We start from the raw sequence: 68,131 nt of genomic DNA on the forward strand, positions 1-68,131 counted from the left end.
TTATTAAAGAATGAGCAATTAGATATGTCAAACACAGTGCCTGTACTACTGAAATGCTGTAAAGTCAGCCACAACACACAAGTGTTTTCATAAGTTTTATAAAGATTTTTCAAGTTGTGTATGTTTTCTTTTGGGTTTATATACAATATATACATGGATGCCACTGGAATGTGGTCAAGCAAGTATAGGAGTGTTGGATTGAGTTCAGAGAGACCTGATGAGCTATGAAAGTGTTAAATAAGAATGTAAGAACTCACATTATTGCAGAAACACATGGGTGATAGACAATCACATTAAGCTCACTATTGTCATCTGTAGATAAAAGTTTCCAGTTTTATAGTTGTATATTTTCTAGTTTTATAATTGAATTCATATTAGGTATCATAATAGTATAATCCTGTGCATGTTTCTTTCTCCCAAGCCTCAGTTATGAACATGAATCCATTAAAAAAGCTTTTGTTAAAGGTGCAGTATGTCGATATGTTATTTTCATAAAGAAACATCAGCAGAAAGCTTTATCTGTGAATAGCTAAGTAGTGTGTCAAATGTAGCACTAATCAGCCCTTTGTATGTCACTACACAATCATAGACATTTGCTGATCTCATTCTTTTTTCAATTGTTCCTTAGAGGGCTGCATGTATAGAAGATGCCAAAAAGGTATTAAAACTAACCAATGAAAATGCAACTCAGATCATTACAGACAATGTCCTGTGCACTGGTGGGGCTGAACATAATCACACAGATGATATTTCCTGCAAAGGTAATTTACCATATTTATTTTACTAATATACATTTCTTAAAGATGGATTAAATGTAGTGTAGTTTTGGAATATCTTAGTGTCTGTCTGATGATAGCAATTACATACTGTATATCAGAAGGTGGCGAATTCGGTGAGAAGAATGATGTTCTTAAGAATGGTCAAAGGTCAATTTATCAACACATAAAGTACAACACAACGTAATACAAGCAAACATAACAAAACACAGGTTAGATAAAAAGTAATGATTAGTTACAACAAACACGAGCAGAGGCTACATAAAAAACCAGACTAGCATACAAACAGATATAGGCTAAGTCATGGCCGGAGTGGGCCACTTTTTCAGCCCGGGAGTTTTATGCGCAAATCCGGCCCAAAATTATATTTCCATCCCAATCGGCCCAAACTAGAGATTGACATGAACCGGCCCATCGGGAATCCTCCCGAATCTCCCGATTAGCCACTCCGGCTCTGGGCTAAGTACAGAAACCAATGCTGGGATAAAAACAATGAGGCTTTGTACAAAACAGCGGTTAGAAAACAATGACCAGTAAACACATGGGAGAAACATGGATTAACAAGGAACAGGCTAACAAAGAACTAAAAAAGCCACAGGTGAAACTAATGACGAGGGGCGAAGAACTAAATAATGGGACGTGACAACTGAAACCAAAACAAAGAAGCACATGGAAGATGAAAACAGACATGATTGACAGATGGGGGAGGAGGTACATGTGACAATATATAGCTCGAGGTTATATAATGTTTATATATTATATAACATATATAACATTGTTTGAATTAATCTTAAGGGTCGGTTCTTTCTCTAACACTTTCAAACAGGTAATTCTGGTGGTGCTACATTTGTTGAGCAAAAGTATCGTGTGATCCAGGTCAGGGTTTAAATCACATCCTTCCTTTGAATTTTTATTTGTAGTATTTAATTTAAATATCCATAAGCAGATACCTTAAATAAGGGTTATTAAAACGTAAGCTATAAAATGCTTCAGCTTGATCTGAAAAGTGCAGTCTAAGATTATGTCCAAGCAGATGTGCAAGTGTAACTATCTGTTGTGTTTTTAATAGGTTGGCATCATCAGCTGGGGATTAAAGGATATTTGTACAGATGAAACACAGTCTGTGGAAACAGCCAGAGACTTCCACACAAACCTCTTCAGTCCAGAAGTGCAGGCTTTCCTTAAGCAATACCTGGGTGATGGAAAAAGAGGTGCTCCTCTAACGTTTCTGTAAATGTAGTGAAGTGAAGGTCTGCTTACAGTTTCTGAAAGCACATTATAAGCACATTATATCTCTTTCTTAATAATTCTTTATTGCTTTTTCATTGTTGCATTTTTGGGTCATGTATGGACAATGAGCAACACAATAAATATTTTTGCATGTTAAGAGAATGTCCTGTATTTATTTATGAATCTAATATTTTAATTTAAGCAAAAGGAGAAGTGCTATATAAGACTGCATATAAACTACTGGATAGAGTCAGTCTTTAATTGTAATGCAGCATAGGCTGCGGAGTGAGTAGGCGGACACAAACGCTGAGGAGAGCGAGATTCACTAAAGGGGATTCTATAATCATGGTCGTAATGGCTGGCAGGGGTCATATCACGAGGACAGTCCAAACATGAAAGGTAAATAGGCATGATGACTAGGAACTAGAACAAAACAAGGCAGGGACAAACGTAAAAGGAGGTACTCACAGGGCAACGGGATGAACACTAGAATGAATACACGAATTAACATAGAACAATGGAATGCATTGGAATGCAATGGAATGCAATGGAAAATCCTCAAAATACCCGACAGGGGACAAGGGAAACACAGGCACTATTAATACACAATGCTAACAAGACACAGGTGGAAACACTGACGACACGGGTGCGGTAGACGGTGGGAGACCATGGAAACAGACAACAAGGCGGGATCAACGAGCAGGGAACTGGAGTGACAGAAGAGGGGGGCGTAGCCCTACGTGTCAATAATCTAACACCTTAGTGAATGTTTCCTTACTGGTTAGATGCTACAAGTGTAACATGAACACTAAAGGTCAGAATCTCACAGACATGTAATGACTTTTATTGAATGGGTAACACAGGACTTCTCTTGCGTGTCTCTTAATGGACTGAAAAGGAGGGGACAAAACAGAAAGGTAACCGGGAGAGCTAGACAGTAGAATGCATGGTACGTACGCTGGATAACACGATGGCAATACTTCGCAATGGCTAGGTGGGTGTGTCACGGTGAGGCGGCCCCCTACCGGCCGCCTCTGTCCACAGCGGCTGTGTTGTTGTTGTTTTGTGACGTCGTGTACGCCCCTCAGGTGGGCGGAGCCCGTGATCCGTTCCCACCTGATGGTCGTTTTTCTGTCTATATATGTCTTGTCTTTGTACCAGTTGACCGCTGGTCATTATATCCTTGATTTGGATCTATTGCACGGGTTTTAGGTTTGCACACTTTATATTAAACCACCCTTTTTCCCTGAGACTTGGCGTGATCGCTTCCTTTTTGTTGCTCACACCTGCCCGTCACAGAATGACCAGCCACCCTTCGGAAGCCGCCGAGTCTCTTTTTCTTTCTCCTTCGTTCGTGGTCATGTCTCGTGGTAAGTGTTTGTCTGCGTAGTGTTTTGTTTGAAGAGCTCCGCCGTGCTTTTGTGTTTTGTGTGTGTGTGTAGCACGGCGAGGACCAGGGCAGTCTGCCCTGAGAAAGCTCTTCGGGTCTGTTGTCAGTGTGTGTGAAGAGTTCCGCCGTGTTTTCGAGTTGTGTCCGTGGCACGGCGAAGACCAGGAATGTCTTCCTGGCGATAACTCTTCGTGTTGTAGTGAATGTGTGTATGCGTGAACGGACGTGTCGATCGGTATGCGCGCTCATTGTGTTATATGTTACATGTTCTGTGTGTGACGCTGGTGCCGCTCCTCACCGTCGCCTCGCTCCCCGTGTTGTTTTGTGTTTCATGTGGGGAGCGACTGCGAACGTGAGCGGCGCGTCACTGTGTCTGTTTATGTAGAGCGCGCGTTTGTGGGTCCCGTCTGTTTGTGTGTACGCCGTTTTTTGTTTGCTTGTCTAGTCTTTGCGTGTGTGTTGTGTCCTAACGTGTTGTCTAATGTTTGCGTGTAATTCCACGCATGCTCCTCCCCCTGAATGTGTGTTTGGGGGGGGACCGGCTGTGGTCCCGTGCCATGGGGTGTGGCACGGAGGGCGTCTCTCCCAAGGGAGGCCCTGAATAGGGTAAGGCGCGTTTGTGTTTTGTGTTTGTATGTGTGTGTGTGTGTGTGTGTGTGTGTGTGAGGGTGTGTTCTTTGTGCAGGTGCTTCTCCTTGGCAGTGTTCCTGGACCTTGTGGGGGTCTCCACCTGGCAGGAGCCCCCTTGTGTTGTGGGGTGACCGGAGCCCGGTCGTGAAGAGCCCCTCCCTAGAGGGCTGGGGCCCCCGGATGTTTGGGGACCATGGGGCTCCGGTCTGAAAAGCTCCTGCTGGGGATGGAGATCCTCCCTCCTGCCCGGGGTGACCAGGAGGCCCTTGGGGCTGCTCCCTAGCCCGCGTCGGGGGTGCTCTGGGCCTCGGTCTCTGGCGCTCCTGGGTTGGGTGGAGGAGTCCACCTTGAGATGAGAGGCCCCGGGAGGGGTTGGCTCCCCAGGAGGCTGGGGTGACCCCTAGCAGAAGGCAGGGGTCAGCTCTGGGAGGAGGTAGGTCCAGGAGGTGAAGTAGCCACGCCTTGGAGAGGTAGCCTGCACACCCACACACACACAAGGGACGAGAGAGGAGCCGTAGCCCCTCGTCCTCACACCCATGGGGCTTACCAGCTGAATGCCGGTTAGGGCGTGAGGGCCCTGTGACCGACTGGGGCGTGGTTTTGTGTTGTTAACGGCCCGGTCGGTCCAGGGTCCCGCCCAGGGAGGTGAGCTGACTAATGTTATGTGTTTTGTGTTTCAGCTCGTGGACTGCAGGAGGTGTGTCCCTGCCTGTCCTTGCCTTCCTGCCCCTTCGTGTTGTTGTGCAGCCGCTGTGTGCCACACACCCAGTGGAGGGGAGTGCGGCTTGGTGGGGGGGTCTGTCACGGTGAGGCGGCCCCCTACCGGCCGCCTCTGTCCACAGCGGCTGTGTTGTTGTTGTTTTGTGACGTCGTGTACGCCCCTCAGGTGGGCGGAGCCCGTGATCCGTTCCCACCTGATGGTCGTTTGTCTGTCTATATATGTCTTGTCTTTGTACCAGTTGACCGCTGGTCATTATATCCTTGATTTGGATCTATTGCACGGGTTTTAGGTTTGCACACTTTATATTAAACCACCCTTTTTCCCTGAGACTTGGCGTGATCGCTTCCTTTTTGTTGCTCACACCTGCCCGTCACAGGGTGTATGTGTCCCTAGATCCATTGAATTGTTTTTTTTTTCTTGGATATTCATGATAGTGAAAATGTGATACTATAAGGACTCTGTAATGTCCTTGCCACTTTTAAGAGCTTCATGGGGTGATGGCCCAATATTTCCAGTTTTCCTAACTAGGCATCCTTTTACAAATGCTTTGTTCTGGGTTTCATTGACATTTCTGTGTTTGTGAAATAAATATTTTGAAGATTTATTGTTTGCCTTGTTTTTTTATAGAGGTTATTATACTTATATATATTTATATGATTATACTTTTAGTCTGGATCACCTATTAACATCATCTTAATCCTAATCAAGGATGATGATGCATCATAGCTTTCTACATACTTACAAACAGCCTGAGTCCACCACTAGTGATTGGTTTTCTCTTTTTCAGGAGAATTACCTAACAATTGCTGGCTTATCAGTTTGTAAACAAATGTTTCCCATGGATATGTGTATCGGGGCAAAGTTTCAATCCCCGGACTTTCCTGGTTTTACTCAACGTGAACATTACTTTCCAGTATTTGCTCATTCTGTTCATGGTTTCAAATGAGCTGTAATAACCTGTTTGTATAGTCACATAAATAAAAAGGCCTTGACAGCACATACCGAATCATTAAAAGTTGACTAAACGCAGTATGACAAAGATAAAACCAGCTGGATTCAATCATTGGGGAAGGTTATAATCTATGACCAAGTGTGTTGCTTTAATTATTACATGACATAATTATTAAATATAACATTCATTTAAAATCGTTACCGTCAAGGTTACAATTTGCACCTTGATTTGACTGGCAGGAAAACAGTGTTGATTAATCGCTTTGCCTTGCATGTGATGTAGATGGTGGACAGTGGTCCTTTCTATTTGACTTCTTGTTAAACAGTGACAAAATGGACTGTGTTCCTTCTGGCCATGTCTACCCCACTATATAAAAATGCATTGACCCTTCTGGTTGCTTATTTTTCATACCATTTACACTACGCTCGTAAAGACAACATGGAGTTTGTCACTTGGATGATTTTTTTCATTTTTATGACTGTGACTGTAACTGGTAAGTCCTGTTGAATTTTTTCCTCACTGAACACTAAAAAAAATGTTTACTCAGTTTTGAGAAACTGGTATTTTCTAATTTAAAAATATTGAATGACGTTTGTATTAGAAATTCCATAATGTATATATATTTTATATTTTATTAATTTTTTCTATAAAATCTACATTTTGTTCAGTGTATTATTATTTCTTTGATCCATGATCTATCTCTTAGGTATGTTATCCTGTCTTCCAAATAGAGTTTTGGGATGCCCTTGTTGTTTTAATGTCCTGTCCCATTCTCATCACAACAGAGACAGATTTTGGAAATGGGTTGCAAAACACAAGCAAACACAAGTATATAACCAAAGAGTTTACTGAAATGTATGAAAATGAAACTGAACATTAAAATGCACTTAAAGGAACAAGAAAGTAAGCGTTTGATGGAGGCTACAGGTTTGGGGGGTGCATGCTCAGTCACATGAAGGATGCTATGTCTCCTGGACATGATCACACTGCATCTCTGGAGCATGGTGGCTGCCTTCTTCCTCCACTGGGCCTGGTCTCACCGACTGACCATAGAGCCATGGAGAAGTGGCCATGTTTCCTTGATGGGGCCCTCAAGGTTGACCGAGTATGGAGGTGCAGACATGGACAGAGAAGTTTGGTGTTGAACTAGTCTCCAGCGAGCTTTGGGAAAGACCACATCTGAACACCATTTTCTACATTCTTTCATTTTTGGGGGAGATTTGTAATTTCTGAACCAGAGCTATCCACCTTTGATTTTAGACCAGGGTTATGAAACGAAACTGCCCATGAAGCGAAACTTAGCAAATAATCATTCCATTTATCTGCTTCTTTGCAGATGTTTCATCTACACATCTGAACAGTAACCTCATGTGCTCTGACAGTAACCTGACCATCAGTGGAGGCACCTTCACCCTCTCCAAGATGTATAATGATGGCAGTGTACTGAGGTACCACTGCCCAGAGGGTTATTATCCACATCCTGTGCTATTTCGTCAATGTTTCAGGGGCCAGTGGGATCCTGCACCCACCAGAAAACAGCCAGAGTGCAAACGTAAGCAGCACACCAATGTAACACATCTCCTCTGTAATTAATGACAGATTATACTTCATTATAGACCAAGGTGTCACTGTCTTTCTCATTCTACAGGGGTCACATGCCCTAATCCATCTGTTATGACGAATGGAGAAGTGGACCCCTACAAGAAGATTTACTACGTGAATGACACAACAACTTATAGGTGTAACTCTGATTACACATTCCGAGGTTCCTCCACACGAGTGTGCCAGGCTAATGGGAAATGGAGTGGTGGCACACCGATTTGTAGTCGTAACTGTAAGTACAGAGATGTTCCACTGGTCTTGCTGGTATTTGTATTAAGTTATCATCTGTATAATCATTAAAACTATGAAGATGTTTCATGTTTAAATGTACCCAACCCACAGCTGACCACTGCCCTGATCCTGGTATCCCCCCTGGTGCCAGCAGAACAGGCCACATCTTCAACATTGATGACACAGTTACCTACCGCTGCAATAACAACTTGAAGTTGCTGGGTTCTAAAGTTCGTGTGTGTCAGGATGATGGACAGTGGTCTGGGCAAGAACCGGAGTGCTATGGTGAAGACCCTGGCTTAAACATAACACACTGCTGCACATCAAACTGAATAGCTCTCAAATGTATCATGTGTTATCTGGGAATAAAATTAATTATCGCTTTTACAATCTATAACAGCCTTTTAGTCACATATGTACTAATTAATTCTGTTCCTGTACCATATATATCCTACGAAGTAAAATGTATATATCCTAGTAAAATGGTCCTGATGTCACCTATGCTGTGTTTTTAGCTGTTTTCACATATGATACTCCAGAGGAAGTAGCAGAGGCTTTCAGCGGTTCTCTACAGACTACGTTAATGATGCATGAGGAAACAGGTAGAGGAGCACTGCACAGCTCACATTTTCTGATGACTTTGATATCTTAAGCTCAGAAAACTGGCATGTCATTTACTTTTTTATTGACAATGAATTATTTCATCTTCCTATTTCAGATAAATCGTACACTAAACATTTCTTTGAATTTAATAATGCTTAAGTAAAGTCCCCAAGGAACTTAAATCTGTGTTCTTTTTCAAATTTGGTTAATATTGCTCTTCTGGGTACACCATGTGCAAACAACACCATGTCCAAAGTCCAGTAAATTACCAATTTGTTTAGCCAAACTTTCTATCATTTCTTCTGTATATGGTTGGTCACAATGTTGTGTAATGTTTGGCTAAACGTTTCTCAACAAAGACTATGCTGCACTACAATTAATCTATCTTAAAAAAAGTAACTGAACTAGATTTTATTTATATTAATTATTTGTTAATGCATGTATTGTTAATGCATGTTGCATGAGTCCAATTATGCAATAAACTGTGATATCGCTCCATTACAATTCAGCTTTGCTTGAGTCAGCCAAACATTTTCAGCAGTATTTTATCATATTTCTATTTTTTTTATTGGAATTTGGTGAGAGTATAAAATACCATTCCCGTGTTATACTCATATTTTTAGTGTTTTAAAATATACACCTTGTTCTTAATGCATTATTATTATTAATGCCACATTAACACCTGTTCTTACATGTTTCAGATCTAGAAGGGAAGAGAATCAAACTAGAACAGGGAGGAAGATTGGACATCTACATTGCCCTGGATGCATCTGACAGCATAGATGAAAGCGACTTTAATGAAGCAAGAAATATCACTAAGCAACTGATAGAAAAAGTAAATTAGTACGAATGTGGGAATTGTTGTTTTTCAGTGTGCCACTCCTAATCCCAGCCTTTATGATTGATTTTAATCTTGTTTAATCTCTTTCCTGCACTAATAGACTGGAGTCTATTAATATCCTATTCAGATTTATTCCACATGTATGTTATTCGGTTACATGGTAAATAGTTAGTAAATGGTAAATGTCTGTAGTCCATATGTACTGTGAAGACCAGTTTTCTCTTATTTACTGTGTACTGTTCCACATCAGAATGGGCTCATCTAAGGATAATCTTTCCTTTTTTTAACCCTGTTCAATCAACAGATTCGCTATTATCAGGTTTCCCCAAATTATGAAATAATTATTTTTGCAACAGACGTCACAAGAATAGTTAGTATTGCAGATTACAAGAATCGTGATGATAAAAATCTGGATGCAATTCTTCAGGATCTGGACGATTTCAAATTTGATGGTGAGCCTTTAGGCATTTTGAGATACATTTCGTCATCTCTTTTTTGTAGTATAAGGTCATAAAAATTCTTATGTGCTTTGAAATATACAAATTGGACATAGTGTCTCATTCTATTCTTTTCATCACAATGTATTTATTTTTTTACTTATTTACATTTGGCAGCAAGAGGAAACAATGCAGGAACCAACATCGCAAAAGCCTATGGAGCAATTCTGGACAGCATCAACTTTGAAAAGGCCAGAGCTCCAGAGGCCTTTAATGATATACATCACGTTATAATCATGTTCACTGATGGTAATTACCTTATTATTCAACAATATTGTCATAATATAGCGCTACCGTCAGTGTAAATGTCCCTATTTCACTGTCTGTAGGTATTTCCAATATGGGAGGGGACCCCAAACTCAAGGTTAATGAAATCAAAGAAGCTGTGTACAATGGAGAAGAGGAAAAACGTGATGAAAATCTTGGTCAGGAAACCATGTGTTCTGTATCATTCTGTATCAGTAATGAGGACATGTGATAAGCAGAAGAGATGGCAGTCCTAATTCTGTTAATACATTTTTCCATCCATTAGATGAATTCTGTGCATTATTCTGTTGCTTATTATTCTTCATACACGATCCAAAATGCTATTTTAATGTGAACGTGTGTTAAATTAGAATGCCTGATCTTAAAAAACATAAATACATTTAAAACCTTTTAAAAAGTGTTTGATAGTCCACTGACTCTAACATTGTCACATTACAGATCTGTATGTGTTTGGTGTGGGCGATGATGTGCTGAAAGAAGACATTGATGGCTGGGTAACAAAAAGACGAGATGAGGATCATTTCTTTTTATTCCGGCACAAGAAAAACGTGCAAGAAACCTTTGATCAAATGATTGGTAATTCTGAACTTCTCTGTTTGTTTTGGAGCTCATGCTATCCTCCTGGAGTGATTCCCAGAGACACGGTGTATTAGGAAGCTTCACTCCGATCATCTTGACAGTCCTTTTGTGACGGGCAGGGTGAGCGAAAATAAATGGAAGTGATCACGCCAAGTCTCAGGGAAATAGGATGGTTTAATATGTAAAGTGCGCAAACCAAAACCCGTGAACTGATCCGAATTAAGGATATAATAACCAGCAGTCAACTGGTACAAAGACAAGACATATATAGACGAACAAACGACCCTCAGGTGAGACGGATCGCGGGCACCGCCCACCTGAGGGACGAACACAACGCCACACCCACAGGACAAGCTGCTGCTGTAGACGGGGGCGACCAGTAGGGGGCCGCCGTACCGTGACAGATCCCCCCCTCCAAGCCGCACTCCCCTCCACCGGCTGTGCGGCCTACAGCAGCAGCACACAAAACAAAGGGGCAGGCAGGCAGGGACAAGGGACACACCCCCTGTAGTCCCGGAGCTGAAACACAAAACACAAACACAGGTTAGCTCGCCTACCTGGGCGGGTCCCTGGACCGACTGGGCCGTCAACAAGACAAAACCACGCCCCGGTCGGTCACAGGGCCCTCACGCCCTAACCGGCCTTAAGCCGCATAGCCCCACAGGTGCGAGGACGGCGGGCCACGGCTCCGTGTCCGTCCGGGGTGTATGTGTGCAGGTTACCTCCCTGGGGCGTGCCGTTACGTTGTCTGCGTGTCGTTATGTCCATGTTTGTACTTCCGTGGGCGTGGGTTGTTTGTGAGCGTGTTCGTTTGTTACACCTGTGCCTTGTCTCGAGGTCACGTGGGTCTGTGTTATTCACCTATTTAATGTGCGTTAGCGCGGTGTCTTGTGCTCGTCTTTGTCTAAAGTTCATGCCCGTGCAAGCATACGCGTCTGCGTGCTTGCACCGTTTGTGCTGGGCTTTTTCGTGTGTACGTTAATAAACGTTGTGTGTTGCACCTTGAGACGCTCGTCGTGCCTCCTTTCTGCGAGCGTCACACCTTTGTCCTGTTACTGGATGACTATACTCTGTGTTAGTTGCACTGAATTTTACTGTGCATTACAAGGTGTTTGCATGTATCACATTATGTATTGTGTTTTATATAGATGAGAGCACTAGTGTGAGTCTGTGTGGACTCTACAGAGACTATGATGATGGAACTCCATCAACCATGCGTCGTAGATACCCCTGGCTGATTAAGATTGATGTGACTGTGAGTATATTTAATTATTAAATATAAATATCAAGTATTTAAAAAAACTAATAATTTTTGTAGTCAGTTATGTTGTGTCTAAAATGAAAATTCCAGGTAAGTAACTACAGTGTACTTATATGTAAGATATATGGAGATATTAAAATTGCACAGAAGTACATAATGTTTCCAGAGAAATTATTCCTGTTCTTGTTCTCCACAGCATGATGATGGCACAGTTGCAAACTGCATAGGATCACTGGTCACTCCTACATTTATTCTAACGGCTGCCCACTGCTTTAGGATTGATGATATATCTGAAAATATTAAAGTTGAGGCACCCAATGCTAAAGGTACCATATGCAGTTGAAAGTAAAAAGTCATTTTAAGCTGAAATTTGAACAAAATTAAAATATACAAGCATTATAATATGTAGTAAATATAGTAAATCTTTAAATCCCCTTTTTACTTGTGATCAGGCACCACATTACCAAAAGTGACGCAATACATCCCTCACCCCAAATTCCAAGTCAGAGGTAAAGCGAAGGAGGGAATATCAGAGTTCTACGAGTATGATGTGGCTCTTATTGAACTAGAGGCTAGTGTCATAGTTGGCACTCATCTCAGGTGAGCTGTCTGAGTTAATGCAACATCTACATTTGAGTTTAAACAATACATCACAACAGCATTTCTATGATCACCGTAGCCCCAGCAAATGGGCAATGAAAATGATATATGAGAATATACCGAGACCAAGTTATATCCTAACTCATTATTCTCGGCTACCTGTGTATTAGAACCATATGCATCCCCTGTACCAAAGAGACGAGTGGGGCTCTAAGGTTGTCTTCCAGTGATGTGACATGCAAACACCACAGTGAGTTAAAGACAAATTATTAAAAACCATATTTAGTGTTTATTAGATTAGATTAGATTCAACTTTATTGTCACTGTGCAAGTACAAGTATGCACCAATGAAATGTAAATATTAAAGATTAATTTATTACTTATTAATCTTAATTAATGAATCTTAATCTAATAACTTAATTAGTCAATTTAAAATGAGTAATATCTCTGTAGGTGTCATTTGAAAGTGATGGACAACTAGCAGTTAAACTGTTACAACTATGAATAACTGTTTTCTCTTTTTTCTCTACAGAGGATGAACTGATGAAAAATGACCTTGTGAAGGCTAATTTCATGACAGCTAAGAAAGAGAATGGTGATTTTCTTCCAAAAAAAAAAGTTCAAATCAAACAAGGACATAAGGTAAAGACATATCTCACAGTCTACTGTTTAAAAGGTCTGGCTGGTGGCTGCCCTACAGAAAAATAGTGTAATAATACCAGAAGACTCAATGACTGGGGGCCCCGAGCTCCACGTCTTCACATGTAGAATATTAACTGAAGGCTTGATTAAATAGGTGAGTCGTAAGTCTAGATTTAAAGATTGGAACTGTGTCAGAATCTCGGATTGGAGCTGGAAGGCTATTCAATAACTGAGGGGCTTTAAAGGAGAAAGCTCTGCCTCCGGCTGTAGTCTTGCTCATTTTTGGAGCTAAGAGAAATCCTGCATTTCGCGAGTGCAGAAGGGTTGGAAGCGAGGTGGGTTATAGTATGCAATGAGATATTGTGTGTAACGTGCGAGAGTTAAGAGGTGGACACAAATACAGAGGGAGCTGACATGACTAATACAAGCAGCAGGGGCACAGGAACTATGAGATATACTAGTTAAAATAAAGCTACAGCAAAACAAGAAACCAATAACCAGACAGGATAACTCAGATAACAAAAGTCAAAGAATACAACAAATGCAAGAACTACAAACGAGGACAGAAAACAGGCATAGGAACACAGGAACAACTTACAGACCAGAATACAATAAACCAGAGATTACTAACACAATGACTTACAAAGAGGGACTGAAACACAGGGAGTACAAGTACCAAACAAATCAAGACAAACTAGAAACACCTGAGCTGAAAACAAGGAAGGAGGGACAGACAAGACAAGGTGAACAACAGAAGACATGGACTGGACTAACTGGGGAACGGATCTAAACAAGGTTACACAGAAGACACGGACTGGACTAACTGGGGAACGGATCTAAACAAGGTTACACAGAAGACATGGACAGGACTGACAGCAGGAAGGAACACTGACAGGGGTGCGACAGACAGAGGGAAAGCATAGAAACAGGGCGGGATAAACAGACGAGGAGAACACAGGCACATGGAACCGTAGCCCTATGTGACATTGTGGACGCAAGACGTTTGATGGATTTTAACACAACAGAAGAATTTTTTTATCAATTCTATATTTAACTGGAAGCCAGTAATGCAGAGAGTATAGGACTGGCATGATGAGATTCTCTAGCCCTAGTTAGGACTCTAGCTGCAGCATTCTGTACAAGTTGAATTTTCTTTAGGGACTGTTTAGAACAGGGATGTCAAAGTCAAATACACCGAGGGCCAAAAAACCAAATTTGCTACAAGCCGAGGGCCGGACTGGTTCAATGTTTATTAAAACATATTGAAATGATTGCACATATTGAACCAAGACCCAACACAGTGTATATTATTTAATGCTTAAATGAATAAAGCAATATTTTCTTATGGATCTGTCAGTAATTTCAAGTGAAAACATTTTTCAACAAGCAAACAGATAAAAACAAACTTCCTTCAAAGAAAACATGTCCTGTACATTAAATTAATAAAGTAATAAAGGTTTGAAAAGTGCTGGAATTTAGGCTAAAGTATTTGAAAATGCTTGAAATTGTAACGACTTCGTTTCACAACAAATGTATTACGTTAACAAATACAAGCCTCTTGTAATTCCAGGACAAAACATGAGAGAACGTGAAGACGTTAAGATTGGGCGTTTTGAAAATAAACAACCATTAAATAATGTGAATAAAAAAGCGAATTATTTCGAATCATTTCGACTATATGTATAAATATCTAACTTAATTAAGTTTAACTTGTGCGCGCAGTTACAAAATTCGAGAGGCGCACGACCTTGCGAATCGACAGCGTGCGACGCCCTCGCGCACGGGCAGAGCCACTGCGATTGCGTCATTTTCGCCGCGCGGACCCTCGCCGCTTGTGTGCGCGGCAGTGACTTTGCGGGCTACCGTTGCATTGTGGGGAATGTAGTGTTTGTGCGTGCAAAACACCATCGGGCGGCTGTGGCCTGCGGGCCGGTTCTAATAGTAATTAAATATCATCCAGGGGGCCATAGATAATCAATTCGCGGGCCGGATTTGGCCCGCGGGCCTTGACTTTGACATATGTGGTTTAGAACATCCAATTAGAAGACCACAGTAGTCCAATCTTGATGAGACAAAAGCATGGACCAGCTTCTCTGCATCAGCTAATGAAAGAAATGTCTCAGCTTGGTGATATTACATAAATGGAAAAAGGCAGCCTTAGTGACATTGCATGTATGTGTGTCAAATGAAAAATCCGAATCAATAGTGACACCTAAGCTTTTGCGGTAGATTTACGTGTTACTGAAAAAGCCATCTAGGGAAAGAGGAATATCAGACCAATTACTTCTAGCAGCTTTGGGTCCAAGAAGTAACACCTCTGTCTTATCGAAATTTAGAAGACCCTCAGGTGAGACGGGGCCCCGCCCACCTGAGGGACGAACACAACACAACAACAACAACAACACAACTGCTGCTGCAGTTCTGATGCCTCTCAGATTTATGTGACACGTTTTAGAAGACTCATGAATCCTCTGATTTCACACCCTACTAACTTATTAGTATTAAATTTAGTGGAACCATTTTGTAGTGTAGTCCAAATTTTCAATTAAAAATTCTGATTCCCTGTATTGTTCATTATATTGTTACCAATAGTTTATCCTCAATTATGTGAACAAAATTATATACAGTCCACAATGCATAGTGGTTCCCTACAGCAGTCTTTCTCCCAAGCCTCAATTATGAATATAAATTCATTTTAAAAAGCTTTTGTTAAAGGTGTCGTTGTAGAAATGTTCAGAGAAACATCAAATGGGAAGCCTGATGAATATCTGTGAATAGCTAAGCAGTGTGTCAAATGTAGCACTAATCAGTCCTTTGTATGCCACTACAGAAAACATAAAGACATTTGCTGGTCTCATATGGTTTTCCATTTTTCCTTAGAGAACTGCATGTCTTGAAGATGCCAAAAAGGTATTAAATATGACAGATGTACAGGTAGCGAAAGCTATTACAGACAACTTCCTGTGCACTGGTGGGGCTGAACAAAATGAAGTAGATGATATAGCTTGCAAAGGTAATTTACCTTAGGTTGCTTGCAATACACATGTCTGCCTGAGCTTCCCAGAGATATGTCAGATACTGTACTTTTGTAATATAAATGCATCACAAATGTAAGATTTGTGTTTATATGGTTACATGGTGTATCTGAAGATAGCAATTACATTGTCATTTTCCTTATGTTCTGTTTTATCCTCGCATATTTAAACATATTAATCTTATGGGTACTCACTGTAAAGTCTGACACTTCCCAACAGGTGACTCTGGTGGTGCTACATTTGTGGAGCAAAAGAAACGTGTGATCCAGGTGAGGCTTTGAGTCATCTTCTGCCTTCAACTGTTTGATTTTTTGTTGTTGTTCATATAGTTTGCCTATAATTGTCCATGAGCAGATGTCTTAAATAAGCAACAGACCATTGAGCTATAACAATAACTGAATCATCAACTTGATCTGAAGAAGGCAATGTTAGTATAATTGTCTGGTTTGTTTTGCTTTTTTTTATAGGTTGGCATCATTAGCTGGGGATTAAAGGATATTTGTACAGATGAAACACAGTCTGTGGAAACAGCCAGAGACTTCCACACAAACCTCTTCAGTCCAGAAGTGCAGGATTTCCTTAAGCAATACCTGGGTGATGGAAAAAGAGGTGCTCCTCTAACATTTTTGTAACTGTAATGATGTGAAGGTCTGCTTACAGTTTCTGGAAGCACATCATTTGTCTTTGTTAAAAATACTTTTTTGATTTTTCATTACCGCATGTTTGGAGCATTTATGGACAATGAGTAACACAATAAATCATTTTGTATGTTAAGCAAATGTCCTGTATTTATTTAAAATTAGGTTTTAAAAAAAAGTGCAACATAAGATTTTATGCCTAATAATAGAGCCCATTCTTTAATTAATATCTTATTAAACGATTCTTCACTGATTAGATAGTTCAATGCAATATGAAAGGGAAGAACTTAACACCATACAGCAACTCAGAGACAAGATGGGATTTGGACCTTTTTCAGACTCCTAACAACACATAAAGTGAGTTCTCAATCTGAGTGAGTGTGCACTTTATCTGGGTTAAATCATTATTAATCTCAGCTTCCATAAATCCAGACAATGCTTTGAAGCATTTATATTTAGTGAGAAACAATTTTTAAAAAATTATTCATTTGGACAACTAGTCATTTATGTTTGTTATCAATGTATTTAATCCAAAGAAGAACTAACATGTCAGACCATAATGATTGAACTGAGACAGTACCAAACCTAACAATATCTGACGACATTCACATCATCACGTTCAGGTGCTCTTAAACATTCTGAGAACCCACTGCATCGGGATCCTTGATGATCTAGTAGCTCCTGCTCCTGATCTCTCTACAGTGTGGATTTGCTACCACCAAAGTAGGTGCTGCAAAGAGCTGTGTGGGCACATTGGCACTGAGAGAAGGGGATACTACTGATATTAAGAAGGAATGCAATTTCCAGGTTGGCTTGGGGCCAACTGAGCCATTTTAAAATGTTCCCTAATCCTTTCAGTCCAGGGCCCCTATGGATAGAGAGATTTCCTGGTGCAGCTCTTCAACTTGTAGAACTTTACAAAGCGACAGATGCAGTTTGTGACCAGAGTGCTATCACAGTACAGCAGCTGCTAAGAGTTCTATCATTTCAGCATGCCCAGCGATCCATGGTGATTAGATGAGAAACATCAAGGCTTAGGTAATGGAAAACATCTGTCAACGACCAGGCATTCAGGAAACTAGAATGACACTAGGGCATGCCCACGAAGGCGGCCTTATTGAGTGGATTAACAGGTAAACCACTACCAGGCAGGTTATTTATCATGATGTGAAATTAATGTAAATTATATTCAATATCAATTGTGTAAAATTGACTTTAATATAGTATTAGTATTGCAAAGATTTGATAAACTAGCTAAGGTTGATAAACTAAAGTAAAGCCAGTGTACTATTTATAAAAACAATTAATTAAATAATTTCAAATAAACGTAGTTAAAATATTAAAACTAGGATTGGCTAGACTCAGAGAAAGGTGAATTGAAGGGTGGGTGTATGCCTCCCTCTGGTGGACAATAGAGGACAAGCGAAATAATCCCTCAATGAGAATACTCAGCATTTGGAAAATACAGTATGATGAAAATGTATTCATTATACATGTTAATACATGAGGATTGACTCTTTTGAAGATCTGATAATCACATAAAGTCTGATTAATGATCAATCACATGAATGATAATCACATAAAAGTCTTACCAAAGTCATTGTTTCTCCCACAACCATATTTGTTAACAAACAAATTATGCTATTGTAATTTTTTACATTGATTAACCAATAACTGGTCCGCAAATTTGCAAAAGACCGTATGCAGTGTTCTCTGAAACATGTGTTTAAAATGCTGTTAAGAACTTTTCCATTATCGTGGCTATGGAGATTCAACTTCTCCTCCAGATCTCTTGTGATCGTCTCGCCTCAGTTGCAGCAGTGGGCGGGGTCTTGTTACATCACGCTGGCTCACACGCTCCTCCCATGCTGTTGCTATAGAAACGGAGGCAAGCCGATCTAGGGATTATGAAAGAATTGTCGCCTGCCACCCATCCAAGGTTTTCGTTCTCCATTAAATCGTAGATAGACCAAAATAAAACATAAAAACCACAAGGAGCAATTAACATTGATATTATATCAATGCTAGCGTGTCTTCAGTCCATATGGAGCTGAAAGACAGGTAAAGTAGCTATCTTAAGGGATACCTGCATCGTTGTTAGCAGTTTACAAGAGTTCACGCTCGTTAGCCGGTTAGCTAGTTGTGTTCAATAGTTAGCTGGCTAACTTTACCAGATATTATTGTTATTAACCGGACACGGACAACTAGTTAACCAGTTAAACTAGCCAATTAATGTGTTAGTAAAACAGCTAGCTAGGTTGCAAATGAATGTGAGTCTATGGAAACTGCTAGCTACCCGAGCTAGCAGACAGCTAACTAGCTAGGCTAGCTGGCTAAAGCGCTCGTGCTCACGTTAGTTTGGTCGATTGGTGCATTAGCTTGAACTAAGTTAGCCAGCAAACTAATGGGCAGATGTGTGAACATTGTAAAACTGTAAAGAGGTGTAAAATATGGAACTGATAAGCCTGGTGTGCTTTTGATATGTCATCATTTATTTTGTTGTTCTTAGTGTGGTGGCTGGTTCGAAGTGGCTTGATGCACACTATGACCCAGTTGCCAGCCTATACACTTTTTCCTCATGCGTTGGTGAGTTTGATCGTACTGAGGTTTTTACCGTGTTACATGCATTTATGTTGGCAAAATCAAATTATCTGGAATGAATGAGCTGGGCTGATTATGGCTATGGTTTCTTAGCTCTGGCAGACTTGCATGGAGATGGTGACAACAAGGTGGGTCTCTATTAACTACTACTCTATTAACTACATGCGTGTTGTTTGTGTTTGCTTTGAAATGTTAAAAGTGTAAATCTGAGTAACTGAAAGAATTTTCCCTTCACCTATTATTATTTTTCCTTATGCTTTTCGTTGATGTTTGTATGTGCATCTACGATTAGTTAGTGGTGGGTGATCTGGGCACCGGGGCAGGCAACATGAAGCTCAAGGTGTACCGTGGTACTGGGCTGCTGAGTGAGAACACACTGTTGGACTTGCCCACTGGCCTGGTATCCTTCCACATGGACCAGCATGAGCCCCGCACCCCAGCCATCGCTGTGGCTTCTGGCCCCTTCATCTACATCTACAAGAACATGCGGCCTTACTTCAAGTTCACTCTGCCCACTCTGGAGGTCAACGCACTGGAGCAGGATGTGTGGAGTCAGGCTAGAGAAGTGAGCAAGGCTTCCGTCACAGTGATCTGTCTGGCTGTGCATGTGCAAGTGTGTCGTGTTTTGTCTCATATTCATACGTGACTAAAAATGGCAGGTGGAGATTGTGCACAGCTGGGAAGATCCCAAGATTTTGAATTCATTCCTCCTTAAGATGGGCATTCACCAGGGTTTAATGAAGATGTATGCTGCACATGCTCAGTTAAACCTACTAACTTGTGCCAGCTCCCTCCAAATGGATAAATCACTCGAATAATAATTCAGTCAGTTTTTAATCTAAGCTAAGTCTTATTTCCACATGCAGTCTTACAGTGCTGATTCAGGCTTTTGTGCTAAATCGATGGTTGTGTTTCTTTCACAAGGATATGATCGACCCAATGAGTCTGAAAGAAATGTTAGAGAGTATAAGGTGAGTTTCGTAAAGTTGCAAGCTAGTACATTTTCATTTGAATAGCTCCAAAATGGGCACAACCTTAATTGCAGACCTTTAAACTCAAGTGTTTTCTTGCCTTTCTGCAGGGATAAAGCAGACATCCCTCTCTCAGTCAGATCACTGCGGTAATGCTGACTAATATCTGCTTAACATCTCACATTTCTTCAGCTTGCAGAATGTAAGCTAGCTGTTCTGTAAGTTGCCTGTTTTGAGTGTAACATTGTATCATTATCAGGTTCCTCATGCTGGAACAACAGGAAATGGAGTCTTATGTAAACCTTCACAAGCAGCAACCTATACGCCGACAGGTGAGCTTTCTCCACGCACATGCACATATGTATGCAAGCAATGCAGTACCACTGGGTTTAATAGTTTAATAGTTTTGTGTGCTCCCAGACAGTTATTACATGCATTGGGACGCTGAAAAGGAACATGGCAGATGATGATGCAGTCAGCTGCCTGGTGGTCGGCACAGAGAGTCAAGATGTCTACATCTTGGACCCAGAGGCCTTCACCATTCTCTCAAAGGTTAGCACATTTTTATTGGTCTAGTGTTTCTGGAGTATAATAGAAACACTATACTTGTAATTATTGGTTTAAATTATTTGAAGAGAAAAAAAGATGGTGTTTGCCTTCAAATGTTAGAAATAATACAAAGCAGTTATTGAGCTTGTGCTGGTCTGTAAAAGGTCAGTTTCATGTTTTCTGAGTCTGTGCAGATTTGACCTTTAACGTTTTTTAGATGTCCCTTCCGAGTGTCCCTACGCTGATGGATGTGACTGGTCAATTTGATGTCGAATTCAGAATCATCATAGCCTGTCGCAATGGGAGCATTTATATACTCAGAAGGTATGTGAGCGATCACACTGCACAGAGCGTGCTGCTGAAGAGTAATGGAACACTGGATCAAGAGTAATGGAACACTGGATCTTGCCTAAATAACAAATTCCAATCAGACATACTCTGCAATGAGGAAAGCGTTACATTCGACTTGACACATCGTCTCCTTAAACGATTTCCTAAAAGAATGTCCAGTTTGATATGTGGTGTTTTACAGGGACTCCCCAAAGCCCAAGTACTGCATCGAGCTGTCCTCTCACCCCGTTGGGCTGGTGAGGACGGGGAAGAACGTGGTGGTGGGCTGTGCTCAAGAGACTCTTCAGAGCTACACTCAGAAGGTCTCACCTCCTTCCCACAAACACCCACTTGGTCACCCACTTAGTAATATCTGTGCTGGAGGTCTTTCAGGGTGACGACAGAGGAGAGACCTTAATTGTATTAAAGGCTTTTACAGGTGATGGAAGCCCAGCATTTGACCATTTGTCCTCTACTGAAGGGGAAGAAGCTATGGACGGCCTACCTGCCCGCCCCTGTCACAACCATGGCAGTGTTGGATCTGCCCACACGAGGCTTCCAGGCTGTGCTAGTGGCCCTGGCCAACTGCGAAGTGCATGTGTACAGAGACAAGAACTTGGTCAGCACTATCAAGACCCCGGTAAGCTTCAGCGCAAATAACCTGGCGATTATTGTTGCTTGTTTGTTGAGATTTGGGTAGAATTGGCTTTTTTTTTAATGTTCCTTAGCCAGCGTGTTCTGTGTTTTGCTGTTACAGGACGTGGTGAGCAGCATTTGCTTTGGACGTTATGGTCGAGAGGATGGCACCCTAATAATGACTACCAAAGGTGTCGAGCCTTCAGCTGAAAAATCCTGTCGCATGAATGTTGTACAGTTTGGCTTTTAGCAGAATTTAAACTATTTGCAATACCTTTATTTCTGTGTTTAGATGAAATTTTGAACTGGCCTATTGAATATTGGAATATCACAATATAAATGAAACACTGATTTTGCCTTTAATAACGAACTGCATCTTAATTTATCTCATCATATCTTGTCAGTAGGATTCTTATACACAAATATGTCTTTGTCACACAAGTTAGGCTGTATTCAGACTGTACAAGTATTAAATATTTTATATAACCTTCGTTATTGTACCATTGTATAATTTGAGTCTGATGGATATTGTTCTTTTGTGCTTGCATGTGCTGTGCAGGAGGGGGTCTGATTGTGAAGATTCTGAAGAGGACAGCCGTGTTTGATGAAAGGGACGCCGCCCCTGGTCCCCCATTGGCCCAGAGCATCCGTCTGAACGTCCCTAAGAAAACCAAGCTTTATGTGGACCAAACAATGAGAGAGAGGGAGAATGCTGTAGGTATGTACTGCCTCCCAACGCACACAGGCCCCCAGTCTCCAAGCTGTTATCAGAAGCAATTGAATGAAAAGTTCATAAAAGTGATCAATAACCATTTTAGAACTCTGATCACCAGAACTTAAACTACAGTGATGGTTCAGTACATCTTTGAAATGAGGTTTCCTTTGGTTTCATAGCCATGCACAGAGCCTTCCAAATGGACCTGAGTAGGCTGAGGTTAGCAGCAGCCAGGGCCTACGTCAAAGCCCTTGAGTCCAGCCTCAGTCCTGTGGCAGCCAGCCTGACAGAACCTCTGAAGATGAATGCTGTGGTGAGTCGGAATTTCTCTGCGCGACACGTTTTTCCCCCATTTATCTTAATAAGGCACGTTTTTACATTTGTCATGTTCTCCTCAGGTTCAAGGCTTAGGCCCATCTTTCAAACTCACTCTGAACATCCAGAACACAGCGGCATGCCGCCCCGTCATGAATTTAGTTGTCAGTTTCCTATATGATGACAATTTATACAGCATGAGGAGGGCCTTCTTTAAGGTAAGCTTTCTTAGCTCTGCTGTTCTCCTTTATTAGAAGGTAATAGCAGAGGTGGACATTCCAGATTCAGAAAGGAAAACTCCTAATCAAGAGTTTTACTCAAGCTTGCTGGATTTTCTAATTAGTGCAACTCAGGTACAATTAGTGGAATCAACACAATCCAAGAAGCCTGAGCAAAATCTTGGTGAGGACTTTTACTTTCTGAACCTGGATTGTCCACCTCTGGTTAATGGCTTGAAGGCATAAGAACTGCTTTGTTATTTTTGCCAATTGTGCTTGTGCCTGCAGATACCCCTGCTGGTTCCAGGGCTAAATTACCCCATTGACACATTCGTGGAATGCTTGAGTGATAAAGGGATCTCAGACATCATCAAAGTGAGATCTCCATGCTGAGTTATACATTTAGGGCACTGAAACTTGTTCAGCTGACCCTTCATTGTATTACATGTGTACCTCCCCTGTTCTTTCTTCAGGTCTTTGTGCTAAGAGAAGGGAAGAGTGTCCCACTCCTCACTGCACACATCAACATGCCTGTAAGTGAGGGACTGGCCCTCGGCTAGGAGCCACAGACCACCTGGCCCATTCACTCCGTGATTGGATATGTCCGGCGCTCTGTCCACAGCAGCACGTAGAGGCAGGGCTTAGCACCACCCCACCAATCAGAAAGAAGCACCATGGTGAGCAGGTGGCAGGAGAAGCTTGTGCTGGTCTTAGGAGCTGGTGAAGCCACCCGTAGTGTAGACCCAGAAGAGCTCTGTCCTCAGGTTTGGCGTAGCATTTGGAATAACCTGATTGGCTGCTGCAGGTTCCTGGGTCGTGGCAAAAGACCATGTAGGTTGGTAAATGATCATGTAAGAGTGTATCAAAACAGTCTGTGTATTAATAGCAACATCTGTCGTTATGTATATTTGTATGTTATTTATTGTTCTTAAACTTGTGTAAAGATATTATTTTACAAGACTGTTGTGTTTTTTTTAATGACAATAGTTTTAAATCTTAAATGGCTCTGTTAGATATTTACTAACGAGCTAAATGGCTCCATTAGATATGTACTAACAAGCTAAATGACTCCATTAGATATGTACTAATGAGCAAAATGGCTTGTAATTTATGTGCGCTATGTATGTAATGTGTCTCTACCAATACATAGAACGCTTCACGAGATGTCTAATGGAAATCTTAGTTTTGTGGAAGAGGATAATGTCAGAGAATGTTGCTCATGAGGGAATATGTGTGTTCTGGGGAGGAAGTGGGGCATGGTTGCCATCTGCTATGGTGCATTTGTTGCTACTGCCTGCAGTTATTAGAAACACATGTGCAGAAGAAGGTAATATGGCACACGGTACTAGAGCTGCTTCGTCCAAACAAGCATCCAAAATGCAAAGCTACCCAAGGTCCCCTCTGTTGTATAAAGACACGAGTGTGATATAGTATGAATGTACATGCCTAAAATGCATTCGGGCCACAGCTCTTTGAGTTGTTTAGACCACGAATGTGACGGAACCATAAAAAACAAATAGGAAATTGGCTTACTTGTTTTATTCATTTAAGGGAATATTTGCCATACAATGACAAAATGATACAGGCATTCATTTAAAATGCACAGGAAGCAAAAAAGAATAGTTTTTAAGGTCCAGTATATTAACCTTCACTGGTGCACCAGGCTTTAATATCACATGCTAGATTACACATGCTAACATAAAAATATGAATAATGAAAGAAACTCAATAATAAATGTTAATAGAGCCCTGTCTTTGGTAAAGGTGCAACAGAGGGAGAGAGAGAAGGTGTAGAAAAGGCACTTAGTAAAGAAGAAAACGAACCGAGGGAGGATTTGAGTGCAGTGAAGATAAGACATCCGTCTAGATAAACATGGTAAGGGAGATCCACTAGAAGAAACAGAAGGACAGCAAGACACAATGACATCAGAGCTGCTTGCTGAGGCAGCAAATATAATTCATTTTGTTAAATGACACAAACCTGAACAAAGTTGAAGGACACCACGCCATCTCCACCCGTGTCCATGTTTTTAAATGTTCCTGTTGGCAACACGGAGAGGCAGCAAGAACAAACAAGACTTAACATTTCGTTCATTTTGAATCATGCTGCACATCTGACGAATCCCTGCATATTCTACAAAATCCTAAATGAATCCATCATACGGAGTTACACTGCAAATGATACTCACTGAACATGCACTCCAGGCGAATCAGACAGGCCACGAAGTTATCAAAGTCCACATTCAGGTCTGATTTAGCATAACGGAGGATTATTAACTGGAACAGGTGATTAGTCAGCTTGAAGCCTGACATGGAACATGACAGCAATAAGGTAGATACTGACCTCTGAGAACTGATATTGATTATTACATCGGTCATGCAGTTTAGTCTGATGAGATATCAGTACCTGCAGATTCTAGTGCCAACCGCATTTCATAGGAGCTCATCGTGCCGGACTTGTCCAAGTCAAATTTTCTAAACACAGTCTAAACGGGATGAGATAATGTTCATTATGGCATAAAAAGAACAAGAAAACATCAAAAGGGAAATTAATTAACAGAGAGGGTGGATGAATTTTGAGTGGCCACACATTCATTAATTACAACCCCAAACAAAGGTGAGTAATAGTCACTAACAAGATATCGCTTAATCTTCTCCCAAAGCACATGAAAATCTGTTAAACCCAGCCTTCCGTTGCCAGTTGTCTGCATGAGCTCTGTCAAGGTGACACTGGATTGAAGTAGATAGTGTTTAAATAAAAAGACATGAAAAAGGCAATACTAAAAATACTAAAATGTTTAGGAGATAAAAGGATACATCCAAGAGGTTGATCATGCTTCTGCAAACCTCTTTGTCGAAACCATCCGTTTTTAAGTCCTTGTCTGTGAAAGAAAAGAGCTTAGTAATTTATTTCAAATTCAATATTTAACATGATGATCTTAATAAATTACATTAATTTTTTGGCTTTAAAGCGTAGTAAAGTTTGTTGTGTATGTGAGTGGAGATACTATTGTGGAGCATAGCATCCAGCATTTGGTGAGATGTTCTTGAGTTAAGTGGATCCGCTGTGCTCACGTTTGCGCATGACACGGTTCAAAATAGTTTGAAGCTTTGGCACGTCAATCTCCATATCCTGCAGGCCAGTAGAGGCAGAGAGTTGAAGTCAGCTACATGTGCATTAACTTCATGAGAAACCGAGGGACACCATGACTCTACATTCTCTTCCTTCTCACCTTCCCAGCAAGCTTGGAGAAAAGGGCCTTGAAAGCATCATCAATCTCACCCTCCTGTGGCACAGCCTACAGTAGTGGAAGAATGCACCTTTTAAGAACAGCTACTCCTTCTGGACTGTTTGGGATTAGCATGGACACACCTCTGCAGTGGCTCCAGAACATACCTCCTCTGGTAGGTCAGCAGACAGCTCATCGTCCAGCTCCCTTCATTAGAAAGAGTGCAGGTTTATTGGCCGCCTTGTTGCTGACCATTTTCCTCCATTAAACTGCCGTAAATTCCAATGTGACCTTCTTCCTTTCCCTAAGATTTATTCCACTAATGCACTTCGTCCTGTACTTTTGCATGAACTAAATCGTTTGTCATGATGCCAGCATTTTTAAAAACGAACAAAGGTTTAACAAAGCGAACAGAAGTACTCACTGAGAGTCTGCGGCTTTCTCAGAGAAGACCCTCAGCACAAAGTCGCTCTCTTTCTGTGGCTCGAAGGTAGAGGGGACGATGATGTACTCCCCCGGGGGCAGGCAGAAACGTGAGCTTACTTCCCGTAAATTGATGAAGAGCTCGGAACGAGCGCTGGATGTGTGCGTGATGAAGAAGTCACGCTTCAAATGCACGCCAACCCTGCCCAGATACTTCCAAGAACACAGGGATCAGTATGAAGGAAATGTTTCCTCTCTTTGTTATTGAATGCAATAGCATGTTTTACAGTATAAACTCAATCCTCAACACGCTACACAGTGAACACTGACCTGGCTGCAGTCAGATTTTTCAGATTACCAAAATTCAGATTACCCTATATCAGACATTATTTCATTAATCTTACTCAGTTGAGCACCCATCCCATACCTCCTTGGGAACCTGAAAAAGAATTACAATAATTTACTTTTTACAAAAACCGAAGACAATAGTTTAGCCAACATTGCCTAACAAACAGAATACATATCAAGCAAAGTTCTGCCACTTTAATGACTATGCCTGAATCTACAATCTAAGGTAAATGGACTGCTTTTGCTGGATATGCATAGGCTCTTTAACACAACCTAGTGATTTCCCTGCTTGCAAATCTGATGCAACACACAAGCTAACAATCGATCTATTCATGAAATAAGAGCATAGAAACACCAAACTAAGATGTTCTCCTGCAAAATTAGACATGGGCAATCCTTTTATAGTCTTGAATAAGGCAATTCCTCTCATTTGCCCCAAAGCGAGTTTCAAAGGTCAAAGGGACCTTTTACCTCATAAATGGCAAATCCAATTGTTTCCATGTCTTTGCCCTCCTGGCGCAGCCGTCGGCGATCCTTCTGCATCAATGCCACCAGGAAGCTGCAGCCATTCTGGCTATCCGTGTCCGGCTCTTTCAACATGATTTTATACTGGGGGTTGATCCAAAAGGTTGCTGGATGCATAGTGAAACGTACGAAATCACTGACAGAGATCAACTCATTAGTGTGCCTTCTGGAATTTTGCTTAGGAAGCAGAAGGTAATCCAATAGGATTAACAGGTGCCTTGGATCAACAAATGAAGATAAAAAAACACCTCAGCATATAATCCCTGTACCTGGGTAGTTCCTGCAGCCTCCAGCTGTGCTGCCTCTCCTCCACTCTCCAGGGTAGAGGGCTGAATTCCATTTCTTCAACTCACTGCTCTGCAGTGCATCTGCAGTCAGATTACAGATCTCCAGCCTGCTGAATTCCTTCATGAAATCACTGAATGACATCCTATGTATTCGTATGCATGTATTGGAGTGGGACAGAGGAAGAGAATCCAGCTAAATAATAATGGTAAGGTCTGTAAAAGAAGCCTCTCCATAATGTATTATATGAAACCTTGATACTCCACCAGAACTCTCCATCCTCCCAACGATTGTGTAGGCGTGACCTTGTGGAAGGGTCAATGCTACTCCACTCTTTCGAGCTAAACAATGCAAAGCAGAATTAATGTTCCTACAATGTCTTCATTATCTAACTCTTTCTCTTGGCTCCCCCCCCCCATCTATTTGTTCTTCACTTCATGTCACCATTTATCTTCCATCCTCACTTGTCACTCCAGGCTCCTGTCCACTCCACCTCTCCCCAGGGGTTCCGAATACGAAGCAGCTTTGTCAGGTTCCCCTTATACTCCACCTAACCAAAAGAGCCCTGAGTTACACTTGAACTAGTAATCATTGGTTGCTTCAGACGTCTACTACTTACCTCCTCAACTCCGGTAACAGAATAAGCATGGCCTTTCACCAGTTTTTTGAAGGTGATTGCTTCCATGTCAAAGAAACTTGTGATCTAATTGTGAGGAAATATCTTAGATATAAAAACTTTTGTATTTACAAGTCATGGCTAATGCAGTACATTATGAACTTTTGAACTTCCACTCACTCACATCAATGGAACAACCCATTAGAGATCCTCTTTCCACGGCTCTCCTGATGATGCTGAAGATGTCAGGTGGAGCTTTCTTCAGCTCATACATTTCTGTAACCCCACCAGTGAAATCCTCAAACCCCTCAGAGGTGCAGCCTCCAGACAGTGCCTCATAACAACCATTTAACCTGCCATTCACACACACACACATTCACAAACGTACCATAGACAAGTCACACTACACTATATCCTGCATTTCTGTGTCAGATGTGTTGGAGGGGTTCTGGAATCTTCTTACTTGGCATACGCCTTTTCAACAAGAGCACTCCAGAACTCTGCCCCTTCGGCGGAGTGGACAAAGAGAAGCTTTCCGTCTCTCACCGGCAGGCGGTCATCAATCACCACATCCACCCAGTCACCATACTGCCAAAACTGCAGAATAACAGAAGTATTGCTTAACACTTTACTGCTACGAATAATGTGAATCAGACCAATAAGGCAGTTTCTAGGATATTCGTAATGCACACACCGAGTTAACTCAAAGCAGCTGTGGAAAACACACGTTTGTATCAGAGAACCAGTCAGCAGCATGATGTTGAGTTTTAGAGTTCTTAGTGTCTAGTATCGCAGGGTTTGTGGCTGTAAAAAAAAATGTCTGGTGTTCACTATTCTGACTTGGCAGTTTTCCCAGTGTGAGTCTGCAGTATGACTGCACACTGTCTGGAATATTGCTGCAGGGTGTGTAGTCCTGGAGCAATTTGATGTTTGCCTGTTAAATCTTTTTGACTCATGTAGATACACCACTATTGATATGACATTTATTCCCAATGCCATAAAGATCCAATAGTGTTAGTCAAATCTAATATGTTTGCCCTGCCTAAACACATTAAACCCCCGTAACGCTCATGCTAGTCGGCAGACTTAGCACATTAGGTCTCTATGTACAGGCCATGCTGTGAATGCTATCCAAGTGACTGAGCATAAATGGGCTTAAAGGGCTTGCGAGGTGGACAAGCGAATGCTTCTGGAATGTGGCAGCGGCTCTGCCCCGACTGGGTGGTTTGAGGCAGTCAGGGTATCTGTTCCCCTATAAATAAATTCCTGTAAATATAACTAGTGAGGTGGTGAGGGAGGGCTGCATTGCAGGGTATGTAGCTGTGTTGAGCTATAGAGAGTGGCAGGGAATTGAACATACCCCACACTGTATACTAGCAAAGCTTAGGTTTGAGAAAACAAGCATATTTTCCAAGTAATACACCTTATACAAGTAAACGTAATGTGTCTGTTGTCCATACTATCTTTGGAGGGCCAAGAAATATTATATTAAAGCTCTTACTGAGCCTCACCGCACGAAGGCTTGTTGATTTTTGATGTGAGGTGTGGTATGGTACCTGGAAGTGAAAAATTCCAGCATATTGGTTGTGAAAGCTCTGGCCATGTGGTACCACCCGATGCAGCAAAGGTTCATTCAGTGTAAGACACGCAATGGCAGCCAGTAGCCAACAGTCACCTGTGCCAATAAACAATGTGCAAAAACTTATAAGGCTGGAAAGGACGTGTTTTTCCTCATTTCAACCTCTAGAACTGCATACACAGTAATCATCACAATTTTGTTAACTGCAGTCAGAAATAAAAATAATTTAATTGGTTAATTAAAGACTCATTTTCTGCTTCTTTCTATTCATATTTTTCAGTTAAAACATCTTTAATATTCCTCTTTGTTTTGAAGCAGACGGTCTGTACCTAGAGCTCCTTGGCATATGTCTGTGCGAGTAGCTCCATCTACTATAAAGTGAGGATCGGTACAGAACTCCTGGAGTGCACAGAGAAGACCTACGGGTCAGACAGGGCACAGAAGTGACCAGAACATCTCTGCTGTTAGCATTTGGATCCTCTAGGTGTTTTCGTGGGATCTTTAAGCAATCGGAGAAGGAAGCAGTATGAAAAGTAATAATACATTTTAATGTCATTCAGCTGAATTTGCTATGTAAGGTGTGGATCAAGAAGGGAAGGTTGAGGCAAACTACCAGCCTACAGGCTCTCACCGTGGGTCTCTTCCAGCACAGTCCTTTGGTTTTGGCGGAGCCTGGAGCCAGCTCCTTAAATCCTAGCGAGGAGGGATGGGCAGGGAAGGTCTCGTCCTCAAATAAACGGCCACGCCGGAGGCAGCTGTCACGCAGAGACTCAAACTCCTGACCCAGGAACTTCAGAGCCCTGTGGTTTTGACCAAGGCCTTCACTGCGGTCCCATTCACTCCTGAGCCGACCAGCCACCCCTGAGGCACATATGGGCTCCATGCTACAAGAATTTAAATGCAAAGATCAGCATTAAAGACGATCAGAGATCACATGTCCAATGATACACTATATACAGTGATTGAAGGATGATAACATATTTTATTACAATGCATTATCTAAGCTTGTTTTTCTTAGTCCGTACATCTGAGTAACCTAATTTTTATCCAATACCAGAATCATTTGGGATCATGTACAAGTACAATATATAGGCTTAGTCAAAAGCAAATTATGAAAATATTTTTAAATAGGCATGGATGAGAATATAGATATTAGATGATGAGAATAGAGATATTCTGAATACCACTTTTGAAGCAGTTAACATCTAGTATACAGCCTAGACTCGTGGAAAGAGTGGTACCTAATTTAATGCTGTAAATATATATTATCAGACACAAGTGAATAATTCCCCCTCTTCAACTGTAAACACGAATTATACAAGTTATTTACTACAACCTATATACTAGTTATCACATGAAAAAGGCTACCTTTAGGACCCGAAATCTTCCCTTTCTTAGTAATATTCCAATTTTTTGTCGAGATTTCTTTCGTAGAGTTTATCTTAATCTTGACATAGCCATATCTGTCGCATCGACGCCGTGTGCTGTATGGCCGTGTGCTGTATGCTGAAATAAGCTTGCGCGAGCTGCCAGCTTCGAAATCTCATAGGTCGGAAGACTCGCACGAAAATTGCGACAGCATTTTCACTTGAAAACAAAAAAAAATACAAATAAAAAATAAATAGAGGATTTGATTTCAAAATCTTTAGTAAATGCATATATTCAAATATATACTGTACATATTAAAATATTTACAAACGTACAAAATGGTTGCTTCTTTTTTCAGCATGTTTACTTATTTTACTCGTTGTAGACCCGTTCTAGAAGGTTCTAAAATGTTCTTATTTCAGACCTGCAACTGAGGTGCTGGGTCAGCGGTTACCTGTCCAGTCCAGAGACCGTATACGTAACAACAAAACAACAAATATGTAAACAACAAAAACCGAACAAAAACAGACCTGTAAAAATATATAGTATGTGTAACCCAAAAGCAGTACTGGAAAAGAAAGGAGGGTTATGGATGTTTTTTTTCTTCTTCGAACTAATTATATTCTTTGTGTGAATCAAATTACTTTCTAATTTTAAGAAAGCTGGGTTAATAAGACAGGAGGCAGACTACGCATGATCAGATCTGGTCTGGATAACAGGTGGTTCTAGATTTCGTCCACAAGGGAGCAGCAGTGGGTCACAGCTGTAGGCTTATGACTGTCACCTGACATTATAACACATGACCTAAATCTCACAGATTTATCTGTAGAAATTGGTAGCTGCAGCTACAGGCACCTGGATAATTTAGTTCTTGTACACTTATGCTGCTCCCCCCCCCATAAATATTCTCTGGAACTGCAGTCCTGGTTGGTTACATGGTTACCTGGACAGGTATACTTAAGTTACTGTGTATCACTGCCATGAGGGTCAAAAAGAGTTGGGATTACAACATGCACATAGCTGAGACGTTTCAACCAGGCGTTGCTTGATTCGACCAGCATTTCTTACCTGCAAATTGCATCCACACGATGCAATTATACAGCAGAGAACAAAATGTTTATAAAAGATAATACTTGCACTTTTTAAGCTGCGCGATACTATGTACTACAAACACATGAGCACGTTTCGTGTACGCATGCATGTACGCCGAGTTGTATGCTCCTATGAGGATAGTGTTCCCTGTAAGCCGGTGTTGTCCGAGGGGTCTATTTATATTAACTCCCCCCACAGGAGTGAGCCTTAATTCTAACCTCAGGGTAGCTTCTTTTGCACAGTTTTTAAAGATAAGGGGTTTATGTGGGTCAGTGATCCTACTTCAGTGAAAGGGGAACCTTCGACCCTGAGATGTATTCCCCAAAGAGGAGAATGTTTCAGTACACGCTGTCATTTCCTCTCTTCCTGCCTCTAATTCCAGTCTGTGAGCACGCGATAAACGACTCCAGAGTGGCTGGAAACAGAATGTTGATGCTGTAACACTGTGTGTGTGTGTGTGTGTGTGTGTGTGTGTGTGTGTGTGTGTGTGAGAGAGAGAGAGAAATCTATACAAGTTGTTATAGTTAATATATTGGACTTTAAAAAATCACCCCAAACTATGGGCATTACTTATTAATATTCTTATCATCGGTGCTATGACAATAAGATTACGTGCATTTGCGTAAATGTTCCGGGAAACAATCGTGCTCCGCGTTGGGAATGCGGCGCACACTCAGGTCTCAGGCACACGCACGCGCGTCTGCACTACAGCTTCCTCGAGCGCACCGGGGGCGTTTGAAGGCGCTCGTGCGTCTTTAACGGGCTGCCCTGCGACAGCCGGAGAGACACAACGCTTTTTAAAGCCGTCTGTAAACTGCAATAAAACGTCCGAGTCGGTGAAACAGACCAGTGCGGAGTTAAGATTAAAACGAGACGCGTCTGAGAGGCGGTAGCGCGGGCAGTAGGCACGCCCACCACAACACGTACACACGTTTGTTTTCAACAAGTACCGAGCGCGCAGCCTGACCACCAACACTCACATTAGGCATTTTCAACACAACATGTCAGATCGAGGAGGACTCCAGCGAACGGGGGTTCCGTCTCCCCTCCTGCAGCCTTTCAAGTCGGTCACGACTTCTTCGAGTCGCCCGGTTCAAATGAACCTGTTCGCGACGTGGGAGATCGATCGCTCCTCTCCAAGTTGCGTGCCGAGGTATGAGTGCGAGTTCGGGCTCACTTGGGGCACGTTTGCGCACCTACGTTTATAAAGCGATGCTCCATTAAAACGTTTCGTGTGGTTATGCCGTCGATTGTTTGAAACTTCATCCTAAGAAACTGTTTGAGCGGAGCTGTAAGCCCATAGGCTGTTTATTGTGGATCATTTTGTAGATCTCGATCTCGTGACATTTTGTTTGGATATTACGTTTTTGTGGGTTGGATGTCCGCGACAAAATTCTAGTCATGATCCTTGTCTCAGACATACAGTGAGTCGTTCAGTGAGACAGTGGGCTGACTGTGGGCTGACAGTGGGTTTCTGAGGATTCATCACGCTCTTACTACTCTTTTGATTACAGGTTGCTTTCACCAAATCTACTGTGCGTTCATTCCACTGGTGACTTTTCTTACACAGGAATATTTTTGTCTTGTGCACAGTTAACTTGCAGTTGTATAGCTATGAAGTTTCCACTTTGTGAATAAAGTAATAAAAAACTACGCCTAACGTATCAACAACGGTAATATTTTCTACTCGGTTTGAGAAGCTGACTGGTCCAGAAGCCTGGATGAGGGGGCGTGGCGTAGGGGGTGAGGCTGAGGGGTGTGGCCTCTGACATGAGAGAGATGGATCAGAGGCTTGAACGGTCCAGATATATCTATTTACTGTGCATCATGCTTTGACCCTTGTTTTCTTGCATGATGTCTTTAGAGTTGCTTTCCAGAAGTCTGCCATGATTTTCATTTTGCCATGATTTTCATTTAGGTTTTGTTGTATGCTAGTAGCATATTTAAACCATTAATGGATTTGTTCTCCCTTTAAAACAAAGTCTTGTGATTTCATGTGCTAGTCTTTTATGTCAAAGATATCCAGTGTAAGGAAAAGGTGAGTGCAATGCCTGTATGTTTTTGGAAGGATGACATTTCCTCTCCTAACCTCATTACTGTTCTGAAGCCTACTGCACCAGGCCTCCTGGCTCTAGAGTTACACTTTAATGGTGAGGCACAGTCTTGTAAACGAATTAGATGGGTAAACCAGGAGAGGTAGCTGTGTGCGGCTCCCTTTGAGGAGACAGCCAGGCCTGATGTCTTTAGCAGCATGAGTTGTCTCCATCAGTGGTAAAAGATTAGATTAGGATATTTGGAGATTCCCCTATGAATGGAAATGGCAGCGTTCACGAAATATCATAAAATTATTTAGTTGTGTATTGTAATCATGTACATTTGCTATTGAAATCCTTATGTGATCTAAGTTGTCCAGTCTTGGTTCTCCCTAGAGTCATGTGCTGCTAGGATGGGCTGCAGCCAAACCCTGCAATCCAAACCCTGCGATGGATTAAATGGTTCAGTAGATGAACGAGTTAATAAATGATCTAAGTTGATTCTTGACCATGACTGCTGCTTTATATTTACTTACAGTTTCTTGGAAGGCTTTAGATTTCTGCAGTCATCACTCACGGCAAAAACAAAATGCACCCCCAGTCCCTCCCCAACCCCTAATAAAAATCTCTAATCCTTTTAAGGCTATAGGAGCACTGTAGTCTAGAGGCAGTGCACTGATTTATGACCTAAAGACACAGTAAAACAATATCTTGACTTGAAGAAAAGATATCCAACACTGTGTTTGCAGTTTGCTCTAAATATAAACAAAGTGCAAATTACATTTTAGTTATCATAGATATCTTTGATAACCTGAGCTATAAAGTTCATATTGTGCCATGTTAAAGGTTAAAACTGTTTTTAGGTATTTTGTTGTTAAAATGTCAATTGTAATAGTTTTATGGAATATGCGGACAAAATGTCAAGCCTGCAGAGTAAACCAGATAAGCTGTGGAAATACAGTATTTTTTTTATTTGGCTGCCATAGCAACATATTCTCAGAGCTACTTCTGCATCAACTCTTTCTCCCTCTCCTTCTCTCCTCCGTATCACCTTCTCCTCTACTTCTACGTCTCTCATTCTCCCCAGACTTCTCAGTCTAACTCTTAAGAAACTCGTGATGTTAAAAGAGCTCGACAGAGACCTGACTTCAGTGGTTATTGCTGTCAAGCTTCAGGTAAACCTCAGATTTTTCATTTGTGTTTACTTTGCTGCTGAACCCCACCCCTAAATCTTTTAATACTCTAACCGTTATTGAATGTGTGACCTTCCAGGGTTCAAAGCGTATTTTGCGTTCTAATGAAATCCTGCTGCCGTGTCCTGGACTCTCAGAGACTGATCTGCAGCTCACATTCTCCTTACAGGTTTGTCACGGTCCATGTGTGTGTAAAATTGTTTCTGACCTTGACCTTGATTTCAAAGCGGTGAATCCTGTCTTCAGATTAGTGTGAGCCCTCCATCCTATAATACTTGATCATCATATTGTTGATCATAATCAAAATATTGTTGGATATTCAGGCCAGAATATATTGTGCTAATTATATCCAAGATACATCAGTCCCTGCTCTTCTAAAGCAGTCCCTCCTACACTAAAGCTTTTCTCATTTATATGTATTAGATGACTGTACTTTACCCTCTGCTTTTTTCCTTTATTCCTAAAGTATCCACACTTTTTGAAAAGGGATGCCAACCGGCTGCAGGTAATGCTTCAGCGCAGGAAGAGATACAAGAACCGCACGATCCTGGGCTACAAGACGTTAGCACTGGGCCTGATTAACATGGCAGAGGTGAGAGGCTTCATCCCAGCACATTAATAAACTGTAGCCAAGCATACCTACAGGACAGGCTGATATCTACTGAAATAAATCCTTTATTAAAAACACGTCTCTTTATTTTCTGCTCTGTGGTCTTAAAAATATGCCACAAATATCTAAAATTTATTAAAATCTATTCTCTATATTGATTGCATTCTCAATGTGTATGTGTGTATATATGCTTTGAAAACTCCAGTGTAAAACTAGGTCCTGGCGTTTATGATATTTACAATCTCTAGTGTAAATCTAGATTGCAGATCTGATATTTACCTTCTTTTATGTGCAGTTTTTTTCATTTTTTTTCCGACTTCCAAAGGTGATGCAGCATCCTACTGAGGGTGCCCAGGTGCTGGGCCTGCACACAACAGTGAAGGACATGGCCGTACCTGTGGCTGAGATCAGGGTTTTCTCTCTGTCCAGTCAGCCTATAGACCCAGAAGGACCAAAGGCCAAGGTGTCTGGTGAGGGACCAGGGCATTCACAGCGTTATAAATATAAATGAATGCATGCTGGGTAAAAATGACCTGCGTTTTAAGAGAAGTAGGAATTGCGTATGGGTTCTGGCCTATGTCGCCGTGTGCTGGTTTATCTTCTATCTTCGCAGGCTTTGGTATGTCTAATGTCTCTCCCACTTTACTCACTCCATATAGATCGTTCGCCTGACATCGATAACTATTCCGAAGAGGATGAGGAGAGCTACTCATCTGAGCAAGATGGCAGTGATGACCCTCTCCATGGACAGGTGAGACTGGATAAACTGCAAGAGAAAGTAAACAGAAGTTGAAAATGAAAAAGTGTGAACAGGTGCAGTGGAAGGCAAAGGACCTTGGTATCAGGTTTGCAGTAATGAAAAGGCCCTGACGGAGGATAACTTGGTACTCCGTTCAATTTTCTTTTGGCAGTACCTTTATGATGATGAGGATGAAGTAAGGAAGAAGAAGCCTCGTCGTAAACTTACCTCCACAGCCTCCATTACAAGAGCTAATGTAGGTTACCAGAGCATGCCTGGGTTTTGTAGGACTGTCTTCCCTTTCCCTGATCCTAAACAAGACAAAGAACTACAAAGTCAGAAGCTCATCGGCAAAACACACTCACTCATGCCAGCACCTGTCTGTCATGGCTTGTGAAGAATGCCCCAGAAGAAAAGTCCAGTAGGTGCCCTCCTACTGAAACATTCTGTATCTCCATATTGATTCTAGTGCCAGGGGGCCGGTGTGTGTGCGTGCATGTATGTGTGCGTGTGTGCGCGCGTGCGTGTGTTAGCCTGAGGTCCCCCGGCAACCTTTTGAGCAGCTTCAGTAATGGCTTGAATTCTTTGCAACCTAATGAAACATAAGGGCGCCAATATGTGGTGAACGTGCGGGGGGCGTGGGCCTGGTCTCTTCCTCCAGACTCTTGGATCTGTGGGCTGTTTTGTTGAGCTGCATGGCAGGTCTGCTAGCTAGTGACACCGCAGCGCCCGTGCCAGCCCGCTAAGCGCTCTGCCTGTTACGATCCCCGCCTCTTCTGTTCGCTGCTATTTTTGCCGCGTGCCGCTGTACAGCCTCATACGACACTAATTCATGTGCATTTGCTATTGTTGGTGCCGGCCTTCCCACTTCTCTGTCTTGAGGTGACATGGCTGTGTTTTATATTCAGCAGCCCAACATCAAGCAGAAATTTGTGGCATTGCTGAAAAGGTTCAAGGTTTCAGATGAGGTAAACCCCACATCTCTATGTCTCTGTTACCATTTTTACTCTTTTTAACCCCACCCAGCCTTATGTCTAGCTGATGTCTATCCCTGTTATACCAGCCTGGGCTCAGGGAAAATACTTTATCATTAGAAATCTGTCGAATGTTTCCTTTACCAAGCAGAATATAAATTTCCGTCTATTTGATATACACCATTGCTTTCCCACTCAGGACTTTCGTCTTTTGTGCAGCTTCCATGGATATGTTTGATTGGCGGGTAATGTGCTTGTAGGTGGGCTTTGGCTTGGAGCATGTGTCTCAGGAACAGATACGGGACGTGGAGGAAGACCTGGACGAGCTGTATGACAGTCTGGAGATGTACAATCCTAGTGACAGTGGACCGGATATGGAGGAGACCGACAGCATCCTCAGCACGCCCAAGCCCAAACTCCCGTATAGTATACAATAGCCTTACAGTTACATTCACACTCAAGTGAAGCCCATAGAGTGTAGTGATGTGCATGCTGATAAGCACCGTGTATTTGATGTCTGGATTCTCTTTGCATAAAGGGAACGTAATAAATATATGAAAATAGTTTCTTTAGACACGCACTACATAAAATGCATGGTGAAACTGGATTTTTGGCCAATCCAGTTACTCTGTTGTTCATAACATCAAAAAACTAAAATCCAAATCAACAGTGAGGCTTGTGCAAGAGCTTGATCACTAAGCACTGCAGAAGCCCAGATCATTTTTGACAAGGTCTCTGACCTTGATTGACAAATCAAGCTTGAGGCTTGTTACCAACTATAATTAGGAACTGTCAGTTGAATAAAATTTCCATGCCTTATAAATTCTGTTACTCTTCCAGCTTTGTGCTAACAGCCAGCAAACTGTGGGCACCTCTAAGCAACTGTCTAAAGATCTGAAAATGAAAGTAACCAATGCCCCTGGGGATGGAGAAGATAGTCAGACATTTTCATCTTCTACAGTGGTTTCGACAGTGCAGAATCTTATTAAGGCACAGCAGTTCAGAGGAGTTGTGGAGGTCAAGATGAGATCTGGGAGACTAAGAAAATTCTCAAAGAAAACCGCTCCGAGTGCTGTTAAGAATAAAAAATCAAAACCCCCATAGGCCTGCCATGATCTCGACGAGGCTGGGGTGGTGGTGCACCGTTCCACTGCAGTGTGGCTTGCACAAATAATGTTCATGCAAGAGTCATAAGATGGAAACCTTTGACCTGTGACCACAAAACATTTGAAATATGCTGTAGAACAAGCCAAAGGAGTGCTGTGTGCAAACTGATAGATCTCTTTTCCACAGTTTCTTTGGAAAAGAAGGAGCTGCATTTCCTGACATACTCTGCCGACTGTGGAGCATGATGGGAAGGAGGAACGTGTTCCACAAAATCAGCAAATCTCAAAGCTGATGACGTAAACATCATAGAACAGTTGTGGATAGGCCTTAAACTAGCTATATAAGACGACCCAAGAATATATCAGAACAAGTAGCCTTCTGCTAAGAACCATTGAATCTCTAAAGTGTCTAAACTTTTGTTCAAGCCACACTGATGATTTTGATTTTTCATTTTTTTTATGTTATGGAAGACTGAGTGCCTCAGAATATTATGTTTTATTTTTGATTATCTACGGAGACTGCTTTTACTATTTCTCTATAAAAAAGACCAATGTGTCACTTGAAAGTGCCCAAAGTTTTGCAAACAGCTGTATATAATCCTCTAACTCTGCATATCTGGTCTTTCTCCTACCCTGTGTATGTGGGTGTGCCCAGGCCTTTCTTCGAGGGCATATCTCAGTCCAGCTCCCAGACCGAGTTTGGCACTCTATACAGCAGACGCAATCTGGGCAGACACACACTGAGTCCTGTGAGTTTCATATTCACAAAGAATGCCAGCAGATTTTACCCGTATCTCAGAATTTGTTATGTCAGGTTCTACACCGACTGAACAAGCTCCAGGTTAACTTAAAGGTCTCAAGCTGATGCGCATTACTGCAGCACTGATCTGAGCCTCATCCCTCCAAATAAAAGCCTGTAATTCTTGTCCCTCCTCCTCTCTCTCCTGAAGCAGAGAGAACAGACAGCATCTGGTAAAATCCAGCGCACCAGCAGTGCACACCTGGACGATGCCTTCTCCGAGACAGACACACCAGTGAGACCGGTGTCCTCTCCTCTTTCTCTCCCTCTCACCGTCCCTCTTGTCTACTTCATCTCCTCCCCCAACTCCTTTCTTCCGCTTCATTCGCTGTTGGGGTGTAGGGGCGGGGCGTGGGTGGTAGGCTGTTGGGAGTTTGCGTAGTAATGTGTAGTTGGTGTTGCAGGAGATGAATGAGATGGAGGTTGTGGGTGAAGGGACGCCCAGTATCACCGTGTCGGTTGTGGAGAGACCACGCACACCACAGCGGAGCAGCAGCCAGAACATGCCCTCCCCGAGGTTCATACGCCCCACACACCAACACACACCCACATGCACCCGTGCAAGACGCCGCTCACTCCAAACCCCTCTGCTCCAGATGGGCACCCGATGTCCTGCATGTAGACAGCTGACAGTGTGCCCGTGACTCCTTCTTAGGCTGGATGGGGGACACACCTCTAAACACAAGCGTGGGACTCCCATGAAGGAGAGGCAGCTGTCCAGGCCCCTCAGCGAGCGCACCAACAGCTCGGACAGTGAGCGCTCTCCGGAGTTCAGCCTCACTCCGCAGGTACGCAACCTTCACGTCCCTCGTGTGCCCCCCACCACCACCACTACCACCACCATCTGGCCCGGACCAGCGGCTGCTCTTGCTAAAGCCTGGCGAGATGGGCCGAGCCGTGGAGAGTCTGAGGCATGCACGCGCACATGTGAATAGAGATGATTCATACGGGCCATGGATTAGAGCGCTGGACGCTCCGGGTGGGTGTGTGAGGAGCAGGCATGGAGGAGGAGGGAGGAGAGTGGGTGTTAATTCCGCTTATGTAACAGCACACTGGCTCTGCAGTGAGTCAGTACCTGGCTAATATTGCAACGGTTATTGCATAAAAGTGTCAAAATATCTCTCGAACGTACGGCAGCCATTGGGGTGAAGTGCCACAGTTTTAATCCCTCCTGCAGTGCCGTACCCAACATGTTCCACGGATTGTCAATAAGAGAGGCATATGATGTTGGGTAATTAGTTCTGTAAAGTGTGTTTGCATTTTTAAACCCATACAGCGGATTTCATAAAGAAGCATGTTTGGTGTGTCTAGCTGATAAACCAGTATGTGGGTCACTTGTGGTATCAGTCCTGAGTGACACTCGACTTCTCTTCTGCACGTTGGTTTGTGAATGTATGCAGATGCCTAGGAAGATAGTGTATGACCAGCTGAACCAGATCCTGGTGTCGGACACCACCCTGCCTGACAGTCTCATCCTCATTAATGGCCGTGACTGGCAAGGACAGGTATCTACACAACCTTCTCTCCACGTCCCTCTGAGCCCTTTTCGCCAGTCTCCAAATTGCCTTCCTTTGCCCTACTGGCAAAAACACATATTTCAATGCAAACTTGACATTGAAGGTGTGTTTTGAAAAGCATTTTCGAGTATTTACTAGATATGTATTTTCAGCAACAGCACAATTAAAAATGCTCTTTTGTCCCTCAGAGGCTGGTTGCTAGGAGCATATCCAAACACATCAAATCCAATTAGGTTACAAAAACGTGCAAATCGAAAACAAATCTGTTTGGGCATTACAGGCTGGTCTATGAATGTATCGATACTGACATTTTATTCTTAGAGAAAAAAGTGTGTGTGTGTGTGTGTGTGTGTGTGTGTGTGTGTGTGTGTGTGTGTGTGTGTGTGTGTGTAGTATGTGGCCGAGCTCCTGCAGGCACAGAAGCAGGCAGTGGTGTGTACCTGCTCAGGAGCAGAGATCCAGGCCGTGCTCTCCGGCCTGCTCACTCGCATTCAGAAATTGTAAGCGGCCGGGAACTGAGGAGGGACCAGGGCTGGGAGCAGAAACATGGCCAAATCTAAAATGAGTGAATCTAATCTTCTGTTGAATATCTGTTCGTTTTCTTATCACAATAATTCCGTTTACTCTGCCATTTGACAAAAGCATCATTGTCAACAATCCTCAGTGGTGTGACGTCTATCTTTTGGTCCTCCCTACTCCTTTACATTTCTCCCTCCGTGTTCCTGACCTCTGCAGCTGCAACTGTAACTCGGTCATGCCCAAGCCAGTGAAGGTGGTGGCCGTGGGGGGGCAGAGCTACCTGGGAGCCATTTTACGCTTCTTCGTCTCTCAGCTTGCCAACAAGATGTCCGATTGGTTGAGCCACATCAGATTTCTAGTGGTACCACTAGGTAAGCAGGTTCTCAACGTCAAGATAATAATCTGACTTGCTTTGAAAACATATGTGGCCCCGCCTGCATGGAGTGGACTTGGAGATTGTGTGCATGTGCAGGTTCCCACCCCGTGGCTAAGCATCTGGGCTCGCTTGATAACCGCTATAGCTCAGCTTTCCTGGACAGTTCCTGGCGGGAGTTCTTCAGTGGGCCAGACTCCACTCAGCCAGGTATGTTCCTGCTGCAGCTCCTCTGTGGTGATGGCAGGTTTGTTTTCCTTATGCTGGGTCTTGGCTCTCTCTTGATTTTTGTTTGCTTTGATTCTCTTTTTTTCCTGTGCCTGTTATTTGAAGACATTTTATTATCTAATTATTATTTCTTTGTAATTGGTTTTGCCCAAGGCCATAGTGTTATGTCTTTCATAGCAGGATGTGTTGTTCTAAGAGGGTCCAGAGCATCAACGTGTACCATCTTCTTTGTGTTGTTTTGTTCACCTGGATTTCTATATTTTAGTTTCCACCTTTTCCTTTTTTTTTATTCATCGCTGAATAAAACATTTAGGTTCATCCGCTTTCAACTGGGACCAATAAAATCCACCATTCACTCTTTGATATGCCTTCTGATGCACTGAAATGTTTGTAAATCTTTTGTTAGAGCCCATCTTCACACAGCCTATCCACATCACGTGTGTATGTGTCCAGGCTCGTTGTGTGCAGAGGGGGTGGACGTAGCAGGACGCATCTGTCAGTACATCAGCGGGGCCTCAGTCACTCACCAGCTGCCTATAGCTGAGGCAATGCTCACCTGCAAGAACAAAACGTAAGTAGAGCTGTAGAACAGAGCTCTAGTAGGGAGTTCTAGCCCAACCAAGCAGAGCTGACTCAGTAGGGTTGTCTAGAGCAGGAGAGCAGAGCTGTAACAGTAGGGGTTTCTAGAGCAGGACAGCATAGCTGACTCAGTAGGGGTTTCTAGAGCAGGACAGCAGAGGTGACTCAGTAGGGGTTTCTAGAGCAGTAGAACACAGCTGACTCATTAGGGAATTCTAGAGGAGCAGTCACCAGTTTAGCCAACCTCCAGAGCTCAGGTCCAACCCAGATAGGAAAAGGTTGGTGACCACGATTCTTATGGAACAGTTTTTAGTAGAGCTAAAAGAACTTGAGCCGTATGAAACAGTTTTTAGTAGATCCTTAAGTCATTTAATTTTTTTTCCAGACAAGATGATGATTCCTGCCAAATTTTTGTCCCATTTGTGGGTGTAAGTAAATCTTCAGTAGTTGCCCAGAAAATTGTAATTCCTTGTTGCCCTTATGGATTTAGCCTAATTTTGATCTTTTTGTTTTATGTTTAAAGGTGGTTAAAGTTGGTTTGATTGAACCTGGGCCTGGACCTACAGGTATAAATGCTTTTTTAGTGATATGTCTGGCCACAGCTGTCACCGATTTCTCTTAAAACAACAATAAAACAAGCTAAAACCTTGATCTTGTAATTCTCCTTCCCTGTAGTTGGAGAGTGTGAAGAGGGACTTTCTTTGAGTCTGGTAGTTCCATCCACATCTCCTCCAGTTCACGCATTATCTGCAGGCATGATGAAAGATTCTGTCACCCCACCCCCTTCTCCATCCCTCAGTAGTGGTTTGACTGTTCTCGGGTACGTCTGCTCCTGAATCTTCAGTTTAGTGGGGGGGGGGGGGGGGGGGGGGGGGGGGTTCATCTTGCTGTTCTATTGTGGGATTTATGCTGACACAATTGCCGAGACTTGTTTGCAAGTGTCTGTATACCTCTCCACCAGGAGTCCCATCTTGTCTCACGGCGTGGACGCCATAGGCCTGCAGGTGGATTACTGGGTGGTTGACAAGCGTAAAGACGGTGAGAGGCGGGACACTAAGAACACCCTCAAGAGTGTGTTTAGGTCCCTGCAGGTCAGCCGTCTGCCCAGCGCTGCCTCTGGAGATCTTCAGTCCAACTCCTCCACCATGGCTATGACTGTGGTTACAAAGGAGAAGAACAAGAAAGGTGAGAAGTTCCCAGACCTATGCAGGTAACAGGACTGCACTGTAATGGCATGCATTTAATTTTACTACAGATTTTTAGATTTGGAAGTTTATATTCTACATTGTTTTAATGACTCGTTTATTATTATTTTTCCTGCGACCTCTCCTTGCTGTCTTTCGTTAGACTGCTAGATTGCAAAACATCTCATTAATACTAATAAAGATTGCATTCCAACAATCTGTCTTCAGTCCCCACTATCTTTCTGGGGAAGAAGCCAAAGGAGAGAGACACGGAGTCGAAGAGCCAGGTGATCGAGGGTATCACCAGACTCATCTGTTCTGCTAAGCAACAGCAGACAAGCCTGCGAGGTAGAGGACCACCCCTGTGTCCATTCTGGCACAAACAGTGAACAATATGCAAAACAGGAGGAATGCTACAAACAGGCCCCTTGTGAAAACAGGCATCTGTGTCTTGATGAAACTATTTCAGATGTGCGTGTCTAGGTTCTCTAGCATGCTGTTGGTAATAACATTGAATATAATTAGAGCTGATAAGTATTTAATAGAGCAAATAAACATTTAAAGCATACAAAAGACCATGCAAATGTGCACAAACGCCTGAACCTGTTTAACTTTCCTCCTTCTGTGATTTTGACGTGTGTTCCAGTATCTGTGGATGGGATGGAGTGGAATGATGTGAAGTTTTTCCAGCTGGCGTCTCAATGGCCCACTCATGTGAAGTACCTTCCTGTGGGTTTGTTTGGATACAGCAAAGTCACCACCTAGTGGACCTTGAGCAGCCATCCAGTCGGGTCTGATGTTTTATAACCCTGCCACTCCACCAATATGGAGGGACGGTTGTTTAGTTCTTCTTGAGCGTGCAGGGGATGAGCTGTGCTGATTGCCTGATTGTCTCTGGCCTCAGAAGAACAATACAGCACAGAGCGCCTCTCCAAGCAGAAGAAAAATAACACAGATATCCTCTCCAAGGGTTTAAGGTCTGTCGTCTTTGTGTATGGTTATTTTCTGCTGTGCAGTTAATAATGCAATAAGATCAAAAGCAGTTTCGTGGCTGTGGGAGTATTTCTTTGATTGCCGTTCAACATATCTGATGTTTCTTCACATGTTCTCAAATTCAGTGACTGTGGACTGTAATTGTGGTTATTTTATAATTTGAGTAAAGTTGAGTAAAATCTATATAAAATGTGACATTTTGTGAAATTCTGTAGGATTAGGCTTCTCAAACGTTTTGTAAAAAAAAAGCAACATTTAAAAAGTTATGCCAAAATATATGCCAGATATTTACTGTCTCATGTATCTAATGGATGATTGTTTAGTTCACTATTTGGTATGCGGTTTGGCAAGTGTGTGTGAGCACTGGGGAAATGGAGAGGTGGAACCTGTATGATGGTCATTCTCACTCAGCAGGTCCTGTATGTTCTCAGCACACTGAACCTGTATGATGGTCACTCTCACTCAGCAGGTCCGGTCTGCTCTCAAAACACTGAACCTGTATGATGGTCATTCTCACTCAGCAGGTCCTGTATGTTCTCAACACACTGACACCTCTTCCATGCTGATGTAATCTTAATGTTGATGTTCTTTGTTTATCAAAACTCATTCTTTGCATTTCTTATTATTAGTTTTAAAATGTTGTCACTACCTCTCCTTCACAAAGTGTGATGTTGCAGGACGGACAGTCCAGCTTAGCCGAAATAGACACAGAACTTGGAAAACATTGTAATGTACCTTTTTTATTGACTGTGACATTAGTTGTTGTATGCAAATGGTATTTTGCCTGCTGTGGTTTTCTGGTATTATGTTTAAAGATATATAAAACATAACTAATCAAGCATTTTATTAATTTGTCACATTTAGACATATGTGCACTACAGATACCAAATGCATCCTAACTGGACTATGTGTTACATGTCAAAAATACATGAAAACCTTAACAGTTTTCATGCATGCTTCCATAATTCCAATAATAAACCTTTTGAGAAAATGACCCCATTTACTGTTTGTAAAGTATAAGCATGAAATGCCATTGTGTCAGTAGGACTATCTATCTGACATGTGGACAATCAAATATATATGTGGTAACATAAATAACACCAGCCTAATTCATTTAGAGGTTGTCTATTATTCATCATTTATTATTATGCATTTATTTAGAGGCTGTGTATTTATTACTCATAATTTATTATTCTGCATTTAGAGGCTACAAATGTTCCTAGCTGTCAGGCAGTTCTGAGGTGGGCCTGTGCAGGGGAGGGAAGAGAGAGAATGGAGAGGTTGTTGGTCCATAACTCCATTCTGTTTGTTCAGTCAGCATTTCCCAGGGAGGTCTGGAGAGGGGAGTACCGCCACTCCTCACTCGTCCTGTCGGGATGTCTTCCTCACCATGGCTCCTCATCCTCACTTGCTTGGTATCCGCCTTTCTTCACAACGGTGAGTATTTCTGCAGAGTTGCGTCACCTTGTGTACCTCTTTATGCTCAGAGGGGACGTTTTAATGAAAAACCCTACTGAAAATTATTATTTTCTGAGTGAATATCGTAGGAAATGTAGAAAAATGGAAAAGACAAGGACAAAGAAACTGAATGCTGATTTGAATCAATATAAATCTTTTTTTTTTTTTTTTTTTTTACCAAACGCTATGGACTAAAGGTCAATTCAGTTGTAGCTTCCAATATGAATTTTATTTGGGTTTGGATGACTTTTTAAATTATATAATTTATGTGTATTAAAAATTACTAAACATTTATTTGCTTTTTGGTAGACAAATGCATCTTCAGAAGTCTCTCTCTCTCTATGTATGGCCTAGCTGGGGCTGTCGACTATAATTATGGCTTGATAGCTACGATGCGTTCCCACACACGTAGACACAAAGGGCCGTGGGATGGTGCACTTGTGGGGGAGGGGTGCATCATTCCAGTAATGAGACACGGGCACGAGTGGCACAGTAGAGACAACCACATACACAATTTCATCATTTAGAGGGACTGACATTTTGTTTATTTCATTCATATTTTAATGAGGTCTCTGTGTATGAACTACGCCCTTAGACCATATTTACCAATTTTAGAACAAGCAGATTTACTTCATGGTTATTTATGAGTGGGGAATACTATTTGTTTGCATACTTTCACTGGTTCACAGTTAATATTTTTTGGTTATGGATTATGCAAATACAGTCAAGCCTGTAATTCTTTTCTTGGTTTATTTATTTAAGAGACCAAATGAACAGACACAGAGATATTTAAATCTATAAACCAAAGTAATAAATAAGCTAACACAAAAATGCTATATGTACATTATTATTTTATTTTTACATGAATTAAACAAAGGTTAAATTAACAAAGTTTTGTGTCTTATTAAAGGAAAACAATAAGTCTTATACAATAATGACAGAAGATAGTCATACTTACAGGGATATGTGTACATGGCACTCAGATCACGGCTGTGCATGAAGCCAGTGATATCACAGCATTTCCACATAACCCAAGAACATTTATTAATATCACAATTATATTTATTAATATTATAATATTTATATAAAAATATTATTTATAACCCAATAATACATTTTTGTGGTATTTAAAAGGACTCCTAAATAAAAATAGTTGACAGAACTTTACACCTCCTACCAAACACCATTCCTTGCGCCAGTAAAGTATTTTTTTGCTTGTTTAGTATTCTCTACCTGAAAAAGGTGATTGACACACTCAACAGTTTTTAAAAGAATCTTACAACACACTTGTTTAATACTATTTTCCAATTAGACTCAGTGTCTAGCAAATTGAAGTTTTGAGTTTAGCTTCAGTTTTTCGACTCAGTGACCCAGACATCATTAATAAGGTTTGAGGTATGACATTGGTAGGTAAATTATCTTTTTGGTAACATTTGCCTAGGCACTATGATACTTTGGAAATGAATAAAATGTGCTGTTCTAGTCTGTTGCACTTTGAAGCCCCTGGACATTTCATTAATTTAAAATTAGGGAGCACATTACAGTCTTCCTATATCTGTGTGACTCTAACAAAACCCTGTTTTCTCTCCTCCCTCTTAATTTTTTGTGTCAATGTTTGCAATTTTCTCATTGTATTGTAGTTTATTCTAGTGCCCTATATTTTTTGTTTATGCTTTTTTGAGCACTATGAAAAGTGCAATATAACTACATTTTAATATTTTTAGAAGGTGATACATGATTTACGCTCACATGATCGGTCATGACTATAATCTTTGTATAAACATCTAGTAAATCATTCTTAATTCTACGTCTCGTTTTAATGTAAGCATGTATCAGCAGGTGGTGAGAGCAAAACAAATTAGAATTTCCTGACTTTATTAATGCAAATGAGAAGCTGGTGGAGGCCAATCAGATTGTCTAATGTGGCATGACAAGCGTTATAATAATGTCTTGACATAGTCAAGCCATAGAATGAAATGAATACAACTTTAAGCATACTTTCAATTTTCAAAAATGCAAATGTGCAAAAGCCACAGGCATACCTGTTTAATTTGTTTAATTTACATCTGTTTAATTTTCAAAATCACATACATTTGCAAAAGCTACAGGATTATTTAGACCTGGGGCACAGACCTAGTCTGAACTCATATATATTATATTTCTGTGAAAAGTTAAAACTGATTTTTCAGCAGTGCAGTTTGAATCACACCTAAAAAATCCTTTGACATGTATCACGAGTAAGATAAAGCTCTCATCTCTTGCATATTCTTTCTATGTGGATCTAATTTTCCAGTGGAAAACATTACAAAAGATTCACGTCAAGAATACGTTTGTTATAGTAACATGTATTATGACTGCATTCTTGATTTTGAGCATTCATGTAACTTTGCATATGGGTGGGCAAACAATTTATATCCATGCTAATTTTTCCATACCCATTATTTATTTTTGAATACACATTACTTTTTCTTTTTATTACTTATATTTGCATACAACTTACTATTTCTTCTTATTGTATAGTCACTATTTAGTCACATAGTCTGTACTACTGCTAAGTAGGCATATTGTTTCGTGATGATCTAAGTTTCTAGAAACAAACTCCACTTTTCAGTTTTTTTCGCACTGTTTTTACACTGTAGTTTTGGTTATTTACCAATTTGTTGCAATTGATGTTGATAGTGAGCCATATTTTTTTAAAGGAAAATATTTTTATTGAGTGTGTATACCTTAATATACATACTTCCTTTGCATATGTTTTAAGTATGCATACTATTTTTGCATGAATATGCATATTTATTTTTGAGTGTGGAGACTTATTGTCTCCATGCTCATTTTACATACATTTTTTATTTTCAGAAACATTTTTCTGGAGGTTCATGTGTACATTTACATTTACATTTAGGGCATTTAGCAGATGCTCTTATCCAGAGCGACTTACAAAGTGCTTCACATGTGCATCACAGAATACATCCTAGATAGTAGCATAGGTCAGGATTCAAGATACCCTTGAGCCTTCTAAACTACAGGAATCAATAACATTAATGGCACTTGAAGAGGAATTAAAACCTACACCAAGAAGTGCAAATAACCATAGACAGATAAACATACAATTTAAAGAATAAGGACAACAAGTGCTATCTGCTCAGTTAGTGCTCAACAAACAGGTGAGTCTTCAGTCTACGTTTGAAGACGTGTAGAATGACAAAATAATCTACTGGATATTACCTTGCAATAGAAAGTACTTGAATGATCCAGCGCACAGCTGTGACGGCAGGTCCTCCTCCCGTGTGTAGACACGGTACGTGTGACCGTGGGGGAGTCCAGTGTGGAGGTGGTGCAGGGCCATGCGGTCACCTTACCCTGCTCCTTCTTCAGCCTGATGCCCCTCCTCCGCCTCAGCATCATCTGGACCATGACACCCGTGTCTGATCGGGACTCACCCACACAGGTACTACGTACTGAACTCTGCACAAGATACAACTGTTGGAAAAAGAACTGGGTTCATTTCCACTGAACGTGAGTAGATGTAGATTCTGAGTCATTTGTTCAGTTTACATCCCAGCATGTTTGGTACCGTGGAGGACAGTAATTCAGCTTCCCAGACCAATCGTAAGTAGCAACCCAGGAAGAGTTATTCAGAGTCTTTGGAAGCACCATTTTCAAGGCCTTCAAATGGAAATGAAACTGAATGCCTCCTCCAGTAACAGAGAGAATGATTGGCTGGAACCTCCTCTACCTTAAGGCCCTCTGCAGCAGTAGATTAAAAAGAGGCAATATTGTCACATCCATCAAATCCAGATTACTCCATTTCCAGGCCTTCTACCTCCAGGGTGAGAGACCAGATTAAAATCAACACTTTTGTTCCCCACATTAATTATAACTTGATGGCTTACTTGACAATAAAAAACTTTCGTATCTTTACCTTGCTAAAGATTTACCATAGCTCAATAGGGAACATGTCTAAAACATGATATGTAAAAATTAATATAAATGTGCACATTTATGGACAATACTGAAAGTACTTCAGGCCATGTTAAGTATTTATTCTTTTTTTTTAGCCTTTTGTACAGGATATGAAATAAATTAGCCAATGTTGCATAACGCTACTTTGAGATCATATTGCATTGCATCATCTTTTAAAGTATGTCAACCTCATGCACTATATTTGGGTACAAATTTCACTCGTCCACCAGGTGATAATGTTTCACCAAGGGCAAGTGGTTGAAAGCCTGGCCTTCGCTGGCAGGGTGGAGTTCGTTGCCATGCCCTGGAGCGCTGACATCACCCTGAATGACACACGGGTGTCTGATGCTGGCATCTACCGTTGTGTGGTGAGCAACCCTCCAGAGACGGGAGACCCTGGCATTGATGAACTGACCCTCCGTGTACTGGGTAGGCACCTCTGGTCCTCATGTTCACCAACCCTGCGCAGACGACCAGGCACAGTTTGCCGTGTGTTCATTACCCAGTACCCAGTGTCTCTTGGCAGTGTCTCTCCAAACAGTCAGCAGTCATTCTGCACACGTACTGGGAGACTGCAGCTGAGACTATGAGCTGTTTTCCTTATTATGTGACGCTATTTAAGATGAAGATGTAAACACTGAAACGTAAAGTCTAATGATGTCTAAAATACAAATTGTATGCGTCACCGAATGCCTGCCGTATGTGTGCACATAGTGCCCCCCTCTGTGCCCGTGTGCCTGTGGGAGGGGGTCACTAATGTGGGGGGCAGCGTGACTCTGTCTTGCCTAGTGGTCCAGGGAGTGCCCGCTCCACATATCAGCTGGGAGAAGCTGGACCTAGACCAGATGATCCTTCCTGTCATCATGGAGGGTAAACAGCTGAAACTTTCACTTGCATCATCAACTGAGAATGACCAGTCTAAGCTTGATGCGTTTCTAAAGTCTCAATCTTATGTGAACTACGTCTATGTCTGTCCTTAAGGGGAGCTGATGGGCTCAGCGAAAATTGTCAACATGTCCGCACAGAACTCCGGTGTGTATCGGTGCACCGTGATGAACCCTCTGGGCACTGAGAACTGCTTTGTGAATCTTTCAGTGTCCACAGGTGAGTTCAGTCCAGATCACCTTGGTCAGAGCACAGAAATCAGCAGTACATTTGACACTAATATACCGTGTACTGTCTGAACGGTTCCTTTATCACACACACTGTTCCCTGAGGGTGTACACTTACAGTATCTAACCTAGTCACCGCAATGCGTAATATACAGGGACATGGGCCATGGTGGGCTGGAGTGTTTTTGGGTGTTGGACCACTCTCAAACCAGCAGTTACACTAACGCATGCCAAACTGCTGCTGTGCCTGATAATCCTGTTCCAGCTCAGCTCACAACCACACCTGCACTGCGTCAGTGTCAATGCTGTTGTGGGAACGATCCGCCATTCCAGAGAACATCTGGTCAGTAGTGGTCTTGTAGTCAGAAACCGATAAGGGACAAACAGGGTGCATGCTGGGTAAGAAATTGTGGGCTGCAATCTGTGAGTTTAAAGTGTACTTATAAGAACGACAGGAACAAAGTGGGTGTTTCTAATAAAGTGTTATTAGTAATAGTAGCAGTTTTTTATGAGTAACACGATAACACTGAACGTCTGAGTTAAGTTGCTTCAATCTTTACACATACAGCGCCGGACAGTTCTCCAGGTCTCCTGCAGGGGGTGCTACTGACACTATCTATGGCTCTGATTCTGCTGGCCCTCCTGGTGTTGGTGCTGTGGCTCCACCGCTTGGCTCAGGAGAGCAAATGGAGACATGGCTGTGAGGTGGAAGGCCACGGTGAGATCGGACACACGCCTCCTCTGGTCAGACGCTCCTTTGTCTAAGCGAGAGGACACCGTATGGATTTGCGTCATCCAGACATGATACTGAAATCAAAATCTGGGCTTACAAAATGACCCAAAGTTTGTTTCTTATTTTGTTGTTGGGCTTTTATGTGAGTTAGTTCTGAATAGAAAGATTTATTTGGTTAATATTACAAAGTTCAGAATGATCATGAATTCATTATTAATCAGAATGTGGGCCAAGCTGGTCAGTGATGGGGCGGTTCAAAGCAGAGCCAGACTGCCTTGAAACGGCCTACTTTGGTTAGCTGGAGATTTGTCAAACTACAATAACGTACAAAGATTTAATGGTTGATGGTGTGGAAAAACACATTTCGTTCATATTCTTTATGCATTTTTTAAAATAACAAACAGTTCAGGACTTTGTACCTCACACCAATCACAACTGCCTATGCCTGTGTACACTTACAGCAAGGCGGAGCTATCCGCAGTCAGCGTCCTGAAAAATCTTACAAAACGCTGACTTAATACTGTGGAATTGTGGATTTAGATTTAATTTTAAACCTTTTTTAAATGGGCTTTTGTTAAATGTTCTTGGAACTAGAGGCCTCAAGAAAAATAAACTTGTAATTTATGTTGGTTTAGAGCTGCTAGACCTTTTCATTTTATCACTTTAATTTCCACTTCTTATTTATGTTCGTTACGTTTAAAATGTTTTAAAGGCACTGGCATATAAATAGAATGCTTCACTATTATATGTTGTAATAATTATAATTTACATTATTCGTTTACGTTACGTTACATTTTTTTGATCCAACATTTTTATGGCCAAGTGTGTGGGACGAAGGGTGAAAAGGGTGCAACACCACCCCCTAGCGAGCAGTAGAAGATCTACACCTCCACAACTATAAATTCAAAACTATACCCACAGCACCTCCAACTTGAAAGGCGCTCCCACGTTTAATATTTATAGAGACACACGACAGTCCTTCTCCTTAGGACTGTAGACGTGACAGAGAAGTAAAGAAGGTGATCAAATTTCAGGACTTAAAATGAAACGCTGGTGGCGACCAGTCATACGGGCACATATTAAAACGATTGAATTATGGGTCATTTAAATTTTCGAAACGCATACATTTCCAATATGTATCTACATATATCCGCAACAGCTGTAAAATAGGAGCCGTAAAGTCTTGACTGCAGCCTCCAACCTCCCAAACACACCAGCATCCAAACTGGCTTTCTTGACTCACGCTCAGTCCAACATGAGTCTCATGCCGAGTACGACATAAAAGATCCAAGAATATTGATGTGAGCACTAATTTAACTGTAACATCTGCCTATAATTTAAATAGGCTGTTCTTCATTGCAAAACGTTTGTAAAACCGTAATGTTTTACTAAACATCAGTGCCTAAAAAACCGAAAGTATACAATTTTAAAATGCATTAATAATTAAAGTGTGTATAGCACTTCTGCTGTAAGGGGGACACTGAAGCAAATATGATTTTCATAACCACCTATGAAAAAGTTGCGAGCAGTCCAACGGCAGGTTTTGCACCTGAGTGTCCTGCAGGGGGTGCTAGTGACACTCCGGCTCTGACGTTGCTGGCCCTGCTGATGGTGATGTCGCTTGTAAAAGGATGGCTGTGAGGACCACCACAGACCACTCACACACTCTGTATCTCTGTGCTCCTCTGAGCGAGACTTTTAGACTGCACTCACTTTCTAACCACAGCATAACATTTGTCATAAAACATGTCCATTACCCTCGAAACAATTTGTTTAGTTAATCCTCTCAAAATTACAATTTAACTATTACATAAAAAATATCTAGACTGGAAAATGCCCCCATCATCGTAGTAACTTTTGAAATTCCGATACTGCTTAGGATGCAAAGAGAAATTTGAGCATAAAATGCTATTTTACTACAGCTTCTATGTGTTTTAGGACACTTGGCAGGACAATGATGAAGACTGTTATGTCTATAATATAAATGTTTTAGTCCAAGGTGATTTCTTTATGAAAAATGCAACCCAAATTGAGTGCATATCAGTCTCAGCATCTAGTTTGTTTTATGCAGATTTGAGTCCTTGTCAGTTTGTCACTTGTAACTTTTGATGGCTTTTATACCAAACATTCATTGGTGTAGTTGATGTAGCCAATTAGCATTGCTATACATTATATTTTTAGACTGTTGCAGCCAAGAGAAGCTTGTAGGGAATATGTAGAAAGAACGATGAACCAGTAGTTGCATGAAAGTGGACAAAAAGCTGCTTAAGACTGTTCAATAAACTCGTTTCTGCTGCAACCAGCTGAAGCTCTCAGATACACCTAATGAGTTCAGAAGAGGAGTCCCCCTTCAGGTCCACAGACACACGTCCAACACACAGGATGTGAGGTGAAGGCTGCGTTCACTCACAGTAACGACTCATGCAGCTCGTGGAAAAGCCACTCTAACGAAATTAAGCAAAGCACTCAGAGAACAGCACGAACAGATGGGCGTGGAGCCCTTTACATTTCAGTGAATTAATATCTGCATAAAACTGCAACCCCCAACATCTTCAAGAAGAATCATTAAGATTTTCTCCACCTTCCTGTTGCCACAGTGTATTGAAGAAGTATCCCAAAAACTAAACAAAAACGCATTTACAATGAAGGCTCTGAATTCAATGACCAAAAGAAGCTTTAATTTAAATAGTAAGGGGGGGAAAAAAAAATCACATAAAAAAACTGTACATAACTCTTAATATTGAATTACAGCTTTTAAATAAAACAATCCCCCAATATAACTAAAAGATGATTTAAAAAAGGAGGGATGGTGTAGTATTTTACAAGAGTTGTGCAAAAGCAGAATTAATCGATTTACTTCCCAAAACGACAGGAGTCAAAGGTCAGAGAGTGTTCTTCCGTGCTAGGGACAGAGAGGGACATAGAGAGGGACACAGGAACATGGCTCTCCTAAGACTCAGAGTAGTGTCTTTCTTTGAAAAAGAACCAGAAATCCAATAATAATAAAATAGATTGATATATTTTTAAATATATATAATATTTATATATATACAAAACATGCTATACATAAATGGCAGAGAATCATTGGATCCCTTTTGTTATTGACACCCGAGACTGTCCAGTAACTTGTGCTTGCCTTCCTGCAATTCAGAAACAAACAAACAAACAAACAAACAGGCTTTGGAAAAACTATACTGCAGATAGAAAGAGAAATGGCCCTGATGATGAGACAATTAGGCCTCTGTCCAGCTCTAAGGTAGTCAACAAGAATTAAAGTCCACAAAATTAGGGCCACTGGCTGACCATTGCTTAGCGTGTGTGTGAACAGTAAAACCATACTGGAGTCGTCCCCCCCAAAAATGGTTAATGTTGAACATCTGGTTGTGTGTAAATGTGAGTGGAGTCTAGACAGAGCAAGCAGTGCCCCCACCCAAAGGTGGATGACGTATGGAATTATCTGAATGGAGATCCTGCTTAGCATTCCCACAACATGCCGTCTGTATCCTCATCACCCGTGGAAAGAGACCGTCCGAATACCTTGAGTCCAAAATCATTCAATATTTTTTAGGACTTTGAGCATTTAGGAACTATTCTACATATTGCCATTATCTGACAGGAACCCTTGTGTGAAGACGTCACCGAGTTTCTTCCGTCCGGTTCTTTAAACCAGGTTGCCAAGCAGTTGAAAATAGCCAAATGTATGCAGGTGCGACCCTGGTTCCGTTTCTGTGGCAACACCACTAGTGTAGACTTGAGTGTGTCAGCAGCACGCAGAAATGAGCTCATCACACTCCCACCTCACATGGCAATGTGAGCCTTTAAACACTCAAAATCGTGTCAAATCCAAAGTGTACATTTAACAACATTGGTGCTGCAAAACAATAAAGGCAGTTATTTTGAAAAGCACATCAAAAATGCTTGTGTATGGGGGTTATTCTATCTGACCTGTATATCATGAACTGAAGTGTACTAAAATACCTGGGCAAGAAACTGACTAAAGCCAGGACAATATCAGAAGGAAAGACTTATCACCAGCACCAGAAAGGCCATCATTGTGACTGGAGCCTCACTAGCAAGTCACCAGTCACCTCCAGTGAAAGCAGCAGACCGCATTACACCACCAAACCTTGGACCAGTGCTCAGCACAGAGCTCTCCAGCCTCCGGTGGTGTGTGTGGGTGTGTGTTGTTTTGGTCAGCCATGCCACTTCACATATAAGGCACCATCTCCAAATCCTTAATTTAGAGGAACCCACAATGCAATGGCCACCATGTCAGGTCAACCCTTGAGACCAGCTCAGAATTCAGGGTGCGGCTTTGGCCATTTTGCACAGAAAGAAACAAACTACAGAAAAAATAATAATAATAATGGGATGGTTCTGAAAGCCAGTGGTTCAAAGCTCAGTTACACACAACACATGGTCTCCTCACACTTGGCCACAGGGTGTGCTGAGGTGTCTTGATCTTCACCACCACCTACAGTCCCCTCTGCAGTCAGCCAGCCCATCATTGGCCCATTTCTGGTGGGGATGGATCAATACAAGAAAATCCCACCAAACACCTGGCAGCTGTGGGCTTAATCCCAGGTGAATTAGAACACAAACCAGACCCTTATTGATTGCAAGTGTGAAAGATGCCTTAAAAAGTTCCCAACAGGGCAGTTACAGTTGAATCAGAGAAGCATCACCTTTCCAGTTAATTTCAGCATTTTACAGTTACGGTGACACCCCCCCCCCCCCCCTTTACATCCTTCCACCTCCAAGATTAGCAATCAAATAAATATGTATTTTTGTTTTAAACTGGAATATCTTTATTCATTTCTTCCAAAGATCTTCCAACTAAAACGCTGGAGATTAAACAAAAATAAAAGTCAAGTGTCGCAGTAGTTTGGTTAGTTCTATTAGTAGTAGAAGGGGATGGTGCAGTAGCAGTAGTATTGCAGTAGGGGGGGCTGTACTGCAGGTGCTAGCTGATCGCCAGCAGTAAGAAAGTAAAGGCTCTAAAAGAGGCTGGAGCCAGCACTGTGCTCCTCCCACTACAGCAGGTCCACAGCACACTGGGTAGAGTAGTCAGGGACTGGGAAAACCAGTCACTGGCAAATCGGTGTAGTCTGGATATAAAAACATGCATTAGGAGTGGGGAGTGTGTGTGTGTGTGTGTGTGTGTGTGTGTGTGTGTGTGTGTGTGTGAAACCCTCATTCATATTCCAGTAAAAAGGACCACTAGTTTGTCAGCGATCCTTCTGTCTTACGTTTCAGATCGGTTCCACCTGAGAAGCCCTCGACTCCCACGCTTCAGACCCCCCCCCCCCTTCCTGACCGTGTAAACTGTAGAGGGAGGAGCACCAAACGTCAGTCTGTACGAGTTCAAAGGTCAGGGGGTGCGCGGGAGCATCTCTGTGTACGAGTTCAAAGGTCAGGGGGCGCACGAGAACATGTCTGTGTACGAGTTCAAGTCGTATCCCTGAAGCTGGTTGACCTAGCGGACGTGTGAAAGCACCTCGCTCCCGTCGCTCAGCTTTGTGGAATGTGTTCCGCGGGACAGAAGGAACAGAAAGCCCAAGTCCTTTGGTGCTTGAAGTTTGCAGATGCACATGAAGGGGCCTCTAGAGATAGAAAGGTGTGTGTGTGTGTGTGTGTGAAGATCCATATCTGCGGAACAGTAGCCATCTGTTTACTGGCTCGAGCTGCTCTCTTCAGCACAGGTGGAAAAGAAAGGATTTGCTACAGAAGACTTACGAGTTCTCTTTATGTCAACATCGTTGTGATGAAGTGAAGGATTCTTATCAGGTTTTTCAAAATCCTCAAGGACCAGCCAATACATGCAGAAACATCTATTGTGATTGTACTGGCTTGGCCATATTGGCTTGTGAGCACCGAGGCCAAAACGTTGACCAGAGGTCCACTCAGACCATGCAGCCATGACCAGAGGTCCACTCAGACCATGCAGCCATGACCAGAGGTCCACTCAGACCATGCAGCCATGACCAGAGGTCCACTCATCCAACATCACTGCTTGGTCCGTCTTGGAAAGGGGAGGATGCAACACTCTTCCCTCGTGTGCCCTCGCACGGAGCAGGACTACAGGAAACGCTTTTACCAAACGCTGTTACTGCAGTGGCCTGAAGCACAGACAGGGCACTGATGGGCTCGGGGAGGTCAGCTGGTCTCGTTCCTTCTCTCCTCACTGTCCTACGGCTGAGTGACGAGGGCGATGGACTCTGCAGCTTCGTTCATTACTGGTTGTGCTGGTTGTGCTGGTTGTTCTCTGGGAAGGCTCAGCGCAGGTGCTCAAGTAAAGGCAGTTCTGTAGACTCCTCCCGCATGCTGGGAGGATCTGACGTGAGGGGCGTGGTCTCGGTGGGTACAGCCACGCCCACCGGCTCCAGTGTCGGGCTGGCGTCATGGGGGAGAGAAGGTGGGACGATCTGGTACGGCTGGGACGCCTGGCAAACGCAGTCAGAACACAAGAGACGGTTACTGAGACTAAAGGGGAGACGCTCCTGACGTGCAAAAATGATAGGAGGTTTAATTATTGAAGACGGACGGCGTGAGCTGGAGTCACCTGGGTGCGTACGCTCTGACACAGCCCTCCGTCTCCTTCCACCGCCGCCGGCCCGTTGAAGCCCTTCCTGCCCGACAGACTCCACTTACTGTAGAGGCCCTCGTAAGGCAGCCCGCTAACCTGGCCCAGACCCAGGCCCCGCTGGGAGGTCCTGTGGCTGGGGTTGTCCTGGAGGCTGCCTGGGCAGAAACGCTCGGCCGGCGGCAAAGCCACAGAGCCGCTAAAAGACAGCTGCGAGCTGGACAGGTGCTGGCCCAACAGCCCCTGGATGGAGGAGGTCCGGTGGAGTGAGGTGATCAGGCCCACGTCGGCCCTGCTCTCCGATTGGCTGAAGAGGGCCAGGGGGAGGGGCTGGGAATGGACAGGCCAGCTGGGTCCTAGGGGGTTGTCTGTGCCTGTAGACAGGAACTCTAATATAAAAGCCAGTCATGTGAAACGAGGTACAAATCCAGCTAGAGGACACCTAGAAAACACCCGGACACAGACACAGTGTGCTGCGAAGGCCTTACCCATGGAGGGCTGGGAGGTGGTGAGTTGGGACAGGGCCACGGCGGGCGCTGTGCTCTGGGGAGGGTGAAGCGAAGGGTTGTTGCTGATGGAGGTGGAGCCTCCGCCACAGTCCGAGTCTTCGATGTTCCCTCCGCTGTTGCAGCCTGCACCACAGCCCTTCTGGAGCCTGCATAAGACATCAGAGAGGGTAGTGTACACACACACACACACACACACGCACACGCACACGCACACGCACACGCACACGCACACGCACACGCACACGCACACACGCACACGCACACACGCACGCACACACGCACACACACGCACGCACACGCGCACACACACGCACACACACGCACACACACACACACACACACACACACACACACACACACACACACACACACACACACACTTTCTGCTGCTCCCCTGCATCTTTCGCTCGGTGCTTACACTCGTAATAAGTGCTTCGTCATATCCATGTTGGCTGAACAATAATGTTCTTCAAACGCTTTGGCATTCCATTAACTGCTGCACAAGAGCACAAGGCTACGGTTTAAATACCGCACCGTGTGAGGAGCTCAGCTGATGCACAAGTCGCCCACAGAAGGAGAATAGATGCATCAGCAAAAGATCCATCATCTGTACTTTCATACTGCAGGGAAGTGCGTAAAGTTTTTAAAGACTACAGGTCACTTGCTACCAATATATGGCCTCAAGAACTTACAGCGACAGCAGTAAATTCTTACGGATGTGTAGCGGAAACAGAGGAGACAGACCGGCAACCGGCCGTCGGTATATTTAGCGTGCGCAGGGGGGCGCGTGAACGGTACCTGTCCCAGCTGCTGGTGAACCAGGTGTAGATGTTGTGTGGGCTGACGGGCCCCCCCCAGACGGAGCGCAGCTGGGCGTGGCGGCCGGCGTAGGATGTGGTGAGGGGGGAGACGTAGATGGGGTAGCCGATGGGCTGGTCGCAGGACGAGTTGATCATGTTGCGCAGGGCCTGCTTGGCGTTCTGGATGCTTCCGCGCTCGGGGTTGCGGTTTCGCAGGAAGACCAGCTCCTGCTGCTGCCCCGCCCACAGCCCACGCACGCACTCCCTGTTCACCTGGGGGGGGTTACACGGCACACGGGCGTCAGAACCGGGCCGGCGGGGGGGTGAGATGTGGGAGGGCGGATGGCGCACCTTGATGACACGGAAGCTGAGGAAGCGTTTATTGAGCATGATGATCTTGTACTCGTCGCTGCCGTCGTCCATGACGTGACGCAGGGCCAGCAGGGAGGGCGTGTTGGCCAGGATGGCGCTGCGCCACACCGGGTCGCCCTCGTGGGAGATCAGCATCTTCTCCTCGTTGGCCGTGATGGCGTCGTACAGCACCACCGGGTCTTCATACTCGTCCGGAGAGGTAAAGTGGTCCTACACACACACACACACACACACACACACACACACACACACACACAGACACACACACAGACACACACACAGACACACACACAGACACACACACAGACACACACACAGTGTAAGAGAGAGCGTGGATGAATGAGGGGGACACTTGAAGAGGACATTATGAGCCTTAATACATTTCCTGCACCTCACCACACCCTGAAACAGAATGTGTTTTGTGCATTACAGACACGGAGGAAAACAATCGTAACACTTTAATGTCTCCTCAATGTTGATCTTGAATAAATGTGACCAGACCCAACTTCTCTGATGCTGGGCTTTTCATTTCAGTAAAATCACAGGCTACAAGTTCTTGTTCCTGTAGGAAGTGACAAGGAATGAAAATATTTTTGTTCTAGGCTGCTCCACTCACACTGGAGAAGTAATAGGCCAGCAAAGCTGGCACCATTTTCTTGAGTGTTCATTACTGTAATGTGGCCTGTTCCTAATCAAGAGTGCAGCTGTGTGTGCTACAGGGCAGTGTGAACAGAGTGTGCTACAGGGCAGTGTGAACAGAGTGTGCTACAGGGCAGTGTGAACAGAGTGTGCTACAGGGCAGTGTGAACAGAGTGTGCTACAGGGCAGTGTGAACAGAGTGTGCTACAGGGCAGTGTGAACAGAGTGTGCTACAGGGCAGTGTGAACAGAGTGTGCTACAGGGCAGTGTGAACAGAGTGTGCTACAGGGCAGTGTGAACAGAGTGTGCTACAGGGCAGTGTGAACAGAGTGTGCTACAGGGCAGTGTGAACAGAGAGTGCTACAGGGCAGTGTGAACAGAGAGTGCTACAGGGCCTTCCACTGCGAGCAGCAGGACCCAGGGCAGCAGGACCCAGGGCAGCCAGCGTGCCCTGGTTGCCCCACAGAGTTCTTACACTCTCCTCTAATCCCCCCCTGCAAGTCATTTTGCACTCAATACACTGTCAACTATTAACATATTAAATACAATATTCAGAATTGTACTGAGGTTTTGGTAATTCTGTACACACACAGCATTACTGGAGGTAGAGATAGTAAACGTGTACACTGTACACTGATACAACTGTATGACCATATAAACTACACATCAGTAAATGATGTACACATATTACAACGGATACACACTGTGTGAGATCTGGCTAGTGAAAAGGTACGTGCAAGCAGTGCTGACCAGCCTGAAGTTAACATTCATTTTAAATGAACTATTCACAATAACCATCCCTGTCCATATGTGTGTCATGACTGCATACCATGTCTGCGGAGCTCACAAACCAGCTATTCTCAAAACTATTTTTATCTGGGTCTTTAGTTGACTGCAGCGTTAGCCCAGAAACCTGATTGAAGGCGTGATGAGCAGAGAGGAGGGTGGGGGTGGGTGGGGGTGTGCCCTACCTGATGGAGCTTCAGGGACATGCGCACGCCGGGCGCCACCACCCTATTGAGCAGGTCCATGTCTGCAAACACCCACTCGTCTCTGGGAGAGGTGATGCGGAAGTCTCCCTTGAACAGAGCGTGGAGTCCGTAGAGGAAGGGCTCCAGACTGGAAGAGAGGGCCCAACACAAACAGAACCCGGGCTCCATTCAGTAATGTCCATTAACCCCCCCCCCCCCCCCCCCCCCCCCCCCCCCCCCCCCCACCAGCCATTTCCATTACACCAGAGTGAAAGTGTGGAGCGTCACCTGGCAGACATGCTGTGGGAGGCCGTGCCCAGAGCCCTGCGGCCCAGAATGCACAAGCCGAAACAGAGCGTGACCAGCGGGGAGTCCCTCTCACTGTGCACAGGCTAGACGCACAGCGGAGAGAGAGAGAGAGAGAGAGAGAGAGAGAGAGAGAGAGAGAGAGAGAAAGAAATCATCAAACGATTGACGACACATGAGCCAGGCCGTGTCCTCGTACAGCGAACAGTGGTGGTTCCGAGTGACGGCTACGTGTGGGCCGGGGCCCCTTCAGGAGAGGGAGCCCTGCTGACCTTCTGTCTGCGGCTGTTGCAGTACTGGATCCAGTCCAGGTACACCACGCAGAAGGCGGTGGGGGTGATGCCCGAGGCCCGGTGGTCGTAGTCCTCGTCGATGTTCAGGTTGAAGGTGGGGTCGCTGTCCACGTAGGAGGAGCTGAGGCAGGGTCGGAGGGCCTCCTGCACCGCCTCGTTGGCCAGCCACTCCTCCAGCTTGGGCGAGCGGCTCACGTAGTAGATGATGCTCTGCGGGAGAGACCCTGGCGTTAGGGCTCCCGCAAGGCTTTTAGCGGGACACCGGCCGACTTCCACGTTCACGCGGGCGGGTACCTTCACGTAGTAGGTGATGAGGATCTTGCGTAGGTCGAAGACCTGCAGCATGGAGGCGGCGTTGTTGTCGCTGATGCTGTAGCCCTCCAGCACGTACTTGGTGGCGGCCACTTCCCAGGCCAGCCAGCGCTGGCCGAAGGCGGCGTTGAAGGAGAGAACGTGGGGCAGGTGGCCCGGCTCGCAGCAGCAGCAGCCCTCGTCCTCCTCCACGCCCTCCGTGATGGCCTCCACCTCCCGCTGCTGACAGTACGTGCCTGACGGGGGGGGGGGGGGGGGGGCAGAGGCGAGAACACGCACCACTCAGCACTAACGCGAGAATGAGAGCTGGGCTATCGGACCGGACCGGCACCGACGCCATGTAGAAGTGTTACTGGAAATAACCCTCACCCCTGAACTCCAGGCCTCGGAGCTGGAAGGTGACCAGGCCGTTGCCGACCTCCACGAGGTGCACGAGGGCGTTGAGGTAGTCGGAGGCCAGGATGAAGCAGTCGCCCGTCACGTAGTTACCCCAGCGGCCCAGCAGCAGGTCCCCGCACAGCGAGTGCTGCAGCGAGCGCGTGAGGTGCTCGTAGAAGATGGAGTTCAGGTTGTTGTCGTCGGCACCTTCGTACGACAGGACAGCAGGTAAACGCAGAGCCGGACGGAGGAGGGGGCGTGGCCAGGCTACAAAACCCGTATGAAGCCACTCCCACTTACCGGGGCTCCGGTCCAGCTGTGTGGCCAGGCGAGTGTTGGAGTGATCCACCCTCTTGGTACTGGAAGGCAATACAATAAAGGTGAACACCAGCGGGAACCTCGGTCCACTCGGAGAATTCTTTCAGAACGATATGGGCTTACTTGTAGTCTCGCTCCCAGAACTTGACGGGGCGGGTGTAGGAGGTGACGAAGGCGGCGCTGCCCAGCACGGGGTTGAGGGGCGTGGAGAAGACGGCGGAGAAGACGGCCTGCACGAACAGCATGGCGGAATCTGGCGGGCCGCTAAGGAACACACCCTCCCGACTCACCAGCCATCAACAGCTACACCGCAGAGACATCCATCACTACCAAATACGGCAGCCGAACGCGGTCCGGTTTGACCACACGGCTCGTGATTCTGCACTGCAAACCTCTCGGTGTTTGACGAATCACCAGGCCTTAGGCCACAGAGTGCTGGCTGGCTACTGCCTGCATGGGAGCTGCGGTCTTTCTTGGAACCCTGCAATGTTTTGACTTCATGCTGCGGCACGCTGTCTCACCTTTAATTATAGACAGATGGTGTGAGCGCCATGATTAAAACGCGTAAGGTAAAGGAGCGTGGGTTCATCGCGTGGCTACGGAAGGACGGTGATCGGCGGTAAACGGGGAGCGGCGGTGAGCGGGAGGAGGATACGGGGCACGGCGAAGGGCTGGGCGAAGGCGTGGAACGCAGAGCCCCAGGTGATCTGCCAGGGGGCGATGTAGGTCAGCACGAACCTCAGCTTGTACAGCAGGTCCCACAGCTGCGGAGAGACACAGTCGCACGTTTAGACCAATAGAGCGAGGTGGGCGGGGGCGAGCAGGCGGGCGGGAGACGGGCGAACTCGAACCTTGCTGAAGAGGATGGACATGAAGTAGTAGTCGAGGAGGAAGGTCTCGGAGAAGCGCGGGTAGTCGAACTGGAAGAAGAGGACGGTGAAGCAGAGGGTGACGTGCTGCTGGGAGGGAGCGCAGAAGGACGAGCGGAGAAGCTTCATCCCGGCCACGGAGATGAACAGAGCCCTGCCGCTGGACGCACGACAAACAAACACCCTTCAGCGCCATGGGGAGGAGCAGGAGCCCCAGCAGGGGGCGCAGTTCTGTGTCTGGAAAGGAGGGTGCGGTTTCGGTGTGGTGGAGGTTCTTACTAAGTGCCAGGCTTGGCAGGGTTCTGGCTGACGGCGTGGGCCTCCGTGGTCAGGGAGTTGAGCACCACGGCGGGGTAGATGAAGTATCTCTCCACACACTGGAGCCAGGCGTACAGCTTCTCAAACCACATTAGCTGAGCGGCATCTGAACATACAGGGACGTTATACTCCATCATCTCGACTTTACCTCAGAGTTGCCCCAAACTCTGCGTGCGTGTGTGTGTGTGTGTGTGTGTGTGTGTGTGTGTGTGTATACTTACCGCGGACCTCGAACTGGCTATACTCATGGGACCGTAGAACAGGGTGGGCCAGACAGAACCAGGGCAGCTGCTTGCGGAGCTGAGGCAGTAAGTAGTGTGTGAGGAAACCCACCACCCCAGCTACGATGTAGAGGACAAAGCTGAGAGCCGGCTGAGAGTGGGGGGGGGGGGGGGGGGGGGGAAGAGGAGAGAGAGAGAGAGGGGAGAGAGAATTAGGGCACCGACACAGGCCAGAAACATCTCTCCCATTACCAGAGAAACTGAGCAATATAATCCTGCAGAGAAAATGCTGCCCTGACAATATCTTAATTCTTCAGCATTTAATCAGAAGAGAGGGAGCGTTAGTTCTCAGGCTGGCAGCCGTGCCGTGTGAATAATGAGGTCCGAGAGAGCCGGGCTGGGAGCGGACTCACCTGCAGGGCGATAAAGACGGTACTGGCGCTGATGGCAAAGGTGATGATGGCCATGAGTGGACAGACGACCAGGTCCGAGTGCAAAATCTCCTTCTGCAACAGGAGCCGTCAGCGGGGGAGGAGTGAGGGCCTTTTAGAAGCAGCAATCGTTTCTTCCCATGGTGCTAAATGAAGATGGCGAGTGCTTCTTACCACGGAGTTGCGCAGTTTCTCTGGCAGAGGGTCCTTGATCTCCAGCGGGGGCTCCTCGGGGGTTCTGCTCTCCAGCTCGGGGAAGAGCTTGGAACGGACCAAAGACCTACCGTGCACCAAGTCAGAGAGTTAAACGAGGACACTCCAAGCAGGGCACGCACACACACACACACGAGGAAGAGAGGGGTGCATGTGGCGGACACTGACCACAGAATGGCGGGGTCACTGCTCTGCCTGCTCAGGTGGTAAGACAGGGCAAGGAGGAGGCCACAGAATACGGAGAAGAGCACTGGCACGTGAGCCTCGCCCCACGGAGCCTACACACACACACACACACACACACACACACACACACACACACACAATAAGAGTGCCTCCTAGATCAGCCCTTTCCATGTGAACGCAGGACTGACGGTTAACTTACATTGATGGCACCCAGGCAAAAGCCGTAGACGAGCGCAGCGACCAGCAGACTGCGCAGCAGACTGTAGAGTGAGGACAGGGGGCTCGTGGAGGCTGCACAACACACGGGGTTATACACACACACACACACACACACACACACACACACACACACACACACACACACACACACTTTACACACACTTTACACACACTTTACACACACTTTACACACACTTTACACACACTTTACACACACTTTACACACACTTTACACACACTTTACGCACACAAGCAAACTGAAACCCGAGAACGTGATGAGCTGCTTACCGGTTCCCCCAAACACGTGCATGTCCACCTGCTCGAGCAGACACATGATGAAGGTGTTGACCTGAGGCAGGAGCCCCAAGAGGAAGATCACGGGGAAACAGAGGCAGAAAACTGCAACACAGCACAAAAGGCGCAGGGTGATTCTCCGTCGTCCCTCACAGTCACAACTCCAAACGGTAGAATTCATACAATACGAGAACATTCTATACAACTCTACGGAGGGGAGGGGACATGTAAACTGACGAATGAGCATGTCTCTGGCGCAGAGCAGGAAATGGGCGGAGAAGAAGACGACTCCATAGAGAGAGAAGGGCTGCAGGCCGTGGGCGTGGCCAGCCAGGTCAAACACCCAGATCAGCGCGCAGCACAGGCAGAAATACACCGGCCGGCTGTACACGATGATCCAGTTATGGCCCTGCACAAATCCAAGCACAACTTACCAACAATTACCACCAAAGATGCCATCAAAACAGGAGAAAACCCAGAACAGAAGGAACAGACGTCGTACTCACGTGCATCGGGGAAGCGGCGTCGGGCTGAACACTCTGGAAAACACGAGGACGGAGTGAGCGATCCGCACCAGAGCACGTCTGAGATATCTACAGCGCCAACGGCCAGCGGTGTGGAGCGCTCACCTTCAGTAAGGAGTACTGGCAGCTGGCGATGACGAAGCAGAACAGGAAGACACAGATGTCCCGGAAGAAGCCCTGCAGCAGGAGGAGGAAGCCCAGGAAGGCCACCAGGCTGGCCAGCACCACCGCAAACACGTTCTCCCCAACTCGCCGGTTCCTGTAGGACAAGCAGCCGTGCTGGGCTTACGGGGATCACGCACCCGGGAGAACCGCGTCCTTCTGGCTACGTTAGTGACGGTCGAGCGGACTCGAAGGCCCGTGTGCGAGCGGTCTCACCGATCCAGCAGGGCGAGCAGGGCCAGGCGGTCGTAGCGGACCCTGAGCCACTTCCCTGGTAGCACCCAGAACCTGTAGTACTGCTTTGGCTTGGACTTCTCCTCGATCATCAGCGTGTTCTCCTGAGACTCGTGCAAGGACTCGTGATCCAGGTCAAACTACACACACACACACACACACACACACGTGAGAGGACGGAGCAGCGCGTGGGCGGTGGAGCTGGTGAAGTGGGCGGGGCCTCACCTCGGGCATCTCCAGGGGAACCCTGCGCACCTGCATGCCTTGTAGAACCACGGGGCGGGGCTGCAGCATGGACAGAACCGGCGCCACGTCCTGCACGTCGGTGGAGGTGAAGCTGGACGACTGGGACTGCCGCTCACGCTCCCTGTGACACACACACACACACAAACACACGGTCATGCGCTGAAGCTGCTCAGCTTGGGTGAGTCAGCCCCGGTTCTGGTGGTTAACGCTACACAAGGACCGGGTGGTTGACACTCACTGCACGGGGTCCTCATAACCTCCTCCTGATGGTCCAAACGTGTACGATCTCTTTATACCTGGAGATGTGAAATAAAACAGCAAGTTG

At 44.1% G+C, this 68,131-nt stretch overlaps 6 protein-coding genes and 1 long non-coding RNA gene across 13 annotated transcripts in view; 5 read left to right on the plus strand and 2 right to left on the minus strand.

The window, feature by feature from the left end:
- Positions 1–703: 703 nt before the first annotated feature.
- Positions 704–2,098, plus strand: LOC143481489 (uncharacterized). The gene is made up of 3 exons (XR_013122033.1): positions 704–761; positions 1,603–1,652; positions 1,846–2,098. It is a non-coding gene; the product is annotated as an uncharacterized LOC143481489 (long non-coding RNA).
- Positions 2,099–6,108: 4,010 nt separating this feature from the next.
- LOC143481486 (complement factor B-like) lies at positions 6,109–16,590 on the plus strand. Its single transcript, XM_076979524.1, has 18 exons — positions 6,109–6,192; positions 7,036–7,251; positions 7,348–7,533; positions 7,644–7,817; positions 8,048–8,134; positions 8,837–8,970; positions 9,281–9,428; positions 9,591–9,722; positions 9,803–9,898; positions 10,179–10,316; positions 11,468–11,574; positions 11,777–11,906; positions 12,033–12,180; positions 12,351–12,430; positions 12,713–12,822; positions 15,703–15,835; positions 16,077–16,126; positions 16,325–16,590. The coding sequence occupies exons 1-18, from the start codon at positions 6,138–6,140 to the stop codon at positions 16,487–16,489; spliced, it is 2,289 nt and encodes a 762-aa protein (XP_076835639.1). The 5' UTR covers positions 6,109–6,137; the 3' UTR covers positions 16,490–16,590.
- A 1,775-nt stretch (positions 16,591–18,365) lies between these two features.
- Positions 18,366–23,443, plus strand: bbs1 (Bardet-Biedl syndrome 1). The gene is made up of 17 exons (XM_076979371.1): positions 18,366–18,556; positions 19,005–19,081; positions 19,190–19,224; positions 19,389–19,661; positions 20,021–20,067; positions 20,178–20,216; positions 20,327–20,399; positions 20,488–20,619; positions 20,834–20,940; positions 21,149–21,269; positions 21,428–21,586; positions 21,704–21,773; positions 22,142–22,300; positions 22,477–22,610; positions 22,696–22,830; positions 23,119–23,205; positions 23,304–23,443. The coding sequence occupies exons 1-17, from the start codon at positions 18,540–18,542 to the stop codon at positions 23,388–23,390; spliced, it is 1,752 nt and encodes a 583-aa protein (XP_076835486.1). The 5' UTR covers positions 18,366–18,539; the 3' UTR covers positions 23,391–23,443.
- Positions 23,444–23,500: 57 nt separating this feature from the next.
- Positions 23,501–32,363, minus strand: LOC143481370 (calpain-1 catalytic subunit). 4 transcript variants are annotated; one of them, XM_076979370.1, is made up of 24 exons: positions 31,539–31,855; positions 31,204–31,422; positions 30,467–30,719; positions 30,165–30,234; positions 29,813–29,931; positions 28,720–28,853; positions 28,441–28,609; positions 28,260–28,343; positions 28,105–28,190; positions 27,907–27,981; positions 27,625–27,785; positions 27,302–27,462; positions 26,910–26,921; positions 26,484–26,695; positions 26,227–26,266; positions 26,063–26,128; positions 25,905–25,962; positions 25,647–25,711; positions 25,466–25,534; positions 25,237–25,315; positions 25,019–25,135; positions 24,811–24,869; positions 24,654–24,719; positions 23,501–23,639 (listed from the first exon to the last, which is right to left on the minus strand). In XM_076979370.1, exons 3-23 carry the CDS (start codon positions 30,716–30,718, stop codon positions 24,693–24,695), a joined length of 2,115 nt encoding a protein of 704 aa, XP_076835485.1. In that variant the 5' UTR covers position 30,719; positions 31,204–31,422; positions 31,539–31,855; the 3' UTR covers positions 23,501–23,639; positions 24,654–24,692. The 4 variants fall into 4 exon arrangements, with proteins under 4 accessions (XP_076835485.1, XP_076835484.1, XP_076835483.1 ...); XM_076979369.1 differs by lacking the exons at positions 23,501–23,639; positions 31,539–31,855 and adding an exon at positions 32,272–32,363 and having other exon boundaries at positions 24,355–24,719; XM_076979368.1 differs by lacking the exon at positions 23,501–23,639 and having other exon boundaries at positions 24,355–24,719; positions 31,658–31,854.
- Positions 32,364–32,956: 593 nt separating this feature from the next.
- pacs1a (phosphofurin acidic cluster sorting protein 1a) lies at positions 32,957–47,526 on the plus strand. 3 transcript variants are annotated; one of them, XM_076979365.1, is made up of 24 exons: positions 32,957–33,448; positions 35,416–35,503; positions 35,601–35,690; positions 35,988–36,113; positions 36,457–36,601; positions 36,791–36,882; positions 37,043–37,126; positions 37,779–37,838; positions 38,105–38,265; positions 39,606–39,699; positions 39,904–39,984; positions 40,154–40,266; positions 40,405–40,537; positions 41,150–41,254; positions 41,660–41,766; positions 42,002–42,156; positions 42,258–42,368; positions 42,840–42,957; positions 43,351–43,393; positions 43,489–43,531; positions 43,641–43,785; positions 43,927–44,150; positions 44,378–44,497; positions 44,796–47,526. In XM_076979365.1, exons 1-24 carry the CDS (start codon positions 33,297–33,299, stop codon positions 44,912–44,914), a joined length of 2,709 nt encoding a protein of 902 aa, XP_076835480.1. In that variant the 5' UTR covers positions 32,957–33,296; the 3' UTR covers positions 44,915–47,526. The 3 variants fall into 3 exon arrangements, with proteins under 3 accessions (XP_076835480.1, XP_076835481.1, XP_076835479.1); XM_076979366.1 differs by having other exon boundaries at positions 37,782–37,838; positions 39,901–39,984; XM_076979364.1 differs by having other exon boundaries at positions 39,901–39,984; positions 44,796–47,525.
- Positions 47,527–50,596: 3,070 nt separating this feature from the next.
- Positions 50,597–52,991, plus strand: LOC143481372 (immunoglobulin superfamily member 11). The gene is made up of 4 exons (XM_076979372.1): positions 50,597–50,992; positions 51,278–51,433; positions 51,545–51,667; positions 52,244–52,991. Exons 1-4 carry the CDS (start codon positions 50,755–50,757, stop codon positions 52,438–52,440), a joined length of 714 nt encoding a protein of 237 aa, XP_076835487.1. The 5' UTR covers positions 50,597–50,754; the 3' UTR covers positions 52,441–52,991.
- Positions 52,992–55,064: 2,073 nt separating this feature from the next.
- The window catches only part of LOC143482344 (pecanex-like protein 3), a 23,383-nt gene continuing 10,316 nt past the window's right edge, over positions 55,065–68,131 (minus strand). The window contains exons 8-34 of one of the 2 annotated variants that reach the window (XM_076980689.1): positions 68,045–68,102; positions 67,816–67,927; positions 67,543–67,700; positions 67,270–67,423; positions 67,147–67,179; positions 66,878–67,049; positions 66,635–66,745; positions 66,327–66,418; positions 66,110–66,219; positions 65,903–66,008; positions 65,711–65,803; positions 65,298–65,448; positions 65,038–65,182; positions 64,741–64,918; positions 64,545–64,653; positions 64,013–64,142; positions 63,872–63,930; positions 63,563–63,778; positions 63,176–63,429; positions 62,861–63,091; positions 62,571–62,674; positions 62,283–62,430; positions 60,652–60,882; positions 60,299–60,573; positions 59,480–59,646; positions 58,971–59,365; positions 55,065–58,851 (exon numbers count right to left, since the gene is read on the minus strand). In XM_076980689.1, coding sequence (XP_076836804.1) covers positions 58,684–58,851; positions 58,971–59,365; positions 59,480–59,646; positions 60,299–60,573; positions 60,652–60,882; positions 62,283–62,430; positions 62,571–62,674; positions 62,861–63,091; positions 63,176–63,429; positions 63,563–63,778; positions 63,872–63,930; positions 64,013–64,142; positions 64,545–64,653; positions 64,741–64,918; positions 65,038–65,182; positions 65,298–65,448; positions 65,711–65,803; positions 65,903–66,008; positions 66,110–66,219; positions 66,327–66,418; positions 66,635–66,745; positions 66,878–67,049; positions 67,147–67,179; positions 67,270–67,423; positions 67,543–67,700; positions 67,816–67,927; positions 68,045–68,102 — 4,160 coding nt within the window. In that variant the 3' untranslated portion in view covers positions 55,065–58,683. Of the gene's footprint in view, positions 58,852–58,970; positions 59,366–59,479; positions 59,647–60,298; positions 60,574–60,651; positions 60,883–62,282; positions 62,431–62,570; positions 62,675–62,860; positions 63,092–63,175; positions 63,430–63,562; positions 63,779–63,871; positions 63,931–64,012; positions 64,143–64,544; positions 64,654–64,740; positions 64,919–65,037; positions 65,183–65,297; positions 65,449–65,710; positions 65,804–65,902; positions 66,009–66,109; positions 66,220–66,326; positions 66,419–66,634; positions 66,746–66,877; positions 67,050–67,146; positions 67,180–67,269; positions 67,424–67,542; positions 67,701–67,785; positions 67,928–68,044; positions 68,103–68,131 lie in introns of both variants that reach the window. The other variant, XM_076980688.1, reaches the window with a different exon arrangement.

The sequence above is a fragment of the Brachyhypopomus gauderio genome, chromosome 18 (genome assembly GCF_052324685.1).
Source record: "Brachyhypopomus gauderio isolate BG-103 chromosome 18, BGAUD_0.2, whole genome shotgun sequence".
Lineage (NCBI taxonomy): Eukaryota > Metazoa > Chordata > Actinopteri > Gymnotiformes > Hypopomidae > Brachyhypopomus > Brachyhypopomus gauderio.

Bases quoted from the DNA above. Each gene is read 5' to 3' on its own strand.
- pacs1a (XM_076979364.1), top strand. From the start codon at position 33,297: ATGTCAGATCGAGGAGGACTCCAGCGAACGGGGGTTCCGTCTCCCCTC. The intron at 42,157-42,257 runs GTAAGCAGGTTC...GTGCATGTGCAG, and splicing joins ATTTCTAGTGGTACCACTAG to GTTCCCACCCCGTGGCTAAG. The intron at 42,958-43,350 runs GTAAGTAGAGCT...TTTTTTTTCCAG, and splicing joins CTCACCTGCAAGAACAAAAC to ACAAGATGATGATTCCTGCC.
- bbs1 (XM_076979371.1), top strand. The intron at 22,301-22,476 runs GTATGTACTGCC...TTGGTTTCATAG, and splicing joins AGAGAGGGAGAATGCTGTAG to CCATGCACAGAGCCTTCCAA. The intron at 22,611-22,695 runs GTGAGTCGGAAT...TGTTCTCCTCAG, and splicing joins CTCTGAAGATGAATGCTGTG to GTTCAAGGCTTAGGCCCATC.
- LOC143481370 (XM_076979370.1), bottom strand. From the start codon at position 30,718: ATGGAGCCCATATGTGCCTCAGGGGTGGCTGGTCGGCTCAGGAGTGAA. The intron at 25,712-25,904 runs GTGAGCACAGCG...TTTCTTTCACAG, and splicing joins GAACCGTGTCATGCGCAAAC to ACAAGGACTTAAAAACGGAT. The intron at 25,535-25,646 runs GTATCCTTTTAT...GAGCTCATGCAG, and splicing joins GCATGATCAACCTCTTGGAT to ACAACTGGCAACGGAAGGCT.
- LOC143481372 (XM_076979372.1), top strand. From the start codon at position 50,755: ATGCACTATATTTGGGTACAAATTTCACTCGTCCACCAGGTGATAATG. The intron at 51,434-51,544 runs GTAAACAGCTGA...TCTGTCCTTAAG, and splicing joins CCTTCCTGTCATCATGGAGG to GGGAGCTGATGGGCTCAGCG. The intron at 51,668-52,243 runs GTGAGTTCAGTC...TTACACATACAG, and splicing joins GAATCTTTCAGTGTCCACAG to CGCCGGACAGTTCTCCAGGT.
- LOC143481486 (XM_076979524.1), top strand. From the start codon at position 6,138: ATGGAGTTTGTCACTTGGATGATTTTTTTCATTTTTATGACTGTGACT. The intron at 8,971-9,280 runs GTAAATTAGTAC...TTCAATCAACAG, and splicing joins CTAAGCAACTGATAGAAAAA to ATTCGCTATTATCAGGTTTC. The intron at 9,899-10,178 runs GTCAGGAAACCA...GTCACATTACAG, and splicing joins AAAACGTGATGAAAATCTTG to ATCTGTATGTGTTTGGTGTG.